This window comes from Bombus flavifrons, chromosome 4, assembly GCF_040668555.2.
Source record: "Bombus flavifrons isolate JBK064 chromosome 4, iyBomFlav1_principal, whole genome shotgun sequence".
Classification (NCBI taxonomy): Eukaryota; Metazoa; Arthropoda; class Insecta; order Hymenoptera; family Apidae; genus Bombus; species Bombus flavifrons.
The window spans coordinates 8,040,170-8,112,258 of record NC_138445.1 but is presented as its reverse complement, the minus strand read 5'-3'; the positions used below and the strand labels follow the sequence as shown (position 1 = coordinate 8,112,258).

Sequence of the window (72,089 nt, the reverse complement as noted above, 5' to 3'; positions counted from 1 at the left end):
GAAGGGTGGTTTATGTATCGCGGGGGCAAGATATCCGATGATTTAGCTGCGGTCTCGAGGCCGTTCCGTCGAGAGTACTCGCGCCGAGTGTCTTCTTATCTTGCGGCTGCCCGCAGTAACCGCGCTGTAATCTTTTATTAATTCGGCGACTTATGAAATTTATCGTGGCTTTTGTTTACCATGGCGCCACGCCGTCTTAAATCTCCCTATTCGCTGCCTGTTCCTCTCTTCTTTTGCATTATCTACTCGGCCGGCACGGTTCCTGCGACATTCACCACGGGGAGCGCCGTTTTTGGAAATCTATGAAAACCTATCTTACTCGTGACAAGTTTTTACTCGAGGGTACAAATACTTAAAACTTTTTAAATATCAAATGCTTCTACAGTCTATTAGAGCGTCTATTTGACGTGAGATGCTATTTAGTATTTCATTTCAAGGGTGAAACGTGTTTCTTTCTGTCACTTATAGGGTGCTTCTCAATAGAAACGGAAAATGCTGCAAGATTGAATCACGAATTTCCGACATAATAGGAAAACTTTTAGAAACGTTAGAGGAATATGAAATCCTACACTCTTTGCGGTCATCTTTGTTGAGAATGGATGGAGTAATTCAAGATTCACGATTATTGTGCGTTAGTCTATTAGAGTCAATATTATTGTAAATTAGCATATTTTCTTATTAAAACTATTAACAAGGAGTTTTCAACTTCATATATCAGTCGAGAGTATTGATTATATTAGGTAACATCTTCTCCTTGGAAAACGATTGTAGATATAATTGAAGGCATTACTTTGCTATTAGCGTTTAGAGATCAAACTTTCCTACTCGTTATTTCGAAAAATATTTTTCTTGGTATGTGTAGTAAAAGGCTTAAAGAAACAATTTTAAATCATATACGTAGTAGAATATATAAACATTGTTTCAGTCAAAAAGTTCTACCTGGAATCACTCATAAATATGCAAACGCTTCTTCGGTCACTTTGTAACGGAACTTTATCAGTTTGCGACGTTTAGCGAATTAAATCTTATTGCTTAAGTTAATTACAATAATCTTCCTCAATCAGTTTAGCAGAATCTTCTTTATCTGAGAATCTACAGCTTAAAAACCAAACGAGTCGAGGGTAAAGAACTCTATTGGCATATTCATACAGGTGTCAATTTCGGCATGTACGAAACAATACTATACTAAATAGAAAAGATAAAATCGCCTTAAATCTTCAGCTTATTATTTTTTTAATCTGTATTTTTCTAATTAAATTACTTCATATCAAAAATACGCAATCGTCCAGACGAACGGTAATATATGTATTTGCATATACAATATATATATACTACTTTTACACAATATTTTTTAACCTTAACGTTCACGCACAGTTAACGTCTTTAACACGTTTTTGATGCCAATGAACGATCGCATTTTCATATTTATAGAAACACTTTCTCTCTTTCATTTCTTACTTTATATTTGGCATCTATTTAAGTGTATTCTATAACAAAACATAATTTTTATTAACATTAAAATTTACGAAAAAGGAACATACTGCTAAGAAACAATTCCGCTAAAAGAAACTATGCATATTTGACAGGTCAGGTCGCAGAAAGTTGTACGTTAAAGGGTTAAATCATAGAGAATTCTTAGCTATACTATACAGTACATGTACTAGAATTCCATATAACGGTGGCGGAATGGCGCTATATTATTATTAGAGTCCCTTAAGTCTAAGAGCCTTAAATCTGCGATAAGTTATGGGTACCCCTTTCCCCGCGCTACCGTATCCAGCTACCCTGCAACCAACTCCCCCAGCCACCACCTTCCACACCTTATACCATTTCTCTGTAATATCTTAGTCTACGACGGCGCCTCTTTGGCCTTTATCTCGCATACATTATACGGCCCTGAGCGGGCCGGGCTACATTCGAACAAGGTGGGGATGCAACTGAAGGGGGTCGAAGGGTAATTGAAAATAACTGCCGTGTCTGAAATACGCCTAATCCTTTATATTCCGACTAAGATAAACCTGATATTATCATCTGCAATTTTTGGTTATCGTACTTTTACCTATGTAATTTCCCACATGTGAAATATTGTAAGTATCCGCAATTGAGATTAATCATCATTGTAGGTGGGTAAGTATTTTGTAGAAAATTTTTCTTCTGATATAAGATAGAAAATTCGTTATTTTGTCTATATTGTTTATACACCATAAAAATATATGATTTTTACATAGATAGACATCCCTTAAATGTAAAATGTTATAGTAAAAATGTTAACTTTACACATTTTCTTGACACACTAAAATATAGATATATCGTTAAAATGTAACAATTTATTCACATTCACCTTTATTAAAAAAGAACAAGTAAAGAAATATAAAATGTTGTAAAAATTACATACACCTGTTATATTTACATGAAAAATTTTTGTAAGTAATAACAGGCTTAATATTATATTTAATATATTTTAGCTTCCTCCTCCTTTTCCTAAAGTAAGTATCAATAATGATCTGCTATTTTTTCGCGTTGAAAAAATTAAAGGTTTTGTGATTTTTGATATAACTTTATCCTAAGATTTTTGTGAATTAAACGATTCAACTTTTTGAATTCTCTTTTAGTGTCTCTGGTTAGTCAGATACTCAAAATTCCATAGATGTATGTGAACTTTCGCGACTGACTGTAATAAGTGCTTAGACTAACTTTTATTTCAACTACAAATAAAGACAAGATTAATTTTCTAATTAATTTATTTTCATCTTGAACTCACAAAGAATTAGACACGAATGCAATTGAACAAGCTCTGTAGTTGATCTTTTTAGTTCGATTGTGTGTTACAATCTCATTAAAAACTGAAAAATAAGAGGATTTACTTTTTTTAGTTTTATCTCTAAACTTATTAGGTATAACACATAAAATATAATGTATAAATTAATAACATGAACCGAAGTATCAACAAGCAAATTGATAAATATTTTTAAATATTTTCTTTGAGTAAATACTTTATATTAATTTAAGTATAAAATTAGAATCTTTTTAAATTGTTTCTCTATTCTGAAAAAAATTTAAGGTGAAGACGATAAAATTTGTAATACGATAATTTATTTATGATAAAGTTTGTCCACGACATATAATTACGCTCGTTTCAGACATCGCAGTTGTGCGGATTGCAGATATGTAGGCGCACTGGCAATGAGTTAACGTGAGCAACGCAAGAATATACGTATTGTGATTAAAGTTGATATAATCTCTTTATATGCAGAATAAGTTTAGATTGCGACGCGAAAGCTGATACGAAGTAGTACATTCTAATACGATCTTCATTAAATGACAGGCAAGGTCGCTTACCTTATCTAAGGAAAAAGTTAAAAACTTCCAGAAGGAGGTTTATAGGCGGAGATGGATCAAAGTTTCCAAGTTTCAAAGAACTGTCGAGGTTCTCTAAGTTAAGTTTTGCGGCGCAACGAACTTAATCGCAGAACGTCCTGATTGGCTCATTATAGGAAAGCTTTAAGCATAACGTAAAGACGATTTATCGAATTTCCATTGACGTCGAACAAAATAGCTCTTAAGATATTGCGTTACCGAAAATTTTCTCAATAAATCGAACTATTCCCCTCTATTTCCATACGCGATTCGAGCTCTTTCGATAAAGTATGACTGATCTTTGATCAACAGTATTTATAAAATTGCACTCTCATTTAATATTATATAGAAAACATAATGTTTCTGTACCATTGCAAATTTATATTACAGTACGCAAATCATTGATATTACTGAAAATAAAAAAATAATAAAATTTTCAAAATGGAATAATAAAAGATCACATTATACAGGACTTAAGAAATTGTTTAATTCTGAAATTATCAAAAAAATTAAATTTACGATTGCCACATATCGTTTTTATAACGTATCATCAAGGTATTTAAGCTAAACCTAAATTCATACTCACAAGTGCCTGATCCCTAATCTAAAATTCTAAATTTATAAATTTTTAGTGCAGATTGTACGAAAAAGTATAGCGTCGTAAGTAATATCACCTTAAATTAAATCGTTATTAAGAAATTTTACTAATGTACAATTTAAACAATACAACTAAAATACAGTTTAAACCACGACAAGGTGTTTTTAATAAGGCCTGTCAAAATTGTAAGAGAATGTGATGGACAACATAGGAAATGTGGTGGAAATAACTCGATTTTTATTAATAATATGCAATTCAAACTGTATCAAAACCGCGTACATTAAGATATATGTACATTAAAATATAATTCCACATAAAGATTGATTTTACTGATTTAATACCAAGGTCAGTCCATAAATTCCTATAATTCTCATTTATAATGAAGCAATAAAAAGATACGATGTTGTGATTCATTTCAATTAACGATATAGCCATTCGTCATTATTTTATGCAATTCCTCTGCATCTTGATAACAGCAGTTTCATTCTATCTTCTTAAAATGATTTTTATCACTCACGTGTTTTTAATAAGCGTACAAAGGTGCATACAAGTTTGTGTAATGATTTCATACAAGTATATATGTATATGCATATCGTAGTATCTATATTATGCAGACACGTTAATGGCTTTAACGTAAATTAAGAGCATTGAATCAATTCAGTTCTCCAATTCACTTTGATATATCTACAGTTTAGCCACTTTTCCCTTTATACTCATATTGCGATCCTCAAATTTTATATCTGAATCAGAAATAAGAGGATGTTTAATGTAAATATAAAACTCGCGCAAAAAGATCAACTTGAGAAATTTGTTAACGATAAAAAATGTGTTTAGGTTGTGGGTTGACGAAGTACATACACATACTACACAAGAGAAATTTGTACGTAATATATAAATATACAAATTTATATATAACGACATACAGATTCGTAAAATAAATCCTCAATTGCTTTTAAGTAGGTGTATAGCCTTTTGTCTCGATTAACCCTTATCTAAACACTACAAAAGTTTATCTCATTTTTCCCTCTTTGCCATAAAGAAGATACATTCTGTCAAATCTGCAAGAGATTCAAACTTAGTCGCTAGTGCGTGCTACGTGGCACGAAGGAGCGAAACCGTCCATTAAGGAGCGGTACAGAAGTAAAGATTACATTCGTAACGTTTCGTCGGGTATTTTCTTGTTGGGGGTGTGAGAAGCAGACAGGACAGCCGCTTATCGCGGCAATAAAAAGCATCGAGCAAGATTGGCATGTTGCCTGGCGTAGACGACGCAATCTTTTCGACTCTTTAGGCATATTCGGATGTACACCGGTTCTCAGATAGCGCTATGAAATATGCTCATCCACGAAGAATGTTCTGACATCGCCACCTCCTTAGCAGGAGAACGGTGTGACGATACTTAATTTGCACAAACATATACATAATATTTTTGTTATCTTTCATCGCTTTGATTTTAATAGCATGCTAACGATATTTAGTTTGGACAGTTCTAACGAGATAGCGTGTTAGAAGATCTATTTTAATACATTTTGTCATACTTGAAAATTTCAACACTAATTTCACGACTAATGTGCTATATAGTGGAATATGCTACAACGAACGAATACTATAGCGAACGATTGTTACGAACAAAATCAGAGTGCATACACCAAATGCGGAGAAGTAACAATCAACCCTATCGATTTTCTTACGCCATAAAAGTCCCTGCTTATAATTAAATAGAAGAAATTATCAATCTTCATCGTTTGTAAAATAGATTATTAGTTTATTTATTTGTTCTTTAAAAATGTCCTAATCTAGTCTAAACACATTGTTTATTTATTTTGCTATATAATTTTAACCACGAGGAAAATATAATAAGAAATCTAATTGGTTCAGACATAGATACGACGTTTAAACAATAAATTAATTAATTTTACAGCATTTGTATAGTTATGTTTCTCACTTATCGTTAACATTTTCTTGTTTAGATCTCGAAATATATAGTGCGTATTTCAATGTATTCTAGAACGGAGGAGGATCAAGAACGAATTAATTCGTTCTAACATACTAATTGTAGCTTTATTTAGTGACACCAATATTTCGAAAATGAATTAGCATTTTTCACTGTTTGAGACGTTGTTTTAACCAAGTTTTCAGGCTTTATATCTTGTATATTTTACATAAGTTCGATATAATAACACAATCAAATGAATCTGTATCTCCGAACTTTTTAATTCAACTACTATAAATATGTGTGAACCTCTCACGGTATGACAATTTATGGCAAGAAAATGCTACAATGATAATTGTCAATTTATGGATGTCACCAGATATAACATACAACAAATTTTTAGTGAACAAATTTTGAAATCAACATTCCAAGTAAATATCTTCCTTGAAAAAAGCTTGATCTGAAAAAGTTAAATTTCGTATCTCTTCTTATTCACGCAGAAATTGATGTATCTGCAAACTTTACCTGTATATGTTTACCTTGTTTCTGTATCATTTCATGTATATCGTATATATTGTATGTGTGTATGAATTACTGTTACATATGATGAATGTTACTGGTGGTTTCTTTGTACATTTATATTATGTTAACAGAGGACTCTGGCTGACATTAATCGCTACTTACTTAATTGTTCTATTAGTTTATATAATTATTTACTACTCATATTCCTTTCACAATGAATATACATATAACATAAAAAATATCCATATTTTGTTTACTAGCATTTCTCTTCTTAAACAATAAATTTCATCTACTTTCATGAAACAAGACATTTTTTACGTATTCACATAATAATATAATTACTTCGACGCAAAGATGATAACCCAAATTAAAGTCATCTGCAAAATCTCCTAAATACAGCGCGATGTGATTCGATATTCTATCTTCTTTAAATTTTTCCTTACTTACGTTCACACCACGCGAAACGATTTATTACCCAAATTGTGACATCAAAGTCTGATTTCCCTCGAATCTTAATTTGCACTCTCCTTAACGCGGTGCTTCTTCCACCTACGACCTTTAATCGTCACTCGCTCGAACAGGATCCTGTTTCAGGGTTACAGGCTTCGTGCGGAACTCCAATACGGATTTACATCGTCTGAGAGCAGGGAGACGAACGTAGGAAAGAGAAGGCGAATAGAAACGACAGCAAACGAAGGATAGGTCCGGACGACGATTAAACAATGCTACGGAAACATCGAGGATGCCAAGGTTTGGCGTGTCCTTCTCTTTCTCCATAGTTTGGGAGCATCAACAGATGTGCACGGTATCACGGACCCAACGTATATTTTATAGACGTGTATACGTAGACGGAGACTCAACACACGCGTATCTTGCTGTGTACGTTGCACCTCATCCTCGCGAGGGTCCCGTACCTCAATGTCTCTGATCTTGTTAAAGACGCACTGAACCACAAATAGCCGGCATCCATTCAAATATTAGCGAGAAATCTACCTACATACTTAAGCTAGCTAGTTGCACGGCAATAACAACTTAGTGGTGGGTGATATCGCAGCAGCAAAACAGAAAACGTATCGTTGGTTAACTTAACAAAGTGATAAATATGACAAAATTATAACGTAATCTGTTTGGTGTCTAATCAGAGCCTGGTAAAGATAGCTGATAAACTTGATAAAAAAAAACTTGACACTTTTGTAGTTTTGCGTATATTTCACGAACACTAGCAAATTGTTGCACTACGTAATGCAAGAAGTTTACTTACGATGTCTAAATGTAGCTAGTCTAATTACGTACATGTCTGCTATAGGAAGGTTACAAGGCTCAAATAAAGTTTCTTATATATTTACAATATCGATAATATGTCACATGATTAGATCGCAATTACATAATAATTATTTTATAAAAACATTCAGTAACAGGTAAAGTATTAAAATCTGTCACAACACATACACGACTATACTAAATACATACGAGCTAAACAACTCCATTTCCTGAAAATTTCTTAATTTTGGTATCAACATTGGTGTTTAATTTACCTAAAACGAAGTAATTAATCTCGAAGGATTTAATCGGTATCATTGTTGTACAATTCGGATGTGAAGCCCGAAATTAAAAAATTTTATATCTTAATTAAATTCGCATATTTTATAATTTTCAATCCACTTTATCTTGCTACAATTAACTCTTTAATTGTACTTAACTTTATTAATTGTATTTAACTTTAACTCTTTTTGTACTTATCACCGTCTGAAGAACACAAAAACAATCTATGTATATACATATATGCACACATTATCATCGAAAGTTCGTATATTATCAAAATATAGGTAACATATATATCATAAAACACCTATAATTTCATACCTTCAAATGAAATAATTTTAGTGTTTTTTATTTTTACTTGCAATTTAATTGTTTCTTTATTCCTTTCGTTAAAAAATCCTTGTATTTATTACGTATTCCGATTTCACTAATTTTAATAATGCATCAACACTTGGAATTACGATAACAATCCCAAACTTTGGAACGTAGGGTAAACCCGTAGGACAAAGCCACGTACAGGATACCGTAAATCTGTACGTACAATCTGTGCATGCCTGTCGATGCGGAAAGACCACGACAAACCGCTGGATTTAATTCAGATACATGCCACAGCAATTACGAGTGCACGTTCCGAAAGACGTCTTCTTTTACGCGCCCCCTTACAAGGCATAAAAGGTGGTGGGTAGGGTCGTTCTGAGGAGTGGAGTTTGCCTTTGTACAGACTCGCAGTGGCGTTGAAGCCGACAAAAGATAAGCCGTTATTTATAACCGAGCTTAGAGCCATTGCGTGGCGGGGGTGGCTTTAGGGAAAATAAAATCACTCCGGAATCTCACAACTCGCGTGTATAACCCCCGCAAAAGTATCCTTTCCCCGTTTCTAACGTCGAAAGGTGATAAATGAGTAAGTTAAGCACGAAAATTACCTTAATTACAACAGTCAGTGCTTGTTGTAAAGAAAAAATAGTTTTGCATAGAACTTTAGGATATTTGTTCTTAAACTTCCGCCGAAACTAGTAGCATAAACTATACGTAAGTAATTAGAGATTGGAGAGATATGTATCTCTAAGATATATGTATATGTAAGTAATTTCAACTTACGTATCATTGTACTTTCGCATGAATTAGCAAGGAATTGGCAATTAATACGTAGGATTTAATAGAAGACATTCAACGAATATGACACTCTCTCATTCGTATTTGATATCTACGAGTCAAATTTTCTGCCAGCATACTATTTTACAATATACTTTGTTCTACGAATAGATAAAACTAAATCCAATGCAAAACTATCTGCCATCTTGTTTGCAACATAGAGTCGAAAATGATAAAAGTTTCTTGGAAGAGCAATTTTTTCTCAGGATAAATATGTAATAAGCATAAAAAGCGTGAGTTCGACCCTCCCGTCAAGCTTCCACGTCAGACGGCTCTGTGGTTCCAAGCTTAACACGTTCGAAAAAAACAACTCGGGTCTAACACGTAGCTACGTAATTCTCATTAATTCGACGAAAGAAATATCATATTAAACACAACAGCAACGTAACATTCTGAAGAATTGCGGTTTAATCTTCAAAGAAATTCCACGTCGCAGTATTTCCAATTAAACGGTCCATAAAGTAGCTGTGGCAAATCCTGAAACGTCTCCTGAGAAGAAGCTACCGTGCAAACGATACCAATGCAAACTCGTCCCCGTTTTATTTCCGAAGAGCCTACTGAAGCGTAACCCGAAGATCCGAGCGGAGACGACGGCGATATCTAAAGATTCGTCTTCGATGGCTCGTAGCTGGGTCGCAGGGGATGGAGGCACGGTGGGTGGAGGGCAGTTGAAACTGCAGGTTGGCAGAGAGAAGGGGATGGAGGTGGAGGCGGATGGGGGCGTCACGAGCGACGCCGGTAGCCGGTGGTGAGGGTAAAAGGGAGGGGGTCGGTACAGGGGTCGAAGCTTCCAGTCTGCAGAGGGTGCACCCCCACCCGCCGAGGGTGGGTGGTACCCAGTTCTCGAACTGATCAATACCTGAAACACCGCGAGGTATCGTCCCGCTATTTCCGGTGTCCCAACGTGGCCGGAAATGAAGGCGTTAAAAATATATAGAGAGATGTATATAGTATATAGATATATATATATACCTACGTAGACATACAGGACAGAATCTACCAGGCCAGATAGTAGCAACGTAATATCTTCTCCAGCAACTGTTTCATATAGCTGGCCTCAATAGCGAGTTTGTCGGATGAATTTTTGTTGTCTGGATGGGCAGTGCCTTTACGATAATGGTAACCGCGGCTTTGCCAGAAACACGCATAGAATACGTTTGTTACCTTTTGATTCTGTTTCTAAACGGCTGACAGATGAGAATAGATCGCTCATGAGACAGATGAGATAGATATACTTGTTAATATTCTTCGAGATAACGGGCAAGAAGTGTGTATTTTCTCTCTTGATTTGTCATACCGAGACGATACATACTTCGGTCTCTGCAAGATTACATATTTTTCAAACGGGTATCGACGCGTTGATTCGAACATTTGCAGGGAAACAGTTTTTCACCTGACAATGAAACGTAAAAGAACTGAACAATATTACATATAGCAACTTTATTGAGAATAGAAAAACGTTCACTTCAAATCTGTCGTATTCGTTCGATTGAATTAGAATCCGTATATTCCAGTGTTTAACTAAGAAGTATATAAATTTTAAAATTTATATATGGATTGTCGCTTAATAATTTGTTAAATACTAAACACGGAATCGTGTCTTTGGACACCAAATTTACTTTTAATCAAATTTTATTAATCAACGCCACTTCACATTCTCCGTATTAAAGAGCGCCGATTTTTTTTATTACAAGTATACGTTGCAGTATATCCACCGGTTGTGACTTGAAATTAGAAATGGGAAATCGATACAGGCTTGATAATCAAACCCATACAGAAACCACTGAATAACCATCATCGTGATGCAAAGTACTCTTCGTTCCATAACCCAATATTTAACTTTTGCTTGGCGAATGCGTGGCGTTGTTCTAATAACGTAATGTTCGGCGTAAGATGATTAAAAGCTCGTAGCTTCAATGTTTGAAATTCATAGAATCTGGTTATAACGAGCCGGAAGAGTAGGTGGAAAGTAGCAGGTACAAGAATGCAAAGAATTCGTGTAATCTTCAGGTTGGAGGGCGTGACCAAATGTCTGGTGTGGAACTGTGGATTTGCAAAATCTCCACGAAGGGGTTGGTTTAGTATATCAACAGGTAGAAGTAGCGCGTCCTTGTCCCTACTGGATAAGCCGTCGGCTAAGCGCCGGCGCTGGCTAAACCGGTTGCACCCTCCCGAGGGTGTGACCTATCATCCCCATTGGACCAACCGGACGTGTGAAAAAGAGAGAGACACAGTCCTGCGCGGATAACGACCTTTTTAAATCTATCAACACGAAGGGAGGAGCCTTTATCGGTGCATGTCACAGCTATCTAACTTTAACTAAATTCTTATCGCATGCATTGATTCACACGTTCTACATTGTAGGTACTTGATAAGTAGCGAGCATTCTCTTTGTAAACTGTAGCTATTATTTTATTATACTAGGCTGTAATCTCGGTAAATTTCTATACCTTTGTCGCTATTTATTTTCTTACAGCAGCCAAGGATATGTAACGAGGTACGCGAATAAAGTGCTTTAGTGAAATTAGAACTATCTTACGAGAAAGTTAAAATCGAATGGCCATATTCAGATACAAATACTAACTGAAGTAAGGCTGTGCGATTAGAACTTGGAAATGAAAATGAAAATAGCAACGAGAATTTTTATCCTTTTATCTTTTAAATATCTTATGGATTAACGTCCAGCTCATCGCATTCTTGCTACCGATGTATTGACGTTGGTTATCGACATAATTCCGGGTTGCGGTTGTTCCAGTCTGCAGAAAACCTTAGATGCTGCCCTGTTGGATTGATAAAAAAAGGTTGTAATACATCGACAGTAGGTGGGGAAAGGGGAAAATATCCGCATGGGTCAGCCGAAAGAGACTTAGACTGCGGAGATGGCCGCCTCAATATCGGCTTTTCGGATGCTTGAGGTACTTATCTAATGTCTTATATTTTCCACTGGACTGCCCATTCAAATTTCAATTCACAGACGATTCACTGTATCCTTCTGTCAAAAAAAGTTTCCATAAACTAGTTTTTTAAATATACTTCCTGTAATAATCCCATTAATATTTCTTAAGTATCAACGATAATTAATCTTTCTATACTTTCTTTCATCACAATAAAATGTATAGAAGAACGTGGTATATTTGTAACAATAGGTAGTAGTACTTTTCTAATGATTTTTTAAATATTCAATTTTTGTACTTACCACTCTTCGAATTTTACCACCTCGTAATTTGTTCCAGTAAATGTAAATAATTCATATATAACGATGATCATAATTTTTTCGACGAATAACAGGTGCATTTGTCGATATATCACTTGGATTTTTTTTACTATCACTGGAAATAATGTTCTCCACACCTCGTTGTACGCGCCAGTTATCTTACAGAGATATCATGTGGCATATCCCACGTTACTTATCAAAGATAAGTACTCAGTAGTTTTCAGGACGGTTCCGAGTACTGTTGGCCCACTCATTGATCCGCAACCGTCCATCTTCATTCCACGAAACTTCAAAGAAAAGAACAGTGAAAATGTACAGTCGAAAGTTGACATACAAATTCCTGCCACGTTTCTATTAACAAGAATCTGAGTCCGCTTCCGAATGAAAATGTGATTTCTATGGAAGTTCACGCGATCGCGTATGATAGTAGACAATATGAAGGACCGGATAATGTCGCCTCATGGTTTGCTATCTTTGTTAGCCACGTACTTAGGAATTTTCTCGATCACGATGTGTCAAAGTACTTGCCCTACGAGATGTTTGTGCCACCTCAGCCAACAACCAAGAACTGTCATGTGTTCAAAACAAGGCTTGGAAGTGTTCCCTGAAAATATAAGCGACGTGGTAGGTGAATTCTCTCTGTAGGATTAAGCTAATGACGAATTCATCTTCGTAGTGTTGGAAAGAAGAGAAAAAGTGTTTGCGAGTGTTGGTAATGGCGGTGTAACAGACATTTTCTATGCTTTATCGCGTTAATGATTAAAAAAGCAACTAAGAATGAGTCATTGCTACAAATGTACCGGTAGAGAAAGGAAATGAGTATCTAACGAATATCTTGAAGAGTATTGCATATATAAAAATATATAAAAGTACTATATATGTCGAACTATGTAAAAATAGCAATGTCAACATACGTAGAAGTACTGCAGTATGAAAATATGCATGCATACACATGTACGAAATTTTTCGTTCGAATCATTAATACGCTTTTGCTTTGAGAATCAATCAACGTTATATAAATTGTATTCTGATATTATAAATATCATTTCACATGAAATTTTATATTATCTATAATAACTTTGGACACAATGGATTTCAATCTTATGAGATATGAGCAATAATCTTTTATAGATTGATGTCATGTATTGATCATAAAACGTTACGTACAAGAAATGATGACATACCAGTTACAAGAATGTGCATTCGATATTGGCAACGTTTTAAAGAACGATTTATTAACTATTTTGTGACAAACATCTTTTAATTATGTTTTAGGTAGAACAATTAAATTTATCCAACAATCTATTAACGAATATCAGCGATGATATTACGCGACTCACAGATTTACAATACCTGAATTTGGCAAGAAATAAATTAAGTTCGTTGCCCGAGGATTTAAGGTCTTTGAAAAGTTTACGACGATTGGATCTAAGCGACAACAAGATAAAAGACGTCGTTGACATCAGATCCTTAGGACAACTACCATCGTTAACGGTTCTACACCTATCCACAAATCCATTATCCAAATTGGAGGGATTAATGAGCGCCAGTATCGAGGCTTTGGACGCTAGTTACTGCGGTACAATTATATTTCATTAATTATATGAATATTTTCATAATAAACTTGTTACGTACTCTTAAATTATTCTTCGTTCATCGTAAACATGAATTTTCCAAGGCTTTTATTTCAAATAAATTTTCAAAGATATAAAATCCGAAATTCCAAATACAAGTACCAATTAAATTTTATTTAATATTCGGAAGATTTATTTGTTTAATTCTTTCATTGAAAGCGACAGTAGCTAAATAATATATTTAATACGTATAAGGACACTGTAAATTTATTCCTCGATGTAAATACGCTTTTGAGAAGAAACTTTAATTGTTAACCATCGATTTTGTTTTTAATACCTTTTCATTTAACAGAGATACGGGAACTCACTAATACATCGTTGGATAATCTACCAGCACTGACTATGCTTACGTTAATGGGAAACCCACTGAAAAACATTGACAAAACATGGAGTCCAAAATTACAGTGGCTCGATATGTCTGACTGCCACTTAAATTACTTAAGACCCGATACTTTCAATGGATTTCCAGCGCTTGAAGAGCTTCGACTGTCCAACAATCCTACCTTAGTCTACAGCACGAGGTAAGCAATCGAAATTCTAAGCAAAGAAACTATTCCTTAAGCCGAGGACAACGTTTGAGAATTAATTGTAATACGAAAGATAATTCAGTTTTGGTTATGAAGAAATATCCAAAACAAAAAATTAAAATCATAGTCTTGCATGTGTAACTGTTTCTGCAACTCTGGTTGTGATATCAATTTACGTTTGCATTGTCGTACAGTATGATCGTTACGTCGTTATTTGCATAAAAAGTCTATTTTTTACTATACAAATATGAAAAATATTAAGAACATGTGACATTACATAATTAAATACATATTAACATAATTAAATTTGCAGCCGTTATTCTAATTTTAATTCGAGAATGAACGAAATTTTATAATTTCCTCTTCAAATTAATATTATACGATCTAGAACATAATATTTTCTAAGAAGCATTAGATTCTTTTCTATTATTACCAGCCTACCAAGTTATTATCTTATTATATACACCAGTCTTTTTCTATTTTTTCTGTATTCTTATTATACTACTAAACCTATTAAATTTAGAAAGATATTACATCTCTCTATGAAAAAGTAACACAAGTAAGAGGTAGTGAACCCCATAAGAAATATTGATTTTGTGTAAAAATATAAAAATTGATATCCTTATAATTAGTTCGTCTTTGACTTCTAAAAATAAAAAAGAAGAAAAGATAAATGAAATCCAATTTAATATTTTAACAGTTGAGTATGTTAGCCTACTTTACACTTACATAAACAATATCGTGAATATTTTATTTTCAGAAACTCGACATTGACACACTCGAAACTAAAGAAGCTGGACGTGTCGAGATGTAATCTGGATAGGCCAGGCCTACACGGATTTCCCTTATTGACTCAGGCTCGATTATCCCGCAATATGATTCGCATGCTGCCGGATCGAATTTTCGCTAAAAATAGAGAACTCGGCTTCCTCTACCTTAACGCGAATGGAGTTGAAAAATTGAATATGAGCACGTTCGAGGGTCTAGTGAAACTGCAAGTATTAGATTTGTCTGCCAATTACTTGGAAGTGATTCACCCATTGACATTTCACGAAAATGTTGAACTCAAATTGCTCAACTTATCTTACAACGTTTTGCACGAGCTTCCAAACTTCACGTCAACGGTAGCAACGTTAGACGCATCGTCAAACTTGATAAGTGATCTAAATGGAAATTTCTTGGCAAACATGCCAAAAATAAGGAGCGTTATTTTGAGTGATAATCGAATACAAAGGCTTCCAGCAAAATTAAAATCCACATCACTGAAGAATTTAGATTTAAGGCAAAACAGAATAATCGAGGTGCTCAACGATACATTTCTTCAGTTACCGCAACTACTAAGAATCGACTTATCAGGTTTGATTTTTACCAGTTTATCGATAGATCTGCTACCATACCTATCTTGAGATCTTCAAGTATTTTTGAAACGTATCTCTTTAATGATTTACCTGCTCGTGTATCGTGTATAAGTCGACCAATCGAAATACATCGTAGACGTTAATTTTCAAAACTAAACAACCAATAAATTTTTTTAACGATTAATGTTAATTTTAATTAGCATCTTATCACATTAAATTTATGACACAGAGGTAGCGAGGAAAATTAAATAATCGATTACTAATTTGCTCAGACAATAGTTGTTAATCAACTGTTTTGATAATGCTTAGAATTATTCGAATTTTTTTAATGATAGCAAACTTCTTAAATTTTTAGGAAATCGTTTGACAGAAGCTATAAATCCAGAAGTTTTTCGAAACAATCCAGATATAAACAACATAAAATTAGAGGATAACCCATGGCGTTGCGACTGTGAGGATTTATACATGTTGTATACTTTTCTAACTGAACGACCAGCAAAAACTGTGGAACAAACTTTGCTTTGTCAAAGTCCATCGAACGTATCTGGTTATACCTGGCTAACTGCTTGTTTCAACACATGGAATGGACCTGTTTATTACAACAAGGACAGAACCTGGGGATTTGTGATGCTCGTTATTCTTACAATCGTTGTTTTATGTGGAACTTTCATATCTATCAGACATATGATGAGGATTAAAAGGAGAGCTATCGAACAAAGACAACAATTGGAAACTTTAAGACTATTAAGGCAAAGAAGGTGAGGAAGACTCTTTTAAAGAATTCAGATTTGCACGATTTATAAACTTAACTACACAAGAACTCTCTAAGAATAAAAAATATTATATTGAAATTTTTTATATACGAGATTATGAATATCTAATTAGAAACGATTACTTATCCATTTAAAGCTGACGATAATAATCACGAAAGTATTTCAATTCAAACGGGTTGTGTTATTAAGAAATTATTCGACTATAGCAAGCAAAATAACTATTCTAAAAAAAGTTTTAAAACTTTATAAGCAATCTGTTTTAAATGAACAAAGTGTTTTCCCTAAAGATAAAACAGATAGTAAAGAATTTTCTTTTAAAATTACGAAAACAAGAACTATACAAATAATTTTTTGCAATTTTTCCGATATAGTGATATTAATTACAAAATTTAAAATTACAGTTCAAGAACATTTTCATCGTTTCTTAATTATCATTTTGCATCTGTCAATCTGTACAAATTACAATATTACCTATGTACAATAAATTAGAAATCTGTTTTACCTCAATGAAATAAGTTTATTTAAAAAGATCAAAGTATAGCTGCGGTTATAAATTAACGATTGTATACTTAACAATCCTTTATAAATCTCATTTACAAAAGCTAAGTGTCTCTTTTCAGAAGTTGTATTCTTTTAAAATCCATATTATTACAGAAATTTCAATGATTTCAATAGAAGTTATCATGGTACATTCAACATAATTGATGAAATCTCTTTTAAAGTTATCGAGATAAGAATCCAAATATTTAATTTACTTTATCTATTCTCATTTCAATTATCTACTCTCAATTCAATTAAATCGTTTTTATTAAATATCTTTTTTATCATGAAAAGAAAAAGTAATTGTTAATTGTTCAACAGGAACCAAGCTACGCAACAACAGCAACAAGAACATTTGGAACGTGCACCAGAACCAAGAATTCATCCTCTCGAATTAATAGGGCCACCTAGTTACGAAGAAGCAGTACAAATGCCAAGACTAGCCCGGTCTTTAGATAATTTGGATGAAATTTCGGTAGAAACAAGTTCTGTGCGTGTTATGGGCTCTGCTGATAACATAAGATATAAATATAGAAGAACAAGGAGAGCAAAGAAGAGAATTCAGAGTGAGGATGATTTGCTTAGAAGGGAAGAGCGACGACACGAAAGAATCAGAAGAGAAAGAACTACCTCCGTCGATAACAGCGAAACCGCTTTACCACAAAATCAGAAAAATTCTAGAGCCTATATGGCACGTAGAGCCAGAAGGCAAAGCGTGATAAGTGATTCTGTAGAATCAGGAAGCGGAAGAATTCGACCCAGACCGCAAACACCGAACTCAAAAAAAAGGCGACGGAGGTACACAGTTTACGATGGGCACTCGACCGATGACGAAGACTCAGATATTCAACCAGTTGGTTCTAGTAGATCGATTGTGATCAGAGAACTTCGAAGAGAACCTAAGAGCGGTTACAGAGAATCTACCGCAGAACAAGATTCTTGAAGAACTATCTGTTATCAATTTCATTAAAATATTTTTTAAACGAAATGTTATTATATTTTGATATTTTTAATACCTAGTTTTTACGAAATGATCACATTCATAATCATTAATCTACCATCGAAAGATATTAAATAAAACTGATTACTGTCAACGAAAAAGTAATTTTGTAATAACGCACTTACATTGTTCTTCAGAACAACCAAACATGTTGCCAAAATAGTTAAATAAAGATGAAACGTGCAATTAACCAGGATTACGAATTATTAGATCACGCAATAAAGGTATATTTCTCTCGAACGTCTTTTATGCTTACCTTTTATTAAATTTTATTAAATTCATATATTTAAAAAATTCAATGGTGATAAATTATAACTGCTTAGGAGATTTATTATTTAAAGAAATTTAAAAGTTAAAAAGCGACGAATATAATGTTTTAAAGATCATACAAAATGATATAATGTGTAGCATTAATAAGTCCAAGTATTTATTAATAAAAATCGACGAATTAACTCGACAAAGATAGGACAAGGTAAATACAAGGAATCTCTTACACACTATGATTATTTTGTATTTTTAATTGGAAATCTTCAGATTACGTTAAGTACTTAATTTTTGCACATACGTATATCATATCACATTTATCTTATCTTTAAGAAGTCGTCATTCTCAAAATTGCAATATTTCTTTGTAACCTGCAATTAATTTTTTACACATGCTACATGATATATTAGAGTGGATCTAAATTTTTCGTAAGTAATAGATAACATTAGTTTAACTTATGTATTTATGCAATAATAATTCGAATGTCTTAATAAAGAAGTCAAAATATTGTATAAAAATATTTTTTCATGGTTAGATGTAAAGATACATTTTTCGTCTAACACAATGCAAAAGATTTAAAAACATTATATATATGTGCGTGTGCGTGTGTGTATAGAATTAACAACGAAGTGAAACTTACAGCTGATTATATTTTTACGCACGTGAAATAACATATTTCATTGAGGGATTAGGATTTAATTAAGGAACTGTAAAATTACAGTAATTTCAGATCAACTTGAATACAGTTAGAGTCAGCTTGGCACCGTAGCCGGTAATTTGAGCAATAAACGTATCATTTAACGCAACACATGAAGCGAAGAAAATTCCAATAGTTGTTCAGAAAAATGTAAATCTCTTAAATAGTAAACAATGATGGTAAACGGACATTTTGTATCTAGGAATATAACGTATGTTGTCACCAAGTTGTTTTTAATATTCGTATAACAATCATTATATACGTACAATAGTCAATTTTGGATATTTTTAATATCATTTCAATTCTTAAATATTTCTGTTTTTCACAAATTTAAGTTATTATGAAAGAGATAATTATACATACATATATATATATATATATATATATATATATATACACATAAAAAAATTTATACATAAAAAATATTTATATTCTTTTTCTTATCATTAACAGTTACAGTAGTCAATAAAAACATCATCATTATCCTTTTCGCTACTGTTTTATGTTATTTCTCCACATTTCGTACGTTGTTATTTATTTCCTTATGAATTATAGGTACTATGGATTAAGCATTTATACTTAATTATAATTAAACGGTACTTTAACAGGATTGATATAATACTGACGAAAACAACCATGTATTTTATAAATATTATCATTTTATTTCGCATCCATTGTTCAAAATTATAAACGCATGAAAAATATATCGATATGATTGTTTCAACTGTATATTCGCTATCATACAATTTGTACCTATATATATGTAACAATGTATATTTCATAAATGTTGCATGGGAAAACTTATCTAGGGAACAAAGTTAATGGCGAAAATAACGATGATATGTCGATGATAAAACGAAGGATCGAACATTACCTTCTCTTAGCGTTTCAGTGATAATCACAGTATCAATGAGATAATTCTCTTTGCTACAAGCTCAACTGAACACGCTTAAACGAAATCAAAACGCTTCGTGTTTTGCACAAACAGTTTGCTGCCATAATACAAGGACGCATAGATTTTCTTTGGAAATAATTTTTACAAGGAGATTTGCGCTATCTTAATGGCAAATTTCAATATTTTACGCATTTGGTTTGCAAAAGTTAATAGAAATTTGGTATAGAAGAATAAATACGATCAAAGCGACAAGTTTCAGAGAATTATTTTTAAAAATATTTTTTCCTCGTTTGAGAGAAAACCCATAATTTTTTTTTAGCTGAATATTATTATCCAACAATTTTAACGATAATTCTTATTACTTTCAATGCACCGTAACAAATGTTTAAACAATATTTAACATTAACACTTTGTAATGTTGATTTTCATAAATAGATTATTCGCACTTAATAATATTTATCCTTATGAAATTTTAAAGAGTAGTAAAAAGGTTGTTCAGCAGTTGAAGAATTGCTAAAAAATGCAAATGTTGAGTCTTATGCGAACTCGTGCGGATACAAGACACACAATTGACATTTTATATTTGAAACGTTGAAGTTTTAATTTCCTTTCCAAACAAATTTCAAATATACTGCTTGTCTCCAACTATAAATTACATATACTCTATATTATCTTACTTTATATTGATATTTTATTTAACATCATCGGTTCGATGAGGATGATATGATTAACTTGGAATGATTATTATAAATACATAGGATATAGATTTTATATAAATTAATTTTTTAATTATTAAGTGTTAAGTTTCGCTAGCGAAAGTCAAACTCTTTTGTATTCTTCCAGAAGAACATTTAATTTTTTATTTAATATCACAAAACGAAACATTCGTTTACTATCAATATATTATATCTCAAGAAAAATTTAACGAAAACCGTACGTGTAGTATCATATAAAAATTGAATCGAATAGAGAAAGATTTTGACATTATATATGAAGATTCTTATAGCTTTAGCATCACTCGTGTTATATTGCAACAATAATGGTATACTTCGAGTATAAAGAATTCTAATGGAACTTATCGTATTCAAATTCCATTCGAGTTTACACAGGAAGGAAGATGCTTAAGAGAACTGACTAGTGTGCTAATATTGCATAAACGTATATAAAATGTATCAAATAGTATCCATCCACAAACTTTGTTCAAACAGCGGAAGTATTATAATGTACGACTATTATTTGCAAATATGTACAAACAACATTTCGCAGAATCGTTCATTCCTCCTATTAACTCAATTAAACGAATCGTCAATAAACTGTACGTCTGCAAAGCTGGACTTTCACTTAAAGCAATCCGTTTCTTAGTCAAAACACAGATTCGATGATGGTATAATTGTGTTGTCTCACAGTATCTTAAAAATCCATCGAAATCAAGGCCCATTCGGCATGGATTTAGGAACACTGGTGGCATTATGAATCCGATAATTCGGCACACACGAACATACCGATCTCTTCTTCGTCTTCGTTGATTCTCCTGTGGATTCAAGTTTTTCATCCGATTAAGGCCCTTCGAATTTACTTCATGGCGTCTTGACTAGATTCTCACCAGCCATTGTTCTCGTGATGAGTATAGGGGTCCTTGGCACGCTGTCAGGATTTTCTTGCAAAGTAATTTTCACTCTCTGAGCACCGGGACTTAAGGGAGGTTGGATCTTTTCTGGTGAAATCGGGCTGCCATTAACTACTGGATCTATAGAATCTGTCCGTAACGACAACGTATCATCTTTCAGAGAATTTCCATCTTGTCCGGTCGTCTCTCCGATTCGTTGATCGTTTTGCGGAGTAATCGCTCGCGGTGGTTTTACTGGTTCTGTACGGTCGGAAATACCGTTCGGAGATCTCGGTATTTCTGCCGTAACTTGGTAGTTATTCGAAATCCTTATCTCATCATGATCTGTCGTGTCTGCGACCAAAGGTGTGCTTTCCACGCTTCCGTTCGAAGCTATCTTTGGTTGCGTTGAACTTCCCGTTTCCAACAAAGCTTTCTGCATGTCTTTCAATTCAGTTCCATTTTCTACATCATCGCGTTTTCTTCCTTTCCTGCAAAAGTCACCTTTGTAAGCTGCAAATCCTATGAGAGTCGCCAAAACCGCCAATAAAACGGCTAGAACAACGTAAGAACCCATTCCTTTCTTCGATTGTTTTGCTGGAGATACCGTCAATTCGTTATCCGTGTCTTCCTCGTTCACTTTAACTTTGCCTAATTTCGTCATCTCGTTCAATTTGCTGTCGAATAGCTCAACTCCATTAACAGGTGTCGTTACATCAGCTTTGGTACCCATATCAGTAATACCTGGTACTGCTTCGTCGGAATCCTTTTTTGATACACCTACTGCAACCGGATTTGACACAGATTTGTCGACTAATTGTTCCTCCTCTTCCTCGATACCTTTAGTCGAAGACGCGTCGATAAATTCTTCCTCTTCCAAGTTAGGTTCCTTTTTCGTTTCTAAAGACGTCGTTGATCCCGTAAATATATTGTAGAATCTCTCAAAAAGAGAAACTTCCTTTTCTTCGTCGTTTGTTTGAGGTTGGTAACTTGTATTCCAGTCACCAGTATCCATGCCTGTTCCAGATCCTTCTCCAGAACCGTCTTCTCCATCGCCTGAACTTTCTGTCGGATAAAATAGACCATCTTGGTAGACTTTCTTCCTCTCCGTTGTCATATCCACCGTAGTAGGATTACTTTTTTCTTCGGAATCGAAAAAGATCTCATCGTCGTTGTTGTTTGTCGTTTTGGTAGCATCTGTTGGTTTGCTAGCATCTGTCGGTTCGCTAGCATCTGTCGAAAGCTGCAATTCAGTTGTTTTTGATTCAAAACTCGAAACAGTAGTAGCAGGAATTTCTGGGAATGGTGTTTCAACTGCGATTTCCTTCGGAGTTTCGGTGGTTGAAGCTTCTATCGAATATTCCATGCTCTCTTCCTCTGTATCAAACAAATCTCCAGAACCATAATCTTCCTCCGAATACGTAGATGCCTGATCATTCTGCATCTCGCGATCTTGTTCCTCGAATTCACAAATAATCGTGGTATCTAATTTGAATAATGATGTTCCTTTTACATTTTTCGGACTAGCGCAGAGAACTTTCTTCGAGATTTTCGCGCCTCTTTTTACGATTAGATCTTTTACTCTAAGTGTTGCGCAATTACATTCCAATGGATTGCCTTGAACATCCAGATGTTTCAGAATTTTTAAGCGAGCCAAGGCTGGTGGCAAGTGTCGAAGATTGTTCTTACGAAGATTTAAACTGTGCAAATGATTTAAACCATCTAGAGAAGCCAGTTCCAAATGTTCAATACGATTATCCGCAAGGTTTAAACTTCGTAAATTCGTCAATTGGCTGAAACTTTTTGGTTCTATTTGTTCGATGGCACTTCCTGAAAGATCTAAATGCCGAAGACTGGTCAAATTGACGAAAAGATTTGGCCCGAGGGTAGATTTCTCCGTGGAAGCTTTCAGCAAGTTAAGGGCAGAGGTGTCTATATATTTGACATCTTCGAGATCGTGGCAACGAGCTATTGTACCGTTCTCCAAAACGCAAAGCCCGCTGGTCCATCCTGAATAGCTCAAGAATGTTAAGAACAATGGCAACAGTATTCTTTGCATCTTTTTATCCGATTCACCTGCTAAAAAGAAAAGAGAATTTATAATTAGTTTATTTGTAATTTTCATCGTTCTGATTTTAAGATTAATAACGGCAGATGTTAGAAGAATCATAAACAGAACAGAAGTGTGTTGTTATTAGTTCATATAAGATCTTGCATGTTCATAATAGATAATCAGGATGATAGAATCATAGTAATATTTATGAAGTTATTTAATTTATCTTATTCTATAGCTATATTTCAATTATTTTATTTAACATAAATCTGCGTTAAAATTGTAAATAACGACACCTTTTGATAAAATTTTGATAAAATTCTGTCTTAATTATCATTTTATCATAATATCATTTCATATTTTATCAAAATTGTAATTTGTAAAAAGAGATCTTATAATCTTATAATCACACATATGAAACACTCGAATCGATGACATTGCTTCTTTAACGATTTCAATGCTAATTGATGCTTTAACACGAATAACTAAGAAAATTAATATACAGATATCTTGAAAACTTTTATATCCGCTTTATTATCGCCGATTATTTCCGAAGAAGTTATAGTTCAGAGTTATTATTTTATGCAACAAACTTACATTTCCAGCCTCAAAAATTACCATAGAAAGCAGCCTCCTCAGTTTAAATTTTTTCAAACGTATGTTGTTTAACGAATAATGTTTGTGAATACTGGATATGCTTTGCACTATAGTAACTTTATTATCTACTATGTTTTATTATTTCGGCATTACTACGTTATTTGTATTATTTTGCATGTTACCCACGTTGACAACATTACGTGCCGCCACCAGTAACTACTATATACATACATCGTCTTCTTCAGATGAAAGGAAAGGAAAACGTCGTTGTTCGGTATGCGAAGCTCTCACGAGAATGCACAAGCACTGAACTTCTTTCTTCGATTATAATCACATTAATTTGCGACCACGATTGCACACACTACGCGTTCTTTGTATGCCTTGAAATTTCTCTGACTGCTAATATGCATATCAAGTGCCCTTTAATATCAGGGCGATAATTCAAATAATTGATGCCATTGTTTGCCTTTATTTTGTCCATTGTATATCATGTAAACTCTAACGTGAATTAAACGAATATAAAGATAAGAAACGAACGTTTTAAGATTAGTAAAAGTTAATATATAGACTGGATTTTGAAGATGTTCAAATATTACAGAATTTTAATATAGAAATGTAAGATTATAGCTTTATTGTAGAAATCTAAAATTTTTAAATAATTGTTAAGGAAATAAATCGATCGAATGAATAACTTAGTTCTAGATAAAACTACATGATAAAGCTATATAAAAATACGTATATGTGCCGATGAAGTGTATTTTAAAAGTGTGCGCTGTCCATTGGATAATTCCATCGATCTAAAGTCCAAGTGACATGTGTGTGGGTATTCTTATGACAATTTCTGCGCCTGATGTGCAAACAGACGCGATCGGTTAATAGAATTTAAGTAGTTACATACTGCGCAAAGCAGTCTCCAAGTGTTTTGTTCGGACGCGTGGGTGGAGATAGGTCATGGCCAATAAGATAAGGAGATTTTAATACAGATTCTACAATCCTTTCTCGTAAGCGGTATAAAATTCAAGCATCTGTTGGTCCTGCTATTTATTGATTCGAGAGTGTTCGTTTTTAAAATAATTTCGAGCATAGCAAGAGATATTTGTAATAAAATACTCACGATATATTTGATCAGATGTAGCCTTAGCAGGACTGTGGTTTTGAAAGCATCTGCAGCAAAGTGAAAAATATAAGAATAGAATTGCTACGTGAATATAGTTTATATCAACGATTATCAAATATACGGTGTTATAATAAATAGTTATAGCCATTGAGGTAAAGTAAGCGGATCTCATTAGTAGTTCAAGAAACTTTTCTCAGAAATGTCATCGTAAGAGATCAAGAGCCAACAGCTAAGAGAAATTCCTGTCGTTTAGTTTACCTTGTCACCAGCTTCATTATACATATGTTATACGACAAATGGATTCTTCTTGAATGACGTAACTTTTCGATAAAAATATTCGGTCCGCAGAAAAGTGACGAACAAGAGTGAGTAGAATCGAGAAATAAGTAATATAATCGCGTTATGTTCTTCTATACTGAACAAAATATTATTACAAACGATGCGTTTGTATAACATCAAGCCACCGTTACTTTTATTTATCGCATTAATTTGTCTTATTCTATATATCAAAAGTAGCTTATATTATTAGTTCTTCGTAAAATAATATTTATGAATCAGAAATTACGTTTCGCTAACAATAAGTTATATACAATGGAATACACGAAAAAGAAGAAGAAGAAGAACGGGAGGAGAAAAATAATACTAGTCACACTCGCATTATAAAAGCATAAGTGAAAATAGTTGCCTCATACACATTCAGTAAAAGTTATTACAGGGGAACTACAATTACTGAACAAGTTAGTTTCTCTTAATGTTTTACAACGTTCTTACATTCTTTTATATTACTCAATTCTTACCGCAAGACAACGTTAACCGTTTTGAGTTCAAAGGATAACGTTATTATGTCTGCAACCGCTACTTATATACCGTACATGTTTAAACCTACTTATTTATATTCTCATGCTATACTCTAAGTAAAAATCTTTTTTTAATAAGCACCTAATCCTATTGAATTACACTTATTACAAATATTTATTGCAGTTAACATTTATTACAAAATAGTGAAACAAGAGATATAAATCAAACCTGTTATTGGAAATCATTCTATGATTATTAGGCATATGTATTCTACATAATGTTATGTAAATTTTTGTTGGAAATATTTATTGGACATCGAAAGGTAATACTACCTCCTACTTAATTAAAATGGATTACGATACAGCTGAAATTTGTATTACTGTTACGCAAGCTTCTCTCGTTTCTTTTATTGCTAAGAAATTTATTTAGATTCACTACAGCTTCCGCTTTCTGAATTATCATATAAAAAACTGACTTCGTTTATTAGCTAATACAATGGTTCAATTTAAAACAGTTAGAAACAGTGGAAAAGTATATAGAACGCTATGCACGAACTATACTCCTCAGACATTATTCCCAGCTTCGAAAACCGCACTAAAAGCCTTCATCTATTTATTGCGATCCGTCGCAATCTTTTCACTATTGTTTACAGTTCCAAGATGAACAGTCCTTGAGATCGGCCCTAATGTTTGAAAACAAGAAAACGAAGGTACCTTTCTAGAAATCACATAGAGTGTGACAGAGAACGTTATTATGAAACTTGAAACCTATTTTGCATAAATCTTCCTCAGTTCAAATTACCATGAACAGCTAGCACGATTCAAAACATTATCTTGATTTAATGTACAAAAGTATATTTAAGTGAACATAAGGTATTTTAAATTGACGTCGAGAAATTTCGAAAATTCTTAGAACTTTACGAGGTACGCTAATTTTTCTTTTTACAAAGGCGACAAGCTTAATACAAGTTAAATAAAGGCTAAATATAAAGGTTAAATAAACTAAACGTCAGCATCTATTTTTCTTCAAAGCAGTATTATTTTGTTCACGTTCGATTGAAAAAAGGTATTATCGCGAACAAAAGAAACAACGAAGAACTGATCCATCCTAAATTGTACAATACGAATACAGGAAGTGACAATGATTCCAATAGGGCTGACCAGGAAATCCGAGGTTGTAATGAACGTGGCAACGAGCATACACACCCGCTTTGGTCATGCCTCTACTTTTTGCCGGTTGCGAGCTTAACGGTACCTTCGCGGCCTCGTGGTCCAGTTCACCACGTGCTTCTAACAGAGTCGGCAATTCCAGAAGTCGTTTCAAGAGGTCGTGTACCTTTCGATACGAGGAAGACGAAAGTGTCTGTGAAATTCCATCTGAACTCGTCGACCTCCATGAAATCAATGAAAAAAAGTTATCGGCTTCATGATTTAATCGGCTATTTTTCTTTGTTAAACGATAATGTCTTTTCTACATCAATGATAAAGCGATGATATTGATCTTGAACAATGCATGCATAAATTACGCTAATCTGAGATTACATTCTACTTTATACCGAGACGTAGAATTGTTGCTTTCCGAAAGATAATAAATAGTACGTAAATGAAGATTTGCCAAATTAGGATAAAAATTATTTATGTATATGTGTATACGTCGTTTCAGATCTGAAGCTACCAATAGTCGAATAGCCTCACGATGGGAAGTAATCTTCTCTCTTGCTAATGAGCATAGATTTCTTGTTGTTACCAATAGCCAACAAAAATTAACTTTTCGTTTCTGCATCGTTTATTGCATACTACTAAAAAAAAAAAAAAAAAAATAAATGTACATGTATCAAAAAATCTATTGATCTACGAAATTTCAATTGCCATGCGCCATCAAACAGTAATGAATCTAACCGATTTTTGTACTAAACCCTTCAATTACATATATAATATGACCTTTAACACGTAGCTTATTCTTTAATTGCTTGGATAGTTACAACGCTACCGATTCTTAAAATAACCTTACGAAGATAGAAACCATACCAAAAAAGAAATACTTCTACAGTAGTATGTAATTAGAACGTGCTTAAAGCGTATCGAAATTTGTGATATAATCATAATGGGATACAAAACTCATTGACTATTTTCTACTGCTGCTATTTAATAGAATTACACCCTATTAAATAAAGCATAAGGTTACGTGATGATGTGGACGAGCAAATTATTGAACATAATGTATTAACTTAGCGGATGGAGGATGGAATGAACGCACCTGTATAATTATTACGCGGATGTTGCACATATAACGTAACTACAGATTTAGTATCTGCAGTATCCATTTAAAGGAATGCCAAGGTGTTTCACGGGAGCTCGAAGACATGGTAGGACCCTGGCGGCGTGAAGCGCAACGAAGAGGTACAGAGGGGAAAAAAGGAACAGAAGCGGAACCGAGGAAAAAGGAAAGCGGCGCGAGGGAATGCGGGCTGGTATAAGTCAGGGGGAAAAGAGAGGGAAAGAGCGAAAAAGAGAGACGCAGGCCACACAGGGAGAGTGTCTTAACCACGCAGGTATCGCGGTATCGATGGCAGCCGGTCGTGCGAAACGATTAGCAAACCGTAACGCACCAGAAATCAGGATCGAACCATACGTCAGGACAGGTCAATCAACTCAAAGTAATCGGAAATAACGATTTCATATGTGCTATTCTAACGAGCTTTGCTATTTATGAATCGCCGCTTTCGATTAATCATTCGGACTCCGTGATCACCGGCAAAAATGTAACGACGAGAGAGTTGTAATGTTTTCCATCGAATGACGGTACGAGAGAATTGTTTAAACTTCTTTATTGGTTTTTTTAGCATTATTAAGTAGAAATTAAGGAAATCGATAAGATCTCTGTATTGTGTCAATAATTAACGTAATACGTAATATCAAAGATTATAAGTAATGGAAATTAGTTGTAATTATCCATTGGCAAACGGCATTACAATTGGCACTTCAATTCGATAGAAAGAGTATTATTATTGTATACGATCAATCAGAAATACAATGTAAAGAGTAACTTTTGGTTCTTATCGATTGGAATCTTTATTATAATATATATCGAAAAAGAAGTCGAAAAAATATTACAGAAAAAAATATATTCCATGATGCTTGATAATAAGTGAAAGTACTGAGTTTGCACATATTTAGTGTTCAGAAGAAACTGAAAAGTAAGGAAATTATGCCGAGGGAATGAATCATATAATTAGCAATATCAGCCATTTACTTGTACTATAAAATATACAATTTACAAAAAACAGTTTCTAAAAATAAATACAAAATGAAAGTACACGAGTGCTTTTGCAGCAAAAGTTAATGCGTGGATACAGTACATATTTCCGCGAGCAGTGCTACCACTTGTAAAGTAAAATTTGTTTCTATAAATCTTAGCTACATCACAAAACCATATTAACGTAAAATGTAGATAACACCGACATAGATAACGATGATAAGGATAAATTAGCCAATTACCTAAAATTGAAACATTAGCGCTATCTTCAACTGTATAACGGAATATTAATGACAACTCCTATACAAGTACAAGATCAACAGCACTTTATCTTTTGTAACAAGAAAATTGCATAGAGGCAAGATCAAAGCCGATGGAACTTTAATTTCTCTTATACGAATATGCTACTATGTAAATTAATACTAAAACTAGATTCTCTTGCATTCATATACGCATGTAACATATTAATTATTAATTTTACGATTATCATTGACCGTTGACAAGTTGTTTGTAATACAATGAAAAAATAATCCCGTTATCACCATGAAAACTGGTTTTCCGTAACTGATGAAGGCAAACCAAATAGTATATTACTTGGTAACGTCAAAATTTTCGCTAATGCTTTGCGGTTACACCAGCGTCTTCAAATCTATTTGAATTATAAGAATCACATGGTCAATACTTTTGAAATAGTTCTTATTGACAACCAATGGAAGCAATTAAGGACGATATCTTGCTGCTGACATACATTTCGTAGCGAAGCAAGTGGTGTGAATGTCGCACGTGTCATTCGGCTACGAGAGCAAGGCGAATATACCAAATATTTTTATATATTTTTTCACCTGCTAATAATAAATATGAAGAATTACAAAATAATGATTTGTGATCTGACCCGTTGAAACAGTAGTTTTAAATCATAAAAAAAACGTATTCCATGATGATCGGTATATGTGTAAATTGTTTAAACTTTTTTTTGAAAGTTAATAATTGTTTCTTATGTATATCTATGTAATTTCGTTTTCAACATTGAATTTTCCCAATGTTTCGGAAAGAATATAAGTTCTTAGGCATCTAATCTGATCAATTTAAACAATAATGCTTGAAAACAGTAGATACATGGATGAATCTCGTACAAAGGTATATATCTGTTGTCGATCAATTTTTAAACAAATAACTTTACTAATACTCATATCCTAATGCTGTTACTATAAATCGATTGAAGTGATCGGGTAGTATGTATGTATAAAATACAGAGAATGACCATTTCTATATGTAAAATAAATAAATCAGTAACATAATACTAAAAAATCATGCTTCTCAGCAAAAAAAAAAGAATGATACTGAAAATTATTCATAGGCTTAAATAGAAGATGTGAGTCACGACACTTTTTATAATAGAACAGAGGTCAACTCAATTTCCATACTATTTTAAGAGGTATAATCTAAGAACATCTTCAACTCCCTCTCCCCCACATAAGCCCGTTATTATTCTGATAACGATTTAATGTTAAGATCGCTTCACAATTATATTTAAACAGTTTACTAGTCGATCTTAACTCTCTATTTATTTGCGTGGATCAAACGTAACAAATCCGATGTTTGCAATTACCTCAAATATTAATGAGTGTTTACCATTGTATTAAATATATAATCATACTAAAATCAGCGGAAAAAACGTAATATTATATATAAAAAAAATAGTAAAAATTAACTACGTGAAAAACATGATATTTGTAATTAATATCCCTATAAATGGTAATGTTATAATTATTATAAAACGATTTTTAATGTTCAAGATTATCGGACTTTTTACTGTATGCGTTATTTATGGTAAAATGGAAAAGGAAATGTATTAATTGAAGATTCTGTTTAAAAAAAAAGTGTAAAGCATTTTCTGTGATATCTTTTCTTTCTCGACTGCATCTTTCAGGGAAAAAAATGTCATTGGATATGTATAATGTACATACTGTTACATAAATACATACAAATTCGCAAAGCATCAAGGAAATACAGATATTTTATTTAAACTTTCTGGACGTCTTTGAAGTCTCGGAAAGTGGATTTCTTTGAAATTTTACATGTTAAACACAAATCGACAGAAATCTAACTGCATATTAATAAAAACTAAATTGTTCGCAGTTAAGTCTCGAAAGCTGATACATGTGTATGTATGTATATCGCACCTCATTAAAATCGATTTTTATATCGCAGTAGAAAAGATCGTGTAACAAAGTCAAATCAAACCACTATGAACCATTTGCTTCATTTTACTTTCATTCGTGACCTGTACAGGAAGAGATCCGTTGATCTCGTATACATGTAGACGGTGTGTTTTGGCATGAAATTAGATCTCAAAATGTTATTGTAACACGTCGATCGTTTTTCAGCTTGGCAATCGGCACGCGTCTATATCAAAAGGTTATGTAATTCAATCTAGCTAAGAAAAAAATATAAATTTTGACAGACAGAAACAATGAAAAGTAACAAATATTATAATAGATATGATACATAATAGTAGATAAAATACCAATAATAACTAGTTATAGTTTTATTAAAAATTATTCCATTACTATTACATTATTAAATCACTAAATTAAGTAAAAATATTACATTATACTAAATTAAATAAAAATTGAATCAAATAAAATTAGATCCTTATAATCTAAAATGCACTATAAGGAAATAATTTTTTTATTTTCTATCTTAAATACTACAAAAAAAAATATTAGAAAGCATATATTATCTCAGTAGAAGTGTTTAGAAGTCAGTGAATAACAGTAAAAGAATTTTATATAAATACACATCTAAGGAATTAAACACTATTTTATTTTTTACGATTATACGAAGAGAAATATATTTTACTATATTTTCTTATTTATATTATTTCTTATCTATATTATCTTATATTATATGTTATATTATCTATATTATTTCTTTTTCAACTCGAAAAGATCGTTATATAAAATTGTTTTGTTAATTCAACAGCGAAATTGTAAAAAAAGACTACATAAGTGAATATCGCGTTATATTGAGCCATCTTCAAATGAGTGAAAAAGAAGTAACAGACAACATAAGGAACATAAAAGTTATCTTATCTTATCTAATGCAATCTTTGAAAAAGTTGCCCTTTAAGAATAGTTTCTAGCACACGAGGTATCTGAACAATGAACCATTTCTATTAATGAATTATTTCCCATACATGTAATATTAATGCAAATAGTACACAGTTTTGTAAAAAATATCAATATGATGGAAAAAATAGTTTATTTTATCTCTTTTGTTCAATAAGCAATAATTTGTTAACGTGCAGATGAAAATTCAAGAAGAATGTTTTCAGGATAATATTTAACATCTCCGTTAATATCATGTGATATAACATATCTAAGTAATTTATAATCGTGGATTAAATGACGTCGATGTTCGATAACTCATAATACGTTTACTTCGTTTTTACATGATTTCGGTTTTTCTCTACCATGGTGAAGCATAATATTTGCATAAATTTCAACTTTGCACATCTTGATCCTTTGTGTTGAATAATCGTCACTTTATATTTAAATCAAAGTATTTTATTTATTATATCTAGACATATATATAAAGAAAATTTATAAAACACAGTCAATACATTTCGACGATATTATAAATTTGTAGGATATATCTCACTTCAGATAAGACTATATTTCAGATTAGTAAACATGTAGTTACACTTCAAAGCTTTCAATTGGAGTAATGTAATACCTACTGTTCAATCATCACGTTACGCTTTCCCCAAGTAACTATAAAATTTTGAAAAGGAAGTTCCGCCAATAAAATTTTTCATAACTACATTGTTTATAGCTACATTTTATCAAACGAAGTATGTATTCTTAAAATACTTTGTTCTTTAGTTGCTTATGAATATTAGAAAACTAAAACGTATACACTTGCCGACATTCAAGTATAAACAACTATTTGCTTTTAAAATTCTATTTGAATTAGAGATTTAAGCATTCATATTATTTAATATACTTTTAATAAATAATTATAATAATTTCGGTATTTCAACTATAATGCTTTCTGCCAATAATAAAAATCTACTAAACGTAAAAAACATATATCATTTGGAGGACTAAAATATTTTTAATTATCAAATCACTCTTTTGATATTACATACAATCGATTAATATTTCTTACTGTCTCTGTCGAAGGTCAGCAGTACAGAATTTCGTTATCGTTCCCGATTCTTGAGAAAAATTCAAGGTGTTCCGAACATTTTGGCACGTTACGTGATTCGTAGATTGCACAACATACTGTATCGTGATATTACATCAGAATTTTGCTGTATACACTATGCTTTCGTTGTTCACTAGCGATTTCGTATACCGCGAACGGGAACGGCGAACGTAATGTGAATTACGCACAGTGCCGCAAACCGTTTGGAACTATGTAAAACACGCATACGAACAAAATAAAAAGAATGAGACCGACCGACAAAACTAAAATAAATATGCAGGGGTCGTAGGTCACTTTGTCGACTTCAGTGTATCAGCATTGCTAATGTCGTCAATAGCGTCTATCCCTGTTTAGCCAGCCAAGTAGATGAAAATACACTATCCTTTTCCTTTCTGACATCTTTTACTTCTTACAATTACTTACGTAAATGTTATACAATGGGTATCGATGACTATTAACCTCTTCGACATGAGCGTTGGACTAAAGTCGACAATTGCAAAAAGCATACAATTTACCATTGCCTTCAGGCAACTGTTTATATCCTCTTGTTTAGTCATTCTGATCGCATAACTATAAGTAATCTGTCAACTTTTGTACATATTCTCGCATATTCATATTATTCGGTTTAAATAATTATTACAGTTGCCGTCAAGTGACACTGAGCGACGGACGAGCGTCGTATGGAAGAAGTTAATTGGCATACGTTCGTTACAAAGTTACTTAAGTAGGAAGAATCTGTTTTATAATTATCTTGTATAATAAGCTTAACGCTTATTGCTAGGATGTTGTACTTTAAATTCTTTTCGCAGAATATATTTTACATCATAAATCTACTTGGTCTAGATTATATTTTTTCACCATTTAGTTTGTACAGAATGTATTTCAAACTATAAAACTGCTTAATTTAAACTGTACTTATTTTACTTATTTTTTTATTTGTTTTCGCATATAGAATAACTTCTTACTGATTGTTTATTCATAGCTAGTCGGTAATTAGCCAAGTTTAAGCATAAATTGACGAGTTTTTAAACTCGTTTTTCTCGAAAACTGAGACTGGGACAAAAAAATTTTCTTCTATATCCTGTCCATTTTTTTTTCTTTTTTTTCGTAAAGAATCGTCGCATGCTCGCTTATACATATTATTGAGCCTGCCTTTATATATTAAGCATTTTTAGTACAAAAGTAAATACATATTTAACTACGAAAGCAAGAGTCAACGTTGTTTTCTTTTTTTCGTTTAACATATATTATCAAATCCTTAATATTTCTTTTATGCACATGTCCATTATGTTATGGACTATTTTTAATATAAAATTTTTCATGTGATGTTTAAATTTCTCACCATTATTATATCCATTCCTCTCACTTGCTTTCTGTATTTTATTCTTCCTTCTTATTCTTCTTCCAAATTTCTTCTTCCTCGTTGTATTTCAACATGCTAGTTATTGCGGTCAGTGTTTTCTTGTTCAAAGGCACATAATCTTCGTGAAAGTTCACAGTAAATGACACGTGCGTTGAAAGATCAGAGAAAATCATGAATTAACCAAGATCAGCCGAGAAACAAGCTCTACAGATAATTGCTTCCATATTTCTGTGTAGTTTGAGGTGTTGAGTTAACGTTACCTTTGACGGAGTATATAACAGATAAGCGGACTTGCGGTTTTGTGGGATATGTTTAATCGAGGATTTGTAATTAATATCGGAACGAGATTTCGATAAAAATAATAATATTTGAGTAATTTCTATATTAATTATTTGTAAATTGAGAAGGCATGTAGATCAAACATAAAGTCTTTAAGATTTTTAAGACAATATTTACAGGAGAATGTAGAAAATAGGTAGGTACATACCTATATGTACCTATGTCATGTGTAATCTAAATTTAAAACGATACTACTACTACCACCTTTTGAAATATTTATTACATTTATGAACTAAATTATTATTAAAATAGAATATTAAATATAAAAAGAATTATTATATGCTGCATTACATATTACAGAGTCGACATTATATGTATGTTACGTAACTGTCTTTAAACACTTGTGAAACTAGAACATTTTCTTTTGGGTAACTCTAGAGTTTTGTAAGGTTGCTGCAATACGGTACCTCAAATCGCTACTATATTAGACTGTATCTAAGAATTACATAACAGAATTACTTATATATATTTATATATAATTATTTATAGTTTTTATGCCACCTTACGCGGGTTTTAAATAGCACTACATTTGAAAAATACTCGATTTCTCAATGAATTTTCAATCATTTTGGTTATATAAGAGATATTAAAACGTTTTTATGTATGAATACCAATTAATTATTATTAATACGAATTATGAATCAATAAATTGATACAGTAGCTGATTACACAAGTAGATATTTATGTTTAATGATTATTAAAAGTAAAGTTTTGCATAGATAAATGTCTGGAATTATGAACTACATTAATAACAGATTTTTTGATTTGTGAGTTAAAATCAGTGAACTTTTTAACTCCAATTCTCCATTTAATATTATCGACATATGTACAAATGGAGAATTTAAGGTTAATAAGTTATCATTAACACGAAGAAATAACATAACTTACGTGTAAAATTTTATAAATATTATATAAATTATTGTAAAAGGATATAGCGAATTAATCGCTATACTATTTTCTCGCTGAGAATTAGACAAATGTTCTGAAAATTACTATTCCTTTGTTATCTATATATTTGTTTTAGTCTTAACAAATACAATACATACTAACACATATTTCTATATCACATAAATGATATTGAAAATTTGTGCGATGCTCTGTGAAAAAAGAAGATAAAAGTTGCGGTATTTTATGTTTATCACATATAACGATAACACGCATTGATAAATTTATGATAAAAGGTATGTAAAATCTGCAAACGTTCCAAGAAAGCTTCAGCTCGTTCGAATTATGATAATTACGCATGATGTCACATAACGATAAAAGTATGTTCGTTGGAAAACTTTCAATTTATCACCTGCAAGTATACATGAACCTCCATTAAATTAATAGCAACGCATTACATTTATATGCTTTCCATTATTATGCTTTCTAATTTCTATCACTAATTTCTACACCATGATTTCGTATATTTTTACAAATGTTATATTAAATTTTATATACGTATGTCAAGATGAGATCCATTACTCCCTAACTGACCCTCCAGGTCATTAACAAATACATGATAAAAGAAACGTAAAACAGATAATCATGGAATCTGTAAGATTGTAACTTGCGTAATTATACAGAATATTACGTTTTCAAGCAAAAAAAGTAAGGTAACATACGCATTATCTTAATACATATTATCTCTTTACGTATCACAATCAATGAGTTGCAGAATGTACTACTTTGACGAGCTTATCGTAACAGCAAAAGAGCTGTATTACTTAGATCGAAGTTTTTTTGACGGAAGTAGTCACGTAGTCAGAAGTAAGAAATAATCGAATAATTGTTATCATATGTTGCTGCGATAAAACCTTGAAATTTCAGTAACATAACTACGTAAGTGTGTAGATATTACATGATACAGAATGAATTCGTTTCAGAAGAATTTATCAATGCTAATGTAGTGTGTAAATATAGGATAAATATAAAATATAAAACAGATTAACAGCGCAAGATTAATAACGCGGAAGTACACCAGAACATTTTTTTTGTTTCTAAGATTTTTATATTTTATATCATGTTTTATATTTTAACAACATACATAAGCAGTATTACATTAATAAACAATTTTCTGTAAGGCTATACGTTTCCTACATGCGCGTACTTGGAAATTTCCCATAAGAATAATCAAGAACTAAAGGGAAACACATAAATAAAAAGTAAGAGTAAAACGTATCGTACGATACATACAAACATCTACAAGGGGAAGACTGAAGTAATAAAAAAGTGACATCGATGACGTTGTTTGGTTTCGCTATAAACACCTGAGAATTTATCATGATATCATAATATGGACATACTCTGAGTTACGTCAATTGGACTTCGAGTCAAGACTCCTTCAATTCGATTCGTTTTTGCAAATATTATTCGCACAAATCCTTACAAAATGAAATGAGATAAAAACCAAATAATGCCATCAATGATTTGATCTTCACTTATAAAATAATTTCTCTTAATTCTTATTATATTATACTATATTCTTACTATATTATGTTATATTCTTATTATATTATATTATATTATATTATATTATATTATATTATATTATATTATATTATATTATATTATATTATATTATGCAATATATTATATTTTTCTTAATAAATTGAAGCTAAAATGCAAGAACTTTTCAACAATATCCGTCACATAACAAAATAATAAAACACTAAAAACATTGCAAAATATTAGGATTGAACATTATTTGTTCTTTTACAAAACATTTTTATTGACTGTGACAACAAATATATTTATCGAAATATACTAGTATGCAAAGTGCTCAGTTTCCTTCCGCAAAGCGAAGGTAGCATATTCTATGAGTATAAATGGAAAAAAACGTTGTAGCATAAACATAGGCTCATAGATGCTCCATTAAATTCCTACAATAATAATACAAAATGGCTTGTTCTTTTGTTTGAGAATAGTTTCTCGTCTAACTCAAATGATTAAATAAACATCTATCGATCCAAACTATAATCGGGAGATCATTAGATCATTAGATTTCTGTTACTATGTAATTTAAAGTAAAGAATACACAAAAAGCATTAACATACGTTTTAGGAATTAATATAATTGCAGTTCATTTATGAAAATTGAAGGACTCAATAAGAAATTCGCAGTATAATGAATTCAATTCATTTTATCCATAAAATATATTAATTTTGTTATGCTGAAAAAGTCTGGAGCACCGAATACAATCTAATTTCGTCACGTATTTTCATTATATGTACATATCAGCGAACGTTCAACGATATTATTTTATGCGTAGATACTGTTTCTTTAGATTTCTACTTGCTATAAATTCTTAATTGACCTATCGAAGTAGTGATTGCAAGGAAATTGCCCGTAAAATATTTATAGTCATGATAATAGATAAAACATTCATGTTTAATTTGAAAAACTCCTCCAGACGCAGCTATAAATATTTCTAAGGAATAAAAAATTGATTTACTGACAAGTTTACAATCATTACAAACATTAAGCTATTAAAATGAAAATATAGTAGTTATAAATCTAACTAGACTGTGGATATTTACACAAACTCATATTTTTCAAAATACACTAAATATATTTTGTACAGAAAAGCAGAACATCAATAGAACATTGTTTTTCCTACTAAGTATTATAGAAGGCACTATACTTTGGATATTTTATTTATATCTTTTCATATTATCCGTATCGTGAGCAATTTTGCACTTTCAAATTTCTTATAAATACATAAAAATTCGTATTGTTATAATTGTTATATTTATATATAATATATATGTATACTATATAAGTTATATTTCTGTTACACTATTTAGCATCCATTATAAGCCAATTTACGCGTCACTTATATGAATTTCTATCAATTGTCGATCAATATCAGCAATCATTTTCAATCAGTATCATCCTAATTAAGTAATGGTATATCGATGTTTTAAAAGGGTTGAACATTTCACTCGTAGGAGAATATTTACAACATATAAAGCTACATTCCCTTAATCGAACATATTTACAGTGGGATAAAAAGTTGATAAGATATTGTAGATTCACATACGAAAATAGCAATACTTCGCACCTTGGTTTCGATACAAATAATGTTTTTTTGCAATGCATTTTACAAAAGTATTTTAGCAAAAAAGAAATGTTTTGTGAATTTTGTATAATCTGCAACTAAATTTTCTATTTACTTTTATAACTTTACTATTACAAGTAAAAATCTATTTTTCTGACAGATTTTTGTGATATTTTATCACTTAAAAAATTCTAACACAATATAATTAACATTAATGTACGTACAATATTGACATTAATATTATTAGCTAATTCCTGTTGTTTAATATTATTATTACTATAAATTATTAAGGTATTATTTTATAATTATGTTATAAAATATATAGAACTTATGTATTCTAGGGAAAACCTATATGGAATTGTGAGAAATATTTGTTTATAAGCATAAATAATTTTTTGTCTTACAAATTGCCCAAATACAAATTTCATGAAGAATATACATCTTTTATTAACAAGAACCAAAGAAGCTATATCCATTGGACATGAATACAATTTTCTTTCCATGCTTAACTTTTTGTGGAATATTTAAATTTTCGTCTATATAAATTTGGAAAGAGAAATTATTGAATGAAGCGATTTTACATACGTAGATACGTAGTTGCGTCTTCGGTATTCATTATCTTTTAAGCCTATACTTGTACGACCTCAAGTTCTTGTTATGGCCTGAATAAGTATTGTGCAACATGTTAATCAAAAGCAGCGTATAATCCTGAGCCTGCCTGTCTACAACAAATCCAACGTCATCGTATTCTCACATAGGAAAATGGAGAGTTCTAGCCTGTTTGCCCTTGAAATGGAATATTCGTATCTTTAGTGAAGCTATTTAGAACCAAAATAACTCACTATGGAACAAAACCATTACAAGTTGGGTGGCCTTTAAGGGATCTAATAATAGCTACATACCTTCGAAGAATGACAATGCAAATTTTCATACGAATTTTTATCGAGTGATATTGAACGGGGTACCGAAATTATTATTTATTTGTAATACAACTTCAGTTTTACTTACAAGAATATATATACATTTAAAAGAAAGATAACGAATTGAACAGGTACTTGTACAAATCCAGGAATGCAATGTATCGTGACATAAATCCAAGATGATAACAATTTTTTTAAATTGCTTGTTTCCCAAGTTGAGTGGAAAGTATGCTTCGGTGGCGTGACTAATCATGACGTACGTGGCAATCCAATCACGCATATACCTGTTAACCCGTCAGTAATATCCCAATGTCGAAATAAAAATAATTTCCATTCACACGGTAAGAAAAAGTCATTAAATTCTACTTCTACCATCATTTCAATGGGAGCTGTAACGTTCGAACCGAAGAAACTATCAATCAGTGGATAACTGCATTTGTTATATTACGTAAAAATGACGAACGGAGTCAATGTATTCAAAGAAGAAAAGTAATGAATGAAGTAGTTGTAGGAGTAACGGAGGTGTGTCAACCATCTGACATCATCATAACAGTTTTCCTTTCTACTACTGTAATTTATATATAAAGCTAGGTGTGTTAACAATATAGAATCATTTCGCAAATATTGACACTGATTCAAAGCTATCTAGTTAATATTAAGAAGCAATTTGCAATGCGTACAGTATGCTACGACAATTCAGTGTTCATAATCTATGGCAATTCACTGTAAGATGCCCTGTACATATTTTGAAAGTAATAATCCCCAGTACAACTTGGAGTACAACACAAATTCATTACAGGATTCAGTATGATTTTGATGATAAAATATAATCATTAACCATTGAATATAAAATCGCTCATTTATTTTTTTAAACTGTTCAGTAAGCATCCTTTAATTATTTAAAAACGTTACTTTTAAGGTAGAACATTGCTGATATAGAAGTTTCACGTCATTATTGATTTTTTAAGCTTGTGATACGAATCCAATATCAATGTGTTGAACATAAGAACTATGAATATGCTGATTTATAAAAAAAGGAATGAAAAATGAATCATTAGCATTTATAATTAATTTATTATAGAATTTATGCAAATGTTCATGTATATCGTGTTGAAAAAATGTGTCTTAGTAGTGTTCATATTTTTATATACATTCTGCGTTTGTATTGTTCATGGAATTAAGAATGCTTACTAAAATGTGCACGATTATGATATGCGCTGGAGGCTTTTAGATAGATATATTAAATTAAAAGTATTAAAAAGGTAATTATTTTATTATTTTGAGGCAGGTTTTTAAGTGTAAAATATAAGAATGAAGTGAACAATATCTTAAAGATATTCAACACTAAATAAATTGTAGAAAGTTTGTACACTTTTCTACTTGTAAACGATTATGGGAGTAAAAGGTATACGTTATATAAATATTAGTTTTAATGTAACAATAAGCTGCAGATACTTCTAACAGAATCTGGATAATAAACTTTTTCAAACTACCTTTCTATACCAAGACTTATCTCTTTATTTTATAAAAGTATTAATACGATCAAGGTAAAATCAGGAAGTACTGCACTATTATTTGTGCACAGTTGAATAATTTTAGAATGAAATGAGGAAGTAGAAGTAAAATAATTATTAACGTTGCTGTTTTAAAAATGTAAATTATTGGAACAAGTATTTATGCAAAAATTTAAACTAGGACAACAATACAAAGTAAAAGAACTCGTTGTTAATATGGATTAAAATCTTATTCAAACAAGTCGAGATTTATTAAGATTTTTATTAATTAGTTTAAAGTAAATCTGTTAATTTTGTAATGTTAAGACACAGAACCATAGTCTAATAACCTATTACTACCTATCATAAATCAAAATACGACCGAACTACACTTCATTGACCGACCCTGACTGTCTCGAGGTTGCGTTACTTGATCTCTAACGATTTATTCTAAGTTTAGAGAAATACAGCTCGACCGTCGATGCCGGAAATACAGTCTTACAAAAATCATGAGATGCAAGATAAGAATTGAATTTAATCTACACAGGACACAGGTATAAATAGCTATTCATTTGGGTTACAAAGAAAGTGCATTTAACTATAAAACTAATGGCTATGTTACATACGTATTATCAAGGAACTAGATTTAGATCACAACTAAGATTATTAAATTTATAATCATAGATCGTGCTCACGATAAAAGCGCCCGTTGGAAGTTCCTTTATCTTCTGAATTTTTCATTTCTTTTAAACCTTACATTTTTGTCAAAGGTTTCATTTCTGCGAAGCGTTCAGTCGATGAAACATTCAAATACGCTAATACGAAAATAAAAAATGAATTTCATCGTTCATTTCTGAGAATTTGCACAAACCTGTATTCGTTACAATCATATTACATTCTGCCATATACGTACATACGTACATTAATACCAATACTACTCGAAACCTGTAGCCGGTAAATGACAGAAAACTGACTTAGCAAAAAATTTTAATCCCAAATTAATTGGATGTCACGAACTACTTGGAAACGCGATCTTCCATTCACACTCGATTTCTCGAATTGATTCGCTTCCAACTGAAATGAGGTTTCTCACAAACGAAGGCCAACTTCCCTAGAAGTCTTGCGAAACCACGTGTCCTTACCTCCTAAGTTCCAGTCTTTTGGTATGTTATCCTACCAAAGAATCCTTGAAACAGCAAAGTATCCTTGAATAATTGAGTTCACCAGCACTCGGAAAAGAAGAGGAAAGAACCGTTTCGGCAGAACGTTATCGACGCGAGGCGCGATAAAAGGAAGGTATCGGTAGAGTTTCAATGATACTTGAAGGTCTTTCGATCGGTCGCAGTTGAGCGAAGAGGTCAGTCAGGACCAGAACAAGCTGACGCGCGCAAGATGAATTCGCGGCAAGATCGAACCGACGTAAGATACGATCTATCGTAGCCTGAGGCCGAGTTAGGACTGTGGACTCTGACAATCCATGAGCGAGAGAACGTAGTCAGCGGGCAGGCCTACCAACTCTCCGCTTGCTCTCTCGGCGGCCCCACCACGATTCACGATGCACACTTGGTAGCGATAGGTGTGCGCGATCTGTCTCGGGGAACCGGTGAAATCGTTTTGAAGAACGCCGATCTCCCAGGTTTGTCCTTTATATATGTATGATGAAATACTAAACAACTGCGAAATCATGTTCCCCTGTTCTTGTATCCTTTTTCTATTAATCGACATATAATATATGATCCATCCCAATTTCTACTTAATCAATGTGATCAATTAAACTATTATTTTTTATTTAGCTCTCTACCTTATTGTATAAAGTTACTTTATTTATCTTCGTAATTAATAGGGGAAAAAGAATCTAAGCAATAAGTTAGATTTGTTTGATTTAGTAATTGTAAAAAATGATGGGAATAAGATTTAACGTGAGTGAAATGTAAAATATGATGTATTAACTCAACCGATATTTATAAACAAAGGAAAAATAAAAGAAACATCGAATAATATCGAATTACAAATTCTCATCTTGGAATTTCAAATAACGGGAAAATATAAGTATGAAGATCCTGCATATACATAGCTGCAAGTAACGATTCACAATAATTCTGATCAATCCATTACCTGGAACACCTTTAATCATTCAGTTACTGTTAGCAACCCACGCTATTTGCAAGATAGAAATTGCGTAACCCTAAATCATAGTGATTATAACGTTCTAACGGTACAATTACATTTGACATTAATGCTAGATATATAGATATATCTGTATACACCCTCTTATATATAAATTATTTAGGCCATGTATGTTCATAGCTACTTTATTAAAGAAGAACAGCTGAAGAAAACAATAGCTATTTGAACCTAATAATATAAAATTTCTAAATAAATTTTCTACACAAATACAAAAATGTACTCAAAAGTGCGTGCAACTAATGCATAACGAGATTCAATGTCCATTTACATGTGTAGTATCAATCTTTTTAATTTTGCTAAAATTCATAAGAAAATCTGAGAAAATAAAGTTAATTGCAGCAATGTAAAATGAACAAGCAACATTTTTGTAACTGTGAAATAACACGTCTTCAAATGTGTGAGTGAATAAAATAGTAAAAATTTATATCTAATCTATTATACGTAATCCATTATCTGTAATTCCTTACACCAGAGAGTGAAACTTATAATATCGTAATTTACACAGATCTTAGATATAGAAATAAATTCATTGTGTTGAAAAAAATTTCATAAAAGTAACAAAATATAATGACCTATTAATATTAATTATTTATCATTTTATCTATTTTTGCTAAAGAAATCAGTAATATACCCTTAACTACGTAGAGTACAAAATATTTTATTCTAATTCAGGCAATACATTATTTATTCTAATTATCAGTTACAGGTACAAAATATAACATTCCAAACAATTACCGAAATCGTAATAGAACTTCAAGATACGATTAAAAGGAATAGTTCACGTTGCACAGTAACCATCCTAGTAGGATTCGCATCATCCACGGGCAAACTTCATAACATCCTACCCAAGATTACACTAAAGATAAACTGCTCGTGCATAAAACATAATTTGCAACGAATGAATCGTAACAGAACAACTTTACGACAAAAAATAGAAAAGACGTTAATTTTTCACGCGATCCTCGGTAGTCTTGGTTCGCAATGACTGAGCATTCGAACTTAGGATATTCGATTATCGATTATCACTTATTCGTGTCTCCATCATCTCAAGCACTGGCACAGCAGAGAGAATTCTCCAAGGTGGCTTCTGGTCTATGACTTATTGTTAGTCATATCGACCGACACTCGTCGTATATTTTCTGACCCAGAAAGAGATTCTTACGAGCGGAGAAGCGGAGTCGAGAAACAAGTAGTGGATCGAGTCGACCTAAACGCCTAACACGTCTATTGCTTTACTGCCGATAAGCATACGGTTATTACAAATCAACGATTAGGGCGTTATTGCAAGTCAAACATCGTTACGAAGTGAGGAATCACTAACGAATTGCTTTTACGTCCAATATTTACTCATATTTTTTATTATTATTATTGATACTGAAACGTAAAAGAAAAATCAAAATTTTATAAAGTACTATCACCTGCACGCTGATATCAAATATCTTATCAATCAATGTTTGTTTAGTTTATTTATTTAATTTCCACGTTTAATTTCCTGTGCACACATGTGAAATGTATACATACATCCATTTCCTAAAGTATTTATATTTTAAATATTTAATATACATATATTTCATACATTTTATGTCAACACCATTTAATATTTTATATAAATATTTTTTATTGTTATATATTTACCTTTAAAATGTTATAATTTATTATCTTTATTACATAGAATAATGATACTGATAAAATATATCAGTATTATAGAAAAAAAATAGTATAAAACGAGTTAACCATCTTTATTTGTTTTATACTCTTTACTATATTAGTAACACTTTTACTACTTTAGAAGAAACTTACAAATATCGTATAAATCGCGTATACATACATATGTGTAGATGTCCGAATGTAAGATTTCTTTTATAGAGAACTGAGGAAATTAAATACTTCATTACTGCATAACTTCAGAATTCCTATTATTTAAGATTCACAACTTACATTACGAACATATTTTTCATAATACAAATACTAATGCAAATACTAATATCGTTTTGCGTTACAACCTTGGCATGTAAAGCAACCAGTAACACAGGTGCGAGCGTGATATAATATCATTTCCTTTAGCATCGCAACCTACGTTTGACTCACGAGATGATCAATTATGGTTTCTGTTAAGAGAAAACGAATACAGCAAGTATATATTCACTGACATCTGCTTGTTAATTTAATTGACAGATTATCGGAAGAAAAGGAGAAACAGAAGAAAAATATGGAAATATCTTTTCAAATTATACGACACAATATTGTAATTCAAAGATTAAATTTTGTAACTGTATTTATTTTTTATTCTAATTTTAGATAGTACCTATTTGTCAGAGTAAACATAGTAATGCAGCGTAGATACACATAAACAACATCTAAAGAAGATATTCTTATTCTTCCTAAAAAAGCTCACTTTTAAAATTACTTTTGTAAGCTGTTTAAGCGCGTAACGCGTGGAGCAATCATACTTTTAGAAGGGTTAGTTATAATACTTACAATCCCATTAAATCTACATGCAACCGATTACACGATAATGAGCATGAGTTTGACAAAGTTAGGGGAACTAGCAATGATTATAGTTTACTATATTACATATCGGGTATAATTTATTTTAGCTTTTTGCTATTTTCAAAATATTTCGGATTAACACTAATAACGTAGACTTCACAAAGTATTTTTCCATAAAGAAGTTTTTTTTGTAAAAGTGAACACCTATTAAATTGTGTCTTTTAATCTAATAAACTAAATAAATAAATTTTTAAATCAACCTAATTTCTATATCTTTTACTTTTACAGTAACCGATATATATGAAATGTAGTAAACATGATCTTAACTTCGTTTATAATTGCACATCGTTGAAAACAAACTAACCTTAAAAATATCATTTTTATTTAAAAGCGTGTTAAAAGAGAAACTACAATACAAATGTAAGTTTCTTCCGCTTTCTTATTTTCTTCTTTTACACGGAGTCGCTGAAACTTCTGAATACAGACACAGCTTGCACATTTTAGGCGACGTGTAATTGTGAAAGGTTCCTCCTGTGTGAAATCGAAATAAAGAAATCGTTGTGAGCACACCTTTACACAGTGTCTTAGAGAGAGGAACCACTTAGGTAGAGCCATAGTAACTCTATAACATAAGCGTGCCAGTTGGTGGCAAATTTGCGGATGCGTGCAATTGGCATTGCCTATGCCCTGCGTATACCTATATGTTGGCAATGGCAAACCGGCTGTCCAATCGGCAGCTATGAAGCAGTTAACTTAATATAGGCGCACTCGGAATGTGTGCCATCGACGACCTCGAGGCCTTCCCTAGGTCAGTGCTAATTCTCCAGAACCGACCACCTCTTCCGAATTTCCGGTCAACCTTCAAGACGTCGCCGACGCTGATCAGAAGCCACTATCCTATTATAACCGATCTCTCTATCTCTCTTTCTCTTTTTCTTTTCTATCTTTTCATCCTATCTTTTCAAAATATGAGCAAGAATTTCTCCTCTAGTAATAACTATAATTCTATGAATTGATTTTCTATCGATGAAATCCATATTTCATAGTACTTTATTATTCATTCATATTTTTCTCTGATAAATAGAAGTGGTAACTAAAGTGTAATAGTACAGAGCCAACGGTGATTGAAGAAATTTACTTTACACAGCGTAAATAGAAATGATAACGCGGAATATAGTGATTCACTGATTCCTGAATTAAAGTTTTATCAATAGCTGTTTATACAATATATGGAAAATATTATGAAAAACGCTTGTTCTGTAAATATCAAATGAGTTTCAAAACTATTATACAAATATAGGTGTAAATTGTTACGTACGTGTAAAACTACATATATTCGATTTTAGAAAATGAAAGTTTCCACATATTATTTGGAAATATGAAACATGCTACAATATATTAATTTTTCAAATAATTCAGTCCTCTGAAAATGTAGATGACGAAACATATATTATATGAAGATAAGTACTTTTCTTTGCGAATAGCGTCTCTTAGAAATGTATCAGTCTCCAACGTATGAAAAGTCGCGTTGTCTGATTCCAAGAATATTTCGTATTTATCCACCTACCTACTCCCGATATCGATATTACCAGGCAATCGAGGAAATTTGCAGCAACATATTTGCAGTACGAACAGTAACCAATAACGACAAATTGAAGAACGTAATTTCAGTCAAAGAATTGGTGAGTTACTAGTGAAATTTTAATAAAACTCTACAACAATTTCTATACAAATTCTTTCATTACTATGTAAAATTGTATATATATATGTATGATGTTAAATTGGTACAAGAATCGTTTGTTTCCTTTTCTTTGATCGTAGGTGTTTCTTAGCCAAGTTGCGTGTTATAACATCAAGAGGGTCAATTTAGTCGAGACCCATGTTTTCTCAGTAAATAGAATAATTGGAATAAGTGCAGATTTTTGTACGTAAAATTCAAGCTAATGTAATGATTCAATAGAGGATTTATAATTCGTAGAAATACACAAATTATAACATGATGCGATACTATTACGCTTATTGTAAATTGTTTTCATCCAATCATCGTTTAAGTAAGTATAATTTTATACATGCAAATGCTTACAACACAGTCATTTAATGAAATTCATGAATGAGATTATGTCTTTGTTACGAAGCTTGCAATTCCCTATTTTATGTATATGTATTATCATTTTTGCTCAATATATTTTTACTGAATATACGTGTCATAAAATTGTATTGAGTTATATCATTGTTTTTGGCTTAGTGATTCATAAATCAATATGTATTTTGATATGTTCGTATACTTTACAGCGTTAACGATTCAAGGTGTGATAACAAAAATGAAGATAATATTTCAAGAATATTGCTAAAAGTTGTATTTATAAAAAATTTGGGGCATTATTGGTATTAGAATAATAATGTTTGAATAATTTATTTTCGAATGATGAAGGTAATATAGAAATATGTCAATTTATTTGAAACTAACTTTCACCTGACAAACCACGTTTTTAAATTATTACATAGCTTAGGCGAAGTCAAGATCAATTATCTTTTATTACTTTCCAATCTCTAACGTACTACCAATACTTCCTTACTATTAGTCATTCTTGACATCCTTATTGAAAATTTTTAATAATGAAATCCCACAATTTATGATATTACTGCCCAATAAAGATATCTGTGAAAAGAATTTTTAAATAATTATATTACATAATAGAAGATAGTAATAATTTTTGTGCATAATCATTTTCTATTTTTGATGTGCAATGATGTGCAGAAGTCTTCGATATTCCTTCGAACTAGTTCTGACAGTCTTCTGCATATATACATATGCAAACATATATATGTATGTTGTAATAACTGCTTCCGCCTTTTTATCATAGGTCCAAAAAATTTTTAATTCAATATGAATTAAAATTTCTTTAATATTTGCTATCGAGAAGTATACACGATTGTACTTATTACAGCATTCATATACTAATTAATTACGCCCAACTATATTAAAAATTGGTATCGTTTAGTAGTAAACAATTATTACTGTATTAAAAAATTATCACTGTGAATTCGTAAGTTTACATCATCGTCTACAGAATGTTTTTTAAATAAAATCTAAATTGTTACTTTTTGATACTTTTTAAATTAAAATTAAACTGCAAGCTTCTTCTCTTATAAAATTACTTAATATTTAATTGCGAAGCACGTTATAATCTAAACTTACTTATTTGTATACATCATCGTACTGATTGCGAGTATCATTTACGTCAAGATTAATGACAAAAACATTACCACATGTACACAAATCATTATTAATCTAAATTATCGTTGTGAATGCGAATCGACTTTTACATAATGCAGCATTAAGTCAACAGAAATTATACTCTTCAATTACAGACATATGTGCCATTTCGGTACGAAACATTCCTTAACAACAAATCCAATTACACGACTGGTCAATTAAAAGCAACCAGCGAAACCAAAGCAGCGAATCACGTCGGAAATTGATACGTTAACTAAATTTTATTAATAATATATCTTGATCTTGTTGTCATGCAACGAATACAGGAAAGATTATCGTGCCTTTTCTTATAGCCTATTTCAAACCTCGAGCCGAGAGAAGACAAATCAAAGGGAAATCTAATCTATCGTCGAAATTGCATTAGTTGTCCGTGGCGGTTGTTATAGATATGTCTTGCGTAACACTGTATCGCAGACGCGGTGAGTAAAAGAAACTCGGGTAGAACTCTAATTGTAAGCTTTAAAAGTAATAATAAAAAAAAGGAAACTGATAAACGGAAAATTAGTAAGGAATTAAGAGAGATAGAGAAAGCAATGTAAAAATAGAAGAATAAGATTCGTTAATGTTATACTTTTCATTATATTATTATTTGAGTTTCTCGATACTGTATCTACTTTATGAAATAAGCTTTTATAATATGTATACATATATGTATACATATTCATTATTACACATAAAAAATAAATATATGTATATATATTGCATATTTGTATTACACACATATTTTACTAATTATATATTTGTTTTCTATGAATATTATTTTTATCGTATATTCTAATAATTATATATCTTATGTATTAAACTATTTTCTATTTTATGTAATTAGTTTCAATATCTTTATGCAAAACAAACTGATATATATATAATTTTATATTTTAAGTTTTCATAAGATGACATATTTGTGATTTTTCGAATTTCAAAAGTATCAGTAATATATTGCGATTTTGCGACGTTTTGTGAACATTGCGAAATAAATTTTGAACGATTGAGGCCCGAAGTATCAGAAATCACAAGTATGTTATGTAATTATTTTATATGAAATTAATATAAAAGATAATTTTCAAAAGTAACAAAAATAATAAATTTGAGAAAATGACATACTATTAACTGGGAAAAAGAACATGGTAATTCACTCTGATGTTTAAATATCTTTACTTACAATTAGACTATATGAATTATTGTATTTAATATAAGAAACAATGCTACTGACTTAACAACAATCTTCCGTGTATGCGTCATGCAGGTAAGAGTATTTCACTTAGTATAAACATTTCAAGGATTTCGACTTTCTCCTTAAACATTTCGCGCGACATATTTTATCGTGTTGCTAACCGAAAATTTGTAAGTGTATCGCTTACTGCTTTTACTTGTATGAATGAAGACAGAATTATAATGATAATGCAATTGCAATTTTCTACAAACAGAAATTTTAGTATTAAAATAAACTATTTAGATAGATATATTCTACATAGAAGATGTTTGTGATACCCTAGCCCCTACAACCATGCATATTATTCATAAAAATTATAATAATACTATGAAAAAAATACGAAAAATGAATCTCCGTAAAAAATATATCGTATTCTAAGAGTGTACGTCATAAAAATGAATAAAACATTGATAAACTAAAATTAAATAAAAATCTAGAAAAGAGGAAAATGTATATTTTCTGAGAAACTTCATAAATATTCATTTTCATACGTTTTTACATATTTCCGTAAATTCGCTCACACGCTCACACGCATTTCACTACAAAACTAGAAGAAAAAAATCATAAAACTGTTCTTCATGAGATACTAATTATAAAGTTTCACGTAGTAGAGCAAACACTAATTGATAGAAAAGATTTAATATCCCGTAAAAGAAAAAAGATAACTTTAATCTGTTTTTCCATAATACAAAAGAAACATAGAATGGTACAAGGATACAATAGTTCAAAGTGTTCACTAGTATTAGCTATTATGGCAGTATAGATATTTTTTAGAACTTTCTATTACACGGCCGTGATCATTTTGATTTAATGAATTCTCCAAAAAAGAAATAAATTATTACTTACTTCTATTGGATATCGCGACGTGATTAAGGTGCAGAACAAAATACAGCTAAATGGTGTAAAAGCCTTCGAAGCTCCTTCTAACACGCTCGAACATGGTACCATTACTTGACCTGAACCCGAAATTTTAAACAGTCAATTAGTTCCGTGCTGGCCACCTTATAATATATTATGAGGAAACGAGTAATTTACTTCTGAAGAAGAAATTTCTTTTAGATATATTTTATACATTGATTTTAATATCAAATTACAATTAAATAAGATAAACAGACAAACAAATCCAGAATCTGAAGTTGTGAGCTTTTACATGTTTTATCACTTGGCTGCTGACAATTCCAATAATTGATGTCGTAACGTCTACTTAGATACTTGGAAGTATGTGCCGTCTGATAAAATAGTCCACGCGAAGGTATTACGTTACGCCCACGTAATAAACGGCGTTAACGCGAGAATGTTAAGAGCTAATGGACCAACTTCCCGGACACGGCGAGTTTCAACGGCCGCGGCCGTAGCGAATCCTCTGGCAATGACATTGCCGTCTGTCACGTCGTCGACGCCGAACAATTCCTCGTTATCATCTTACTGTGTTAACTATTTATATCATTGAAACCATAATATTTCTTTGCACTCTTATTTGTCAGCAAAGAAAACAATATTTTTCTGTTGCAAGAATAAATACATTTCGTTCCATCTTATTCCTAGCAGGCAATTTATATATCTCAATTTTTACTGCCTACATGTATAATTAACTGTAATGGGCATAATTGATTTTATCAAGAGATAATAAACTACAAATTTTAACTCAATTGAACTCAAAAAATGTGCTTTAACTATAACTTTAACCACCAGGTTAATTACAGCGCAAGTTTCAATCAAAAATACTTTCAAACAATTTTAATTGAAATTAAAATACAAATCTCCCAAAACAGCAACACAAAGCATTTTTCGAAATCATAAATATTGTTTAATAACACTGTTTTTTAGAAAAGTTAAGTTCCCATTAAACTGTTACAAATAAGGTGTACCTTTGTTAATTTTGAACTACAATTCCTTCCACGATTATGATTCAATGATGTAAAATAAAGGGTATGTATATGACATAGCACTATAACTAGCAATCATTTTCTTCACAAATTTAAACACGCCCGTGACTTTTTGACAATTTTACTATCACTTACCTTATTTATTCGTAAACTAGAAACTTTGAATGATTTTCACTAAATTTTGAGATTGTGTGCCTTAAAAAATATATGAAAGTGTACAGCAGTGTAATAGGACAAAGGTGTCCTTAATATGACTTTACCTGGTGATACCGTTCGATAGCTCATCAAAAGAAAACATACACTAATTTTTAAGCTTTTACCTCGATCGGAAAGCTAATTACAGAATAAATTCTGATTGTCGGTTTTTAGCTTACTTTGCCTATTTAATGGTACGCAAAAATATTGAAAAAATTCGGGAACATCGTAGAGGCAGTAATCTGAGCTAGAGAATCTTTTTAGATTTTTGTTTGCGAATTCTAAGTATACGAAATAGAAAACTCTACAAATGCTGGAAAATACAGATTTCGCATTAATGTTTTAGAACGATCATCTTTTTATTTCTACAGTAGCGATATATTAACACGATTATTATCTTCAAGCTTCTCCGGAATTTTTGATAGGATGCGCCGTAATTAAAAAGATAAAAAATCGGCTTCTACGATGTGTTTCGAGCAAAAACGTGATCAATACTTTCGATTTTTGCATTTTCTTTTGTCTATATACTTGAATATATTACATAATTTTTAACATTCTTGCATTCGAAAGGATATTTATATAAATGAAAGAAATCAAGCTGGTTTAATCAATCGAAAATGTATCCACTTGACGTTGCATCTAGGAAAGTACATTAGTTGAGATATCCGACTGCGGAACCGCTATGAACTTTTTTCCTCGTAGATTCGATGCAAAGCATCCCAATAAATCTCTTAGGAAATATGTATCTATATTTAACACGATGAGTCATGACCTTAGTCGATAAGAACATTTCCATTCTTCTGTGTATTGAATCGCAAAATATTCTACAATAAACCGTCGTACGAATTGAATTACTTAATCCATTCATGAAATATAGAGCGAAAAGGTATTAAATTTGTTTCTTGACTTTCTCGTGCATCGTGACATTTCGTCATACAATAATTGATATTAAACGTATATTGAATGTAATTTGATTCTCCACACGTAACTTTAAATGTATAGAATTACATTACAAATGTACGACATCGTAAGATCTTTTGATTCCAGGAATCAAATATCTGAGAATTCGTTAAACAATTAGAATAGCATATAATGCATAAAATTAAAAGCATATAGTTAAGATTGTTGTATTTGTTGTAATGAATAATACAGAATGTCCATTTAAATCGAACATCTAAATAAGAAATAGACCGTGGATGATTATGTATCTATAAGATATTTATAAACACATATATGTATAGAATGCTACATGAAATATTAAAAAATATATAATATACATACCCATATAAATAAAATACCCATTATAATATTTATTTGACAAAACAAACTTTTGCTTCAGTTCCATTTTTTGAGCTGTGTATATTCATAAAGCTAGATACATAAACATCCGCCATCTAATGAGAGAAAACGAATAATTGTAAGAGGGATTTAAATGGTTTCAAAGGGTGTATTTGATCGTCGTAAAGGTTGCTCCAATGTTATCAACATTTTTTTACATATTAACATCTGCTTTGTTTAACAAATACTTTGTTCTCTAAATTTTGTTGTATTACAATGTTCTCAGACGACTGTGATTCGAACGGTGTAACGATATATGATATTAGATTGATGAAAAATTGCGTGGAAGTTTACTGATGACAAAATATATCATTATAGTGAAGAAGGAAAAATAAGTACCTATATATCAAGTGTATTATCGTTATCGTCTTCATAATTTGAAAACAAGATGTGGAGCACCAAACTCAAACTAAAGGTATTGTGTGTGTCCACAAGATACTCTCATAACTCTAAGAAATGAAAACAGAAGACAAGTATGAGAAAAGGTTTAATGTCGAAACTTATTTATGTAAAATCATTATTAAAAGAATATAAACAATAAGCAGACTAAAAAATTGATGAAAGCCATCCAAAATCATCAGAAATAATACAGTCTTTTAAAGAGCAATACAAAAGTGGTACGAAACAGGGAAAACAATAAGCTCATAGTTGCGAAGAAGAGATAATCTTCCACGAATGGTAAATGAATCATGTCACCAATTAATATAGTATGATCAGTAAAATGTATTGTATCTTATTTTTTCTTGCTATTCTTTACACTTAATCATTCTTTCAATGGAATAAACACAAAAATTTTACTGCAATCGCCAATCAGTTAACTTTATATATTTAGAAGAAAAAAACTATAAAAAATTTCTTTGAATATTTTTTTCTTCCTGTTTCATATATTTTATTTACATATTTACTTCAAACGCAAGACATTCACGTGAGATATGTAAATTATTTATAGCAGGTATTCTCCATTTAATCATTAACCCAAACTAAATCAAGCCGAAATTAATCGGTTAAAACGATTACATATTTACTCCTCTATACGTTTACCGATCAAGTTAATTTAAATTAACGTTGTGCTGTAATAATATAGAGTTATAGGATACATTGTTTATCGTATACGATTACAGGAAATGTATAAGTTGGCCTACTTTGTAGCGATATTCAGGGAGAAGCAGGGTTTGAAAAGAATCTATAATGACAGTTGAATTGAAATTGATCTGACGTTAAACGGAACCCTTGGTGAAACTTGTCACGTTAGATTAAGCTTTAGAATTATGGATATTGTTAACTAACGAGAACATTAGCTTTAGCGATACCCGCGCTGGAAACGATGATTTGCGAATAAACATTCTAACATATCCGTCCGTAAAAAATACAAGCGGTATTACACAGTTCTATTGTAAAGTGATCCACCGTATCTGTGACCACTGTCTGAGGCCAGGTGTTTGTAAGTAATCCATTCCCAGACAAAAGTGCAAAATTCAACCATTCAACCACTCGAAAGAGACAAATTGAAATTGATCCTCGATTAGTCACGATATTTATTATTTTGGTTAACATGAATTTGTTACCAATGATACAAACGCTATTTTAAGAAATGCTGTAGCTTTGCACTTTTTTTCATCAAATACGCGTATTCCACTACAAGCCTAAATATAAATTGCGTTATCTGATAAGAATCCTCGTGATATCATATACAAACTAGATAAAAATCTTTTCCTACTTGCCGCTCATATGACGAAAGAATATCAAGGATAATGATACTTTATCGAAAAGTTTACTTCAAGACTAACTCATTTCAACGTACTGTACAATGCAATGTAATATGCATTAAAACTATTTTTAATTTGCCTTCCTTGTGTTGAATTCAAATACTTGTTAATGCTTTAACATCAAAAATTTAGAACGCTATAAAAATACTTATGTCAAAATAACAATATTCTACTGAATATAAAGAATATTAATAATATTAATACAAATTAGATATCAATGAGGAATCTATGATATTAATTTCATTAACCTTATCGAAATCAAAGCATCAATAAGATACGGATTAGATGTATGGTAGTAGATAGGTGTATATAAGGTATTTGAGACTCATATGGGACTTTGTGTCATATGTTCTGAAATACCGATCGTGCAAAAAGTCAGAAGTGTTGTTATGCCATTAACTAAGGATTGGATAGACGTGATATTAAATGGGACTTTGTGTCTCACGTTCTGGAATACCGACTTCGAAGAAGATCAGGATGTTTCTTGCGCCCTCTGAAATTTGCTACGAGGAGCACAGAAATTATGTATATTCAATTCAATTTTCAGCTGCAGTTTAATTCTAACTCAAACGAAAACGAAACCACTAACTAGAAAAAGATCTTCATCTGTTAAAAGTATAAAAGCACGGGTGGTATCTAATCATATTTTTAATGATTCATAAAAGAAAATTACGACATTAGTTATGGCTGGAATTAAAATTAAATTTTATTACAAAATTGCGAAGAATACAATTGCAATACGAATACTTCTACATTCATGCTAGCACATAATTAAATGTAGAATTTAATGTATTGTAGGCTAAACTTCAAGAAATATAATGCTAACTTTTGAAATTTTTATGGATAATATTTTATACTACCATATTAGTGTGATATTGAGCATGATGACATACTGTTGGTGAAACTGCATCAGATGATCCAGGAGCTGGTGCGTGCTTCCACAGTTCAGTGGAAGAAGATTGGGCATGATATAGGCGCAACACTATTTTAGAAAATGCGAACGTTCATTAACGCAACTTTAACTAGAGAACTGATTAAAACAATCGCAATGGAAGGACGCAACACTAATTCTTAAAACAAAAATAAAATTACTATCCATATACGAAGAGAAAGCTAATTCAAATATTGTGCTACTAAAAATCGCAATACTATGAAATTAATAAAACTTTAGCGTTTCTAAGACTAAAAGAAGAAAGAGAAACTACAACATGTATTAATTCTCTACAAAATTCTGACAATTCATAATCAAAGTTGCTAAAGACAATCGCGATGTCATAATTCGCAACACTAAAATATACACGAATATCATTTTTTCGCAGCACTAAGATATCATTTTATCAGAACTCCAATTCAAGCCGTAATTAATTTCTCGCAACACTAATAAAAAGACCGCGACTTGCTCAATGTAATGGAAGGACGACATATAGTACATAGTATATCGGCAAAAAAAATACTCGGCAATACAAATACTAAAAGCAAGGTTAATGGCAAAGTAGTAACGAGAATGACTTTCCATTCTCTGGATGGCCCAGAAGATAGAAAGCCATTAGTAGTTGCCCTTTTCTATGACAAATTTGCCGGGCCAGTTACCCGTATCGATTTGGACCTTTCATCCTGTGACGTGGCTGAGTAACCAGAGGAACAAAAATGCATGTAACTCACAATTAAATGCGAAGAGCGTTGTCAACGATATTGTTGTACCTCAAAGGAAATTACCATCAAGCCATCATCAAATCGAAATCATCAAATTCAATAGAAGAAGTGAAGACTGGAAGAGGCCTAATAAAGCATAAAATATAATTATTCTCCATGACAATGCTAATTATTTTGAAAGTTTGAAATAATAAAAGACTGATCTTCACTAAATAGAAAATTTTAATAATAATATTCAATTCAAGAATGAAAGGTTTACACTTATCAATTTTTCAATCAGATTCTACCTTTTAATTAATAATAATTATTGTAAAACACAAGGAATAGAATTAAATGAAGTACAAAATAAGAAGATACTTACATTTTTTACTTTTAAAGCACCATTAGGTCCTTTCCGATCCTCGGAAAGGAAAGGAAAGAGTGACATTCTTTTAACAAATAATGAATTATTATAATTTGTTCCCAGAAACATTAATCATTGTTCGAAGAATGTGAGATAATAAAATATGAAAATATGAAATATGAAATATATAAAATATTATATATATATATAATATATAATATATAAAATATGAAATTTATTTTTTAATGAATAGATAATAATTACAGCAAAATATAAGAATATACAAATATTCTTACATGCTTAAAACGGAAGTCTTAATTCATTTCGACAACGAGTACATTTCTTTTATTCTAGTATGAAAAACGACAAATCGCAATAAATTGTGTGAAACTACGAATATAAAGTTAATCAAATTAAGATTCTCACTATTTTGAAGCAATACTTTGGTATCGTATATTAAATTTTCCATATTTATGACGAACTCTACACTTGCTTCCTTTTCTCAATATGACGCCGCGCTAAATGATGTAATTTCAAATTTTAATCTCAAAATTTACCACCAGGGTGCACTTGGATCAGGAACGTATCACGTTCTATTAATACCCGGATATTGTGTGATTTTTTTAAATTTATTTCTATAAATTATGTTTGCATGTTAACATATTGCGGATTAATCGTTTTTCCTACTCAAGATACAGTTAAACTTCTTTTCTAAAAGACAACGATGAAAATATGAAAATTTTCGTGATCGGCCTCAAACATGATTCTCACAAACATGATTCGTCCTTAATATGTTAATAACTGTAAATACAAAACGATTTAAATTAAGTTTCTCACCGTTTTGAAGCAATGACATGTCGATGTGTATTAAATTTTTCACACTTATAACAAACTCTGTGCGGTTGCTTCCACCTTTCAGTATGACACCGCGCGAAATGATGTAATTTCAATTTTTAATTCCTATTTCTGCCACCAGAGCGCAGATGATTCAAGTACGTATTATATTATTATCGGTTATTTTATAAATAAATTAATTTAAGTCATTTTAATAGTATATATGGCTGTTACGAACAAAAGAGGTTGGTTCACTTGTGTTGATTTTATTAAGTTTGGCGGTTAGACGTAATATGATTCCACTAACCGCCCTAAATCATAGATGGCATAACAAAACCTGTAATTTTTGCACGATCGATATTTCAGAACATACAAAATTCTATGATGCTGTCAGATTTATTCTGTCCTTGATCTATTATTACATTTGTTACTGATACATATATAATATAAACAAGAGAGTATTTAAGTAGTAAAATAATTTTATGCTTCTACCATATCTTATCCAAATAATTTTGTGAAGTTTTATTTCTCGTACTTATCTAATAATGTACAAGAATGCATAATAAAAATGTTTACTATATAACGAAACAATCATTTTTCGTTAAATTATTGCACTACTTAAATGTTAATTTTCATGTTTAAAATTGTCATTTAACATAGCATTATGTATATACATTTTGTTGTTTGTACATATATTTTTAAAAAATTAAAATCTCATTTAATTTTTTCTACGATCTTTTAGTTTTCGCTATTATTATTTCGCTATTTTTAGTTTTCGATATTATTTTTACGCTCTTATCAAAATAAATACATAATAAAATGTTGGTAGAAGATTTTCCAATAAAAATGATTAAATTAGTGTTTAACTAACGAAAATTCAATGAAATTAGCTGTTATAATTTCTCAATCATTCTGCACATCTTTATAATTACACATTTTAAAGAAAGGATCCAGATGTCTTCTAAAAAGTTTTAATATCAACTTCGCTAGATGGCACGACGACAATCACCTGTTACCTGACTTTTACCTGAACAACTTTAACATCAGGGACCAATTGACCAATCAGTGACGCGACCCTGGGGCCTTACTAATCCCCACTCCTAGCCGCCTGGCTTGAGTGCAACAGGCTACGTAGTCCACATATTAAAACCGTCGTAAGCACGAAAGAGGAACGTCAGGTTTCGGTGCTCGTTCCATTGTAGTTGCATTGTTGCATACTATCTTACGCGTGTGTAGTTTATCCATGTCCGTGGAGTACCAATAGCGGAAACGAACAGGTGAGTGATCTCTTTATATCTGTTAATGTTTTTCCAACTGCGAAGTATATTCAACACCCGTTCCTCGTTGAATCGGTATCGAATCCCCGCTATTCGACTGCAAGAGGAATTTCTCCAGTAGCACGCCAACTAAGGACATTCCGTTGAATCGTTCCTTGCCATCCTTCAGAATGTGAATACTCGTGGGTGTATTTCCATTAGCTACAGCTTGCTTCTTCAATATGCATTCTTTCTCTGCATACAACCATCTTAGCTGTATTTTTCGATTAAGGTCATGTCATTCCTCGTATATTTATTGCTGCCATGTTTGAAGAACAAACTTGCACGAACCATGCTACCATGTTCTCCCTGTACCTTTTTTTCACGGCTGCTGAAAATTTCATTTAATATCCTATTATTTTTTACTATATCCCTGACAAGTTTAATTTAAGTGGGTTCAATTTCCTATTTATGATCAAAGTACAGTTGCAATATTGTCACGATACACATATGTATATATATAATACAGGAGTTAGGAGTTGGTACACCAAAATCTTAATTCAAATTCATTGGATTGGTATATTTGAATTGCTATTTATATTCTCCAATTAACGTTTATTACATTAAAATATCAATTATCAATCAGATCATAATCATAATAATTTTTATCATTAAAACAATGTTTCAAATGTCATCGTAGGTCTTGTTCACAAATGCTGACGCGACATTAAAAAATATTTTTGAAATGCAAAAGATTTGTTATTTCTGCATATTTAAAATTTACTGTATATTAAATATAATTTTTATATATAATTTAAAAATGTAAGAATGAGCTTTGATATTCGTTTTATTTCGCAAGTTTAATGCTTTGCTTTCATTTTTTACGGTTGAGTAAAGTTTTAGAATTATTGTGAACGTATGCACCTTCTAGAATTATCTAAACTAAATTTTATATAGTGATTATCAAAGGCAAAACAAGAATAATAAAATTTCATATATGTAGTTATTCGTATTGCGCAGCATTTTGCATGACAAAATAACATTTATCAGCCAACATTAGCTAACATTAACAATAATTTTAGGCAACGATTTAATGTTGACGAACGCGTTTATTTATTCATCTTATTAATTACTTAGTCTTGCATCTAAATAGCGCTTACTATTCATATTATTGTTTAATTATCATCTGTTGTAATCCATGTTTCAGAAAAATCTTTTTATTGAAAACAATACATTCATTTCTAAGTAATTATAAGATTATAAAATTTTATCTTAAGTATATGGCGCTTTTTACGTTAATATTTTCAATTTCATGACTAATTTTTCAACTGATTAATGTTAACTAATCAGTCGTGGTGGAAATGCAAACGCATATATAAGTAAAATTGATAAAAAGGACAACCTGTTTACGCTTTAGTTTACATGCTACCTTGTTCAATTTAAAATAACAGTAACGGCATTGGAATAATTGAGCGTAGATTTCGAACTCATGGGAGAGTTAAACTCTAATATGACTAAATACAGATGTGCGATTGCTGCTATATACTACCCTTGCGTATGTATCGGCAGCTATAGATCAACTTATATTTTTGTGTCCTCGTTGGCGCCATCCAGCTTTGAAACAATGAAACCGATAAGAAACAAAAGACAAGGTAACATGTTTGTAGCAAGAATTTGAGTCATTCTAGAAGTTTCTGTCATGCCGCAAATGAAATTTCCTTCATTTTTTAGATCTGTGTACATATTTACTTATAGAAAAAGAAAAAATATATATATACTAAAAGTATGATGATACATACATATGTATGTACAACATGTAGGTGTATATATTATAATGTGTATATACATATACATATATACCTGTCTATGTATTTAGTGCAATAATCATGAAATATATTCCGCTTTTATATTATAAATATTTCAAATGGAGATAACAGTGAAGTAGGATTTTAATATAGATAGTTATCAAATAACTCTCCGTTCAAAATACGTTCAAAATAACTACGCAATATTGATGATTGGTTACTACAATTCAGTTAAATTCAATTATGTTGAAATTAGAAATAAAAATTCTGTGTTATTTATTGTTTGATGTAAGATGATAAATATGATTTTCAATAAAGGATGGAATACGCGGATACCTTAATAGAAGCTTTAATTGAGCTTGAATTCAATATTTAGGTTGACGCCTACTTTTAGTTATTTTTATATTATACAATATTTTTAATTGACATTTATGAACTCTAAAAATTTGTTAACTAATTAAATATTATTTAATATTTTGTATTATACAATATGGTTCAAATTATAAGTTCACTTTTATTTGTTATGTTTTACAACTTACACAACATAAATTATTTTCGATATTATTAGCGATGAAAAATGAAAATGTATAAATTCATTAACTAAGATTTATACCTCGCAACTACCATGTTACACATGAATTACAAATGCAATAGAATCGTGTATTCATATAAGTATAATGGAAGATCACAAAGAATGAAGAGTTTTTGTATCATTTAAATACTACGGTTGACTCAAAGAACATGCGTAGTTATAGTAAAGGACATTAATATTAATATATGCCAACAATATTTTTATGTAAGCAATAAATACGTTCTGTCGTCGCATAGCACGCAATAGTACGCACACGCTATGCGTACTCTGTGTATGTTAGATTACGACTCAAGAGCTGGCTGACAGTTACTGCACGTTGCTACAATCAAGAAAACAGATCCATCGCGCATTCTTCTCTACAATGTTTGTGATAAAATTTTGATTTGGGTAACAAAAATTTACGAAGATTGTGGTGAGTCTTAATTGTTTAAAAGCGTGAACATTGAAGTATTCAAAAACTTATGTTATTCATTTTAATTGACTTCTTTAACAAAAGCAAATATGGGACAAGTTAATAAATGTCAATTAAAATAGCGTGTTATACAGTTCAATACAGTGTTATACAATTCAATTTGTGAATCTAATTTTTATTGTTATGTTACGGTTACTAAGTCTATTTTTAATTTTATTTCTATTTTCATTGTCGAGTCTAAATATATCCTGTCTAAGAGAAACATCAACTTTGTAGAACATAAAATGACACAATAGGTCAATCGTAATGAAATGTATTTTAAATCTATGGCACGTAATTGTCACATGTCATTGTCTCGTCATTGTAGAATGTTTTTAATGCGAAAGTTTAAATATCTAAATACTATACATTTAGTTATTATTTGTTTCCATAAATGTTTACAATCCATATTAGTACATAAATATTCATATTAATCGGTATAGGCAGAAAATTTTATTTACAATTAAAGTTGAATGAGAGTTTCCGTCAAATTTTATTGTAATAATTTACGTCGCATTTATATCAAATATTTTTAAACGGAAAGTAGGCTATGACTGAACATAACTTCTCTATTGGATCCTGTGTTAAATATTTTAATTATATTTCAAACATGACCAAAAACTATAATATGGGAAATTTCGTTTATTGGGCGAAAATAACATCTTATTTACTTTCATAAAATCTGATGTCACCGTGTCCACAACAATGGTACCTATCGGCGGAAGAATGCTTGCTATAATAATATCTCGCATCCTAGCGTCGAATTGTTTGATTGCACAATAGCAAGGTCAGTGGCCATTTGAATAATCTATTTTTATCCAAGGGAAACACTGAAACATGGTTTATGCCTGATCGACGTTACTGATTATGAAAGCTGTGCGGAATGACGGTCAAGGTAGAAGCGCCATTCCGTCATTACTTGCAACGATTAAAGATGCTATTCTGTTAACGTAACTTGGTATCCGATTTTTTCTTATCTAAAAGCTAAGCGCGAACTATTTTCATAGTAGAATTAAGAACTGCCCAAATTAATGAGGAGAGGCAAATTGTTTTATCAGTCGGATTGATAATATATCGAATATAATTCTTCTTTATTTAGGGACTCCCTATATTTTTACGTTACGTTTCATTCCTGTTAAAAATTAATTACCTATGTCATATTTATATGTGTGAAGATGTAAAGGTTAAAATCAGCGTAATTCAAATAAATTTGCTTTTATTAATTTCCAAATTTAGTTACATGAAATTTGATATATTTTTTAATATATATAATAATATACATATATGTACTTATTTCGTGTATCGTAGATTGTACAACAATTACGTATATTTTTTGCCTTTTCGTTAGCATAATGTTAGTATTATATGCAGAGCAGGGTGCTCCAGGAGGATCAATATACTGAAATAGATTATTTATACGTAGATTCATTATACGTAAAAGAATAAGTCTAAATAAGGAGTAAAAAATTTTTTCATTGCATGTTTGAGAAATTCAAGCTTTAAATGAAGTTTTAACGACACATATTACGAACTGCATTTTCTTGGAAACGAGCCGTTAAACAAAAAGAATTTATTGTACTTTTATTATGTATTATGTTCATATAAACATTCTGTGTTTGCCTTCATTATCTACAACTAACATCTATAACTATCTTTTTATTGGGTAATCGTGGACTTAAAAATAGAAACTAATTCTATATAATAACTACAAATGTCCTACTTTAATAATATACAGGAATATAACTTTTTGCTTATTTTATGCCAACAATCAAAGTGGAGGATATCCGAGATTAAAGTTCATATATAACATTATATCTAATGTGAGTTTAAGTTTAAGAAAAGTAACGCTATAGCACAAACCTGCAGAGATATTTATCAAATGTCTGAAGATAGAGCTATAAATAAAGAAACATGCCAACAATAGTTCGTTTTGTTTTAAATGGTCGAAAATTTTTATATACAGAGAAAGTCAAACTGATAATTTCATAGATTCTAAGGAACAACAGTTCTTTGTACATAACCTTAAAAATAACTTGTTATATTTTTATTACGTAAAATTAACAGGACTTTTACACTCGCTCAGTGTATACGTAGATTGGCCTCCACTCAGGGAGTGCTTTCCGACTTCGCTTACCATATGTATATCTCAATGTCAGTCAAACAGTTCAAAACAGTACCTACATACAACTCAAAAAATTCTTTCGTATCGATACGTCACTTAGAAAAATTTAACGGTATTAAAATCTTCAAAATAATAGATAATATCATAAATATACAGACACAATTCAACATAATGAACAACATTTATTATAACAATAACTTATACAATACATGTAGTACATACAATATATATTTTTATATTGTAATAGTTGCATAAATTGATACATATTATGTAAACAGGAATTGTATATATAATGGATCATGAAAGTATTTGAACATTTACTATAGATTTTATGAAGAACGTCGATTTTATTTGAGCAGTCAATGACTGATTTAGTTAATAGGCTAGAATATTTCTGATGAGGCTATTTTTAACACTAATTAATGCATCTGTTTAAGGCCATTATTTATACTACGTACTGGGATCGTACGTTTGCAATAAATGACCTGTAATCTCCACAGTGTTCTAGCTCCTAATTTTATTAATATAATCATTATAATTGTGTGTTATCATAATGCTAATGAAATTTTACTAAATTTTTATATAGCACACATAGAATATTTTATGTTAAGTATTCAAATACTTTCGCGAGTCACTGTACATTCTCTGCCGGTCAACAAAATATTAGTTCTCGAATGGAATTTTTAACTCTTTTTAAATCTGCAGTATTTTATACTCTACTCTTATGAATTATTCTTCCGATATTCCACAAAATATTAAGATACCCCCAAACACAATTCGATCTTTTAGTTAAATATAGCATCATAAGGATTACACTGGTATGATTTTTATTATTATGATAATGATTCTCGACGATAAAAGAAATCGAATGATGTCAGTTATCTTCTTAGAGCATATTTCGCTTCGTATCTTTGCACTGCAATAGACAAAATACAAATACTGATTTATTATTCTATTATATAAATATACTAGAACCTACTTCATCATAGATAACAAAATGTTTCACCACGGGTAAACATCAATTTATCAATTGATTTGGGGTATGAATCAGAACAGTAAATGTTACATAATATGTCCATGCAAGTCAGTGGTTAAGAAGATGCTCTTAATGAAAGTCGCCAATTGTTGATGTAATACCAATTACTTTTAGATGAATTTTCAGATGTATAATAATGCAGACTTAATGATTTATTGCAAATAATTTAATGTCCAACTGGTTTATGTATAAAAGATTAACAAAATCTATTATAATAGGAAATTATTAAAAAATGTAATATTTTTCTTTATTTTTCTAAAGTAATATTTTACTCAACAAACCAAACGTAACTTGAATCTGGTACAGACAGCAGAGAAGTAATTTTCTGTGTTATAAGTTACCAACGCGCTTTATAATCAACGTTCGTTAACTAAATTTGCTTAATTATTACTGAGCCTTCACGGCCCATATTCATATAATGTTTTCTACTTGGAATGAGCATAATTTGAATCAATTGGCAAGTTTTGGTTCATCCATAGTAAAGTATACAAGCTGTCTCATTTTAACTTATAAATGCCCAATACCCACGTAACCGTTAAGTGTAATGAAAAATGTTTAATTTGCAAATTAAACGGTTTCCACATGGAATGTGGTTAATGGTTCCTTTGGAGAAGCATGTAATTATGTGTAATTAATAATTCTTTTGAGGTGACCGCGTAGAAAAGATATAAAGACCAACTTGGCTTTTTTCATTTTTTTAATCCAATTTATCATTTCCTATAAAGGGAACGTATTAAACTGTTTATGTCGAAAAATTGTTAAATTGGAAGATAGTTTATACTTATATGTTTTAAAGACGTGGTATTTGCTTTTATAAAAAGATAATGGGGCGAATTCAATTATTTTAATACTTTGTATGATTTTATTTAAAAAGTTTGAAAACATACTTTCAAGAAGTAATGTTATTTATACATAAATTGATCAGACGAATTGAGAGCTTACTTTTAGAAATATGCGTCGTCAGCGTTCTGGATAGGCTCAAAAAAATTGTAGAAGTCATATACAGGCGGTCAACCTATCCGCCTACCGATCTGTCGTCAGCAGTATTATACGAAAATTCTTTTGGATCACCGATTGATTGTTCTATCCAAACCAACGTTGGTGACGCAAATAATAATTTTTTAATCGATTCAAATCGTGAATACCATTTGCTTTATTTAAATTGAAAATTTTATACTTTCCTATTTGTCCATATTATTTAACATAAATGAGAGAAGAATGATTTAACAATAAATACATACCTCTATTTACTTTTCAACAAACATTTTGTCTAATAACTTGAATATATATGACTCTTGTACAAACCATTTTACAAATACTTTGTGTACTTCAAATAAAACAGTTTGTGGAAGATCACTTATCTGGTTATTTTTATGGATGTTTATATCCTACGCAATTAATAAAAACTGTTTCAAAAACATATTTGTAACTTCAGCACACCTTAGTTATGATAAATTTATTTTTTACCTGTTTAAATAATCAATAGTTCCAATTTATTTCTGTTTATTTATATCACTTGACAGCAAATTGTTAAAAATAAACAATTCATCGAATAAATTACACTTTGTAATAAAATAGTAACACGTATGTTCCAATACTTTTTAACGAGTATTCTGTTTACAACATTATACCGTTTGCGAACATAATTGTCGAAACAATTGACATTAAGTTTCTGATATTTCGTTTATCCAAAACGATTTCCACGCGATCCTATACATTTTTCCAATAACTCGATTACTCTAGATTTAGAAAACTGATCAGTTTAAAAATTTTTAATTTTTGTAGGCATCTTTCTTAAATAGCCTTTTTTCATTCCGAAACATGGAATTAAATTCTAATGGTTACAAATATATTTAGATATTTGAAAACATGGGAGAATAAGGAAAATGCAGCAAAATTTTATAGTAAATCTTACAATTTTCGTATAGTTATTTTTTCACTTGTGTACTAATGCAAATAGTTTCTTTGTTGACTATATATTATATATATGTCTCATATATTGTTCGTACTTTTTAATATTATTATATGTCTACATTTATAGTAGGTTACAAATAATAGGAAATTATAATGATGAAGTTCTACCTGATGATCACCGCACAATCTGTTTTGAATAAAGCGATTATTTCGACATCGGTTTCATATATATATATTTATCATTTTCAATCCATTGTTTCGAACTTTTCTGTTTGTCACGAGTGATACGAGACGATATGTTTTAAAAATGGATTCTGTTTCTTTCTTTGAAATAATGAGGTGGCTATCTCCATTAAATAATTGTCGAATGACTTATTATACTTTCAGTTGAGATAGAATCTCACTTCCTATTTGTTTTTGGACTATTTGCAATAATCTTTCTAAATAACTTCACTAAATAGTAACGCTATTGTCGATGGAATTCTTCCCGGCCTTCATTTCTTAGTGGAAAATTATCAGTCCAGGATTTCATAAACAAACTGTTTTAACATTTAGTTAACTAATTTATGGCTTTGGCAACTTTTACAACGTCATCTAAATTTAAACTGATAAAAAAAAGTTACACGAATATGGCAACAGAAAATAAATTTCTAATATTTCTATTATAAACCTTACATTTGTTTATTTAGTGACTATGATTTTTATGTATGTCATTTGATTTAAAATGGTTTCAATTGGAATAGTTTTAAAGATATATATGTATATATATTTCTTTTAGAAACTTCACGGAATTTTCGCACTATGTTCCCCTATGTATATTTCCTAGGAGTGATTGGATGTTGTTAAATATTTTATATTCTTCCTTCTATCATAAATTTTGTTAGCATTTAATACACGTGTATTACACTAAATCTAAATGATGTTCCTTTTATAATAATGATTAACTGATCTTGACTAACCGTAAATAAAATGCATAACATTTAACTATGTAGATTCTTAATGAAAATAGACGTTGAGAGATATAGCAGCATAGTGTTAGAAGTTATTATTGCCAAAATATACTTAGGTGATTTCGTAATAAATTAATTTAGTGTCCTTTTAACTATATGCTTCAAATATTTAAATGGCGCAACTATTATTACATTTTTGTTTACTATTGCATGTTTGTAACATAAATTTTATTTATTCTGAACATTAACATATCTCCGTTAATTTTAATATAATATAAAGGTATTTAATTTAATATGGAGTATTATAATATTATTATTATACCTATATCATATTATTATTATATTGCGTAAAATTACTGGAATTTAACTGTCGGCTGACACAATATCTTTAATGACAGTAATCTTTTCACAGACGAAAATTACTTCTTTAATACTTTACAACGTGTATAACTTGGAAGTTACATTTTTAAATTATTTGTTTATTTATCATTGTATTTCATCAATATACCATTACATTGACACACAATAATCTGTTTATGACAATTACTGCCTAATTTGTTATCACAACGTGAACCTACAATTAATTCGAATTTCTAGTTTCATAAACAAGCAAAATTCCATAAAGTATAGAACTATTAAATTAATTTGGATAACTAAGTTTGATACATTTTCCTGCATTGTATTTTTCTCTCTTACTATAGAATGATGCAATTTTATATTAACATGTTCAATATTTTGTATGTGTAATGTATGTACAATATACATACGGACAATCATGTTTTGCAAAGAATGCACAACTTCTATAGATGCACTTGTTGATTATCTTTGATTTCGAACAATTTTTATTTAATCCTTATAACGTCTAAATCTTTCTTTCTCGCTGACACAAAGCACGCTATTTTAAAATATACATTCTCATAAATATTGTTGAGAAAAATTTGATCTTCTAAACGAAAAAATCAGAGAAGCACAACATTTCAATTTTTATCACATAAACAGCATAATTAATTTGTACATGTCTCTGTAGTTAAATATTTACATTTTATTATATTATTACTTTAAAATATGTCTATAATTTAAAGACAATAGAAGTACTGATATCGGTAAATAATACTAAGTAATTATTCAAGGAAAGTGACTAATTAAATGATTAATTCGATTTGTAACTGTTTGAAAGGTTTACTTAAAATGACTAATGTTCAGATTATTGCTATATTCTTCGTAACATATCGTTACGAAACACTAAATATATTTATTTTGTACGCAGATACCTATTACCACTATATACGCGTATACAGTGGTAATATTTCACATTTCGATTATTTAAGCGAATAGCATAATAATGTGTATCAATGAAAGTAACATTAGAATGCGATACATAATAGAATTTTTTCACTTAAATCACTTAACACTGCATTTGTTTTGTTCTAAAAAAAAAAATACCTACTATAACTGTACTTCGTAGAAAATACACGAAACACGATTCCTAAACACGACTGACATACTTGTACGAAGGATCGAGTTCGGTTAAAATCGGGCCATTGTATGCTCCATAATTTCATTCTCCTGCTGATACTTTCAGTCAAGATCAGAAACGATCGTTCCCGGTCCCTGAATGAATAAATTCCGAGTGGAAGAGCCGGTTCGCCAGATGCCTCGATTATCTTCTTTTTTTCCCCCTCTTTGCTTTTTCTTCCAGTTATAAACACGATACTCTTGAATCATGGAAAGTGGAGTACTTTGTATATACTTCGAAGTTCATACTTCATTAATCATCGTTGAATAATTCCACAGATATTATATATTATTTTTTTTAATATTTATATTAATATATATATATATATATATACTACGTATAATACTACGTATAATATTTATATTACTATACATATATGCTACTATATTTATATTACTATATATATAATATTACATCATATATTATTATAATATGATAAAAATCCGTGCTGTAGTTAAATACTACGCAATTAATTTGTAAATATGTAAAGAATATTGACATATTCGAAATGTATTAAAAATTCTATAATATCATTTGAATTAAATTTCTTACAAAGAACTATTTAAATTATGTATTCTGTTTTGTATAAAAATGCATTTGTAATGACACGTATGTGCATGGTATTTGCAAATTTAATTTTGTTTGTATACATTTATTACTATAAGCGTTCCTGCACGATATATTATATAATAGCACACATTTAGATATATTTGTGATAAAAATTCTTGGGTAGGAGTTATAATTATATCGGTATAATTTTATACAGCAGCAAAAATGTTTTTGATAGTTTATTTAACAAAAGACTGATTTCATGAATTTCACAAATTTCTGATATCATTTAAATTGGTTACATTATCTTTTACGTCTACGACGTTTTACATAATGTAGCATCATCTTATTATGTAAATTTTTCTCTCTGTTTAGGAAGCTAAAAGTAGATGATATAATTAATCGCGTGGTAATTATTTATAATATAATTCAATAATGAATAAACGATTATATGCCGTTTCTATTTCATTATAACCTTTTGGAAATATTTTGTTTGTTCGTGCATGTGTTGCATTGTAAAAATTTGTTGTAATTGACAATAATTAAATCATATAAATACATGCGTATAATGGAAAAGAACTTTACGACATAATTTACGATTTGCTGGACATTTTATTCGTATGCAGTTTATTCGTGCAATTAGATGCAGAAAATCGTTAATTGTTCAATTCTTTATCAAAATTGATAAGAAATTCTACAGTTCTATGTCATAAGCGGAGGTCGATAATTATAATTATAAAAAACTTGTTGTCTAGCAATGGGAGTGTTTAAGGCATAATAAATTAATGCATAGTAAAGTCGTATTGTCGCATTTTCCTTATGCTGAAACGATCTTTAGAGCATAATTTCCTTATTTATCAATTCGAAGGAGAACTGCAGAAACTCCTTCCTAAGCAGCAAAGCTTCCAGGAAATCATT

At 30.9% G+C, this 72,089-nt stretch overlaps 3 protein-coding genes across 11 annotated transcripts in view; 2 read left to right on the top strand and 1 right to left on the bottom strand.

Moving 5' to 3' along the window:
- The first annotated feature begins 12,545 nt into the window (after positions 1-12,545).
- Positions 12,546-18,138, top strand: LOC138179369 (leucine-rich repeat-containing protein 15). The gene is made up of 6 exons (XM_069112072.1): positions 12,546-12,946; positions 13,598-13,897; positions 14,245-14,473; positions 15,240-15,835; positions 16,193-16,595; positions 17,472-18,138. The coding sequence occupies exons 1-6, from the start codon at positions 12,739-12,741 to the stop codon at positions 18,091-18,093; spliced, it is 2,358 nt and encodes a 785-aa protein (XP_068968173.1). The 5' UTR covers positions 12,546-12,738; the 3' UTR covers positions 18,094-18,138.
- A 1,612-nt stretch (positions 18,139-19,750) lies between these two features.
- wdp (Leucine rich repeat protein windpipe) lies at positions 19,751-43,255 on the bottom strand. 7 transcript variants are annotated; one of them, XM_069112074.1, is made up of 3 exons: positions 42,944-43,255; positions 25,377-25,426; positions 19,751-23,691 (listed from the first exon to the last, which is right to left on the bottom strand). In XM_069112074.1, exon 3 carries the CDS (start codon positions 23,669-23,671, stop codon positions 21,584-21,586), a length of 2,088 nt encoding a protein of 695 aa, XP_068968175.1. In that variant the 5' UTR covers positions 23,672-23,691; positions 25,377-25,426; positions 42,944-43,255; the 3' UTR covers positions 19,751-21,583. The 7 variants fall into 7 exon arrangements, with proteins under 7 accessions (XP_068968175.1, XP_068968176.1, XP_068968178.1 ...); XM_069112075.1 differs by having other exon boundaries at positions 19,751-23,688; XM_069112077.1 differs by lacking the exon at positions 42,944-43,255 and adding an exon at positions 33,586-33,861.
- A 16,844-nt stretch (positions 43,256-60,099) lies between these two features.
- The window catches only part of Gp150 (leucine-rich repeat domain-containing glycoprotein 150), a 26,790-nt gene continuing 14,800 nt past the window's right edge, over positions 60,100-72,089 (top strand). For 2 of the 3 annotated variants that reach the window (XM_069112071.1, XM_069112069.1), the window contains exon 1: positions 60,100-60,257. The gene's annotated coding sequence lies outside the window, so the exon portion shown is untranslated. Of the gene's footprint in view, positions 60,258-62,928; positions 63,046-72,089 lie in introns of those variants that run through there. The other variant, XM_069112070.1, reaches the window with a different exon arrangement.

Bases quoted from the DNA above. Each gene is read 5' to 3' on its own strand.
- LOC138179369 (XM_069112072.1), top strand. From the start codon at position 12,739: ATGATAGTAGACAATATGAAGGACCGGATAATGTCGCCTCATGGTTTG. The intron at 12,947-13,597 runs GTGAATTCTCTC...TGTTTTAGGTAG, and splicing joins AAATATAAGCGACGTGGTAG to AACAATTAAATTTATCCAAC. The intron at 14,474-15,239 runs GTAAGCAATCGA...TTTTATTTTCAG, and splicing joins ACCTTAGTCTACAGCACGAG to AAACTCGACATTGACACACT.
- wdp (XM_069112074.1), bottom strand. From the start codon at position 23,671: ATGCAAAGAATACTGTTGCCATTGTTCTTAACATTCTTGAGCTATTCA.